Source organism: Pyrus communis, chromosome 3 (genome assembly GCF_963583255.1).
Source record: "Pyrus communis chromosome 3, drPyrComm1.1, whole genome shotgun sequence".
NCBI lineage: Eukaryota > Viridiplantae > Streptophyta > Magnoliopsida > Rosales > Rosaceae > Pyrus > Pyrus communis.
In genome coordinates, this window is record NC_084805.1 from 897,720 (window position 1) to 967,536 (window position 69,817).

The window sequence follows — 69,817 nt, forward strand, 5'->3', positions numbered from 1 at the left end:
TTTTTTTATGATATTAGAGTAGGCTAACAACCACATGTGTTCTATGTCATCTAATTTGTGTTGTTCCTGACTTGAAAATCCATAACATTTAAAAGATGTATGAAAGTAAAAAAGTCTCACCGGTGAAAATAAAAACCTTACAAAAACTCATAAAAAGTAAATATTATTTTCTACATTATTAATTGATTTCACGATGGTACCAACTTTCTTCATCCTCGCCACATAAGTTAAGATGTAAGAAGTCTGAAGGAACTCTAACCGTTGAGAAAAAATAAAAATAAAAGGACAGCCGATGGAACTTGATCTGTTTGTCTTATTAGGATCACTGTTCACATGCACACTTTGGAGTTTGGACAGTGCATGCATGGTCAGGCGCCCATAATGTGGACTCAGTTCTTTATGTACGTACGATATTTATACGTGTTTGAGTTGGAGGGACCTAGATTGTCTGTCATGTTCGTCTCATACCCTTCTTATCATTTTTTATTTTTGTAGTCATAGTTAAATCACGTTAATATTTTATATTTTAATTGTTTTTTATCTTATTATTTTTATAAAAAAAAATCAATATAAAATGTTGACGTGGTTTAACCGTAACCACATAATATAAGAGGATATGTGATGGGAAGGGTAGACAATCCAGGTTTGAGTTGGAGTTCATCTGTGTGAAGGAAATCAACTAATTCACCGGCATTCGGACAGAACGGTCATGTATGAGAATCTCTTCATTTTGTACAGTATTAGCATGATCTCCTCTTTCTTATATACAAGAGCAACTAAAATGACACATGTATATTTTTTTGAGGCATTTTATGTTAATGATATAATGTTACATGGAGAAAAATTTATACATATTGTGAAATTATTGATACAAAATGTCACGACAATTGTACTGTTGGTGTAAAAGTCCTCCTATTTGTATAAAATGAATAATGTAAAATGCATAGCTTGGCCCGATGAGTTTGAGAGGTCTAAGAGATCCATAACTGTGGCTGCGACATATAGGGCACCCGTACACAAGAGTTTGTCTTAATGGAGAGGCTAAGTAATTTTATTTGGTATCCATAGGATTGGGACTTGTAAGATCCCGGCCTCCGCATATTTGACATGAGAAAAGACGCATTAAACCTTTGAACGATAAAGAAATCAGCTAAGTAATATGATTGATTCAATCAGGACTTATCTAATCAGAGTGGCATTGTCATTAAAACATCATTAGCTGGAAATTTAAGCTACTACAAGCACAACACTAGACCAACAAGAATTGGAAAATGGAAGTTTGGTGATGCCATTGCCACGTGGCAATAACGCATTGTAGGAAGCAGACGGGTTCTTAGACATGCCCATCTTGGGCGCCATTAATGGTAACTGACTGCTTTGATTGTTGGTCGGGTTTTGCAAGGCCCGTATCCATTGATTCGTCAGCAGTAGTTGCAGCACCATTGGGCTTCTTGGTGCCACTGCCCTTGCCCTTGTTGTCACGGTAGATGAAGTACAGGATCAGCTGCAGTGCCCCTAGGCCACTCCCAAACCCATTTGGAATCTGCACCACACATCAGATCATTCATAAGACGAAAGGTCTATTGACTCAAAATCTTAGGTTCAACCGGATGAATATCATATTGTATGTCTATATCTCTTTTATCGGGTGATAGATAATGTGAGAAGGGAGATAGTCATAAAGATATGCACGCCTTGTTACACCTAAATTATTCTCGGGTTAACAAGTTTTAGTTTTGAATTTGAATTGAATCACATCTTAATTGTGTTTTAGTCAATTAAGGGGTTAGTGAGAAAAAATACCCAGAAAATTTAAATAGAAAAGTTCATATATATGGTTAAAAGACAAGCATAAATTCAAAGAGGTAGATACTTACAGCAACAAATGGATCATGGCCAAGCAGGCCATAGATAAACCATGAAGTTCCACACAAGAAGGAGAAAAGTGACAAGAAAAATGGCATAAACTCAACACTCTTAGTTCTCACCACTGTGCTCTGCATTACACACAAATTAACACATTGTTAATCCCAAACAATTCCACGTACTTAACTAAACCATGAAAATTGAATGAATGTTATGAGTGATTACAAGTAAACTTACCATAATCGAGAAAGGAGAGCTGTACATGATGATCGAGAAGACGGTAGCAGCGAGGCCACAGAAGAGCTTCCGGGTCTTGTCGTGGAGGGCAAAAAGAGAGACCAATGCCACAGCAGAGAACAGAGCAAGCACAGCAGTGAAGAGACCAAGAATTTTGGCCTTCTCCCTTTTGGGGGCAAAAATGATGAAGACCAACACATATATCAGTTCAATGGCTGCACCAGTCCCATTGATTGTTGACACCAGAATGTTGTTTGCGGACACAAATGGCAGCCCATACCTAACATAATGCAAATCATACATAATACGTTAATTAAATTAATCCAAGTTATTAATTAATTACACATAATTAATTAATTGCACAAACTGTTATGTCACACACAAAACATGGTATAACATGTAATACTCAGACGATAATAGTACAGTTTCCTCCGACCCAAATATCAAGAATCATATATTTTACACACAAATCCAAACCATTTTTCAACCAAAATTGCCAATTTTAGTGATGAAATGCATTGTGAATCTGATTAAGTAAAACAGTAATAGCAGAAACAGAGGTAAAAGTGCTATATAATCCAATTTTTAGTTATAAAAACCATTGCGATTAAGGCAACAAGATATCTAACAGAGACACAGAGAGAGAGACAGAGAGAGAGAGAGCAGTTGAAGGAGTGAGAAGCAAAGCAGCATACCAAGCGGAGAGGAGGCAGTTGAGCATAGTCATCACGTAGGGAATGCCTGAGAACTGCTCTGTGCATTTCTTCCTTATGATCCTCTTAAATGTAATTCTACACATTTTTAAACCAAAATTACTCTGTAAATTTCACAGAAAATTAAAGAAACCCAGTAAAGATTCAACCTTCATTATTATCCGACAGATATACATAAACCCATTTAACAAAATCCAATTTATGACACAAAATACATGATCTTTAGCCACAAAAAGCGAGAGAGAGAGAGAGAGAGAGAGAGAGAGAGAGAGAGAGAGAGAGATTGTTGCTTTTTGAACAATGCAGAATGTACATAGAATCAAAATATCATAACCCATTGAACAAATGAAAATTTAGGCAAAAAGGCATCACCTTTAGAACCCGAATGAAAGAATGTGAGAGAGAGAGAGGGCTTACGTGGGTGCCAAGAAGAGGAAGAGAGCGGTGCCATTTCCTGTAAAAACGAAGAAACAGAGCATTAACAAACGCAAACGCTCAAATCTCAAAGGAAATTGGTAAGAAAGAATTCAATTGAGAAAATAATCCGAAAACCAGAGAGGAAAAATTCAGAAACTCACCCAAGACTCCGAACAAAACCTTGAAAACATGCATTGTTTTTTTATCCATTTCAACTGAATCTTGAAACAAAAGAAAGAAACGTAGAGAACCCAGTTGAGGACAATCCCCAGAGAACCAGAAACTACACTGAAAAGGAAAAAGGGCCACAGAGAGAGAGAGAGAGAGAGAGAGAGAGAGAGAGAGAAAGCGAGGATGATGGAGGAAAGAGCAAGATGTTTCTTCACAAACTGGGAAATGGGGTTTTTGAGAGGAGTGCAAGAAGCGGTTGGGGTTTTAAAGGAAAAATATACAGAAACAGAATAGTAAACGGTAACCTAGTGGTTTCTCTTGCAGTAAAAATGAAGAGATGTATTCTGATTTGGGTATGGAATGTCTGTCTCTACTTATACTGTGCATCAGAAATCTGATAATCTGATATCAGTGCACGTACCAACGGTTAAACGGTGAAAGCTGTAACTTGTGAAAACTGTCCCTCACAATTGATAACCGTACTTTGTAGGGTTTTGCTGCTTCTACACGAAATGATTCGAAATACCAAATATTTTTCTTCTTGAGTAAATTTTCATTTTGCTATGAAATATCGCGGTTTTCAAACTTTTATGCATCGAGTTTTTTTCATCTTAATATCATACTTAAAAGTGAAAAATTGTGAAACACTTTTATACATTTGTTAGTTTTTCATGAGAACCTCTGTTAACTCGACATGTGCTTCTTACAAGAAGCACTTTAAGTGTTTTTGAAACCGAAGATTAATTTCACCAAAAACACTGTCAATCATTTTAAAAACATTTTCAAACGAGCCTTGAATGTTGTGTTGTTTTGATAACTATTTAGTTTTTAATTTTGTGCATTCGAATGAGAATTGAATAAGATTAAATGGAATAGTTTTTTTCTTTTTACAAAACGATAAGATAATTTACATAAAATCATTCGGAGAAGAGATTCAAGTACAAACTTCGAATGCTTGAATAAATATATTTAAATACAAGTCACTTGGTACTTTAATAGTTTTTGGTTTCATCCTTTCTTCCATCTACTTTTCTTATGGTTATATCTCAACAATAAAACTGTCATCAAAGATGGCCTGAATAACTATGTGATATTCATTTGCAAGCTTGTAACAGAATCCTAAAGATATTGATCTTCTTGTAGCTAATTAAAATTAGTGTTCACAACCTCTTTTGTTTTATCGAAATTCTGCCTGCTTATAAACTCAATCTTGATGCTTGATTTTTCTTTTTTCATTCAATTGATTTTTTATACTATGTAGTAAATCAACCAAAAAGTAACTTTTCTTTTATCCTAAGGAACACTAGTTACGATTTAGTGTTATTCTTCTTCACTTATAAGTGACAGGTTTTAGGTTTGATTATCGTCAAAGACAAATTTGAACAACATTAATTGTACTTAATCAACCAAAAAGTAACTTTAATTATATAACAAGTAAATAAATGTCCATTTATACTTAAAAAGACATAATTGTATTGAGATACATAAATTACAAAATAAAATTACTTATAGATTATAAAATATTATAACATATTGAAAACATGGGACCGAACATACAATGAGTGTTCATCAAAATATGTAACAAGTATCTTACAATTTAAGAAAAAATAAAATGCAAAATGCAAATTATCTAATCTATGTCTAAGTAAGATAGAGTCGCGACCTAGGTGGATCTAGGTGGGCTCGGCAGGAGCTTAGGCAGGTTTAGATTGGAGCCTAAGCAGGTCTAGGTAGAGATAGGCAACAGTTATGGCGGGCAGGTAACCGCCGTTATTTACCCATAACTGTTTATATTCATGCCCGGATAACTGTTTACCCGTTGGGTAATTGCCTAAATGATTATACCCATACCCATAACCGCATACCCATTTAACTGTAATCGTTTATCCATTTATCCATTTTTTTAACCTGTTTATCCCTTTTTTTACCCATTTTTCACTCTTCTACATATGAAAATAAGGGTCTTTCCTGCAGAAATTTGATAAGATTAAAAGCACACCAAAAATTTGATAAGATTAAAAGCACACCACAAAGTAGTACACAAATGTCCTATTGATTTTCCTTATTAACACTAAGATTTGTCAATTGTAGCATATGAAAATAAGGGTCTTTCCCGCAAAAGATTGTTTTATCTAACTACTTAAAATGTCACAAAAACTGGGTTGCTGTCCCTACTGATCAGTCACCAAAAAATAATTATTAGACTGACTTACACTTATCTAAAGTCTACGAAATTTTATAGGAAGACACTAGACACATAGAGCTACACTCACACAATTTTTTGGAATTTTTGGAGTTGATTTGATATTTAAATTAAATCGAACAAAAACAGGACAGAGACAGATTTTAAATAATAAAAATAGATTGTAGTTCACAAGTTAAGAAAACGAGTTAGGGGAAGTGTTATCCACCACCAAATAATCATGCAAACATGTTATATTTCATTCAAATTCCTTTTATTTCAGGATGAAGATGCTCAAGTTGGCTCAATGTTAGAACTCAACCTATTACTCTTTCTTATATAGTATGTTAAGAGAATGACGTTTTCAACTTAACTTAGTCCCTAGCATGCAATCTAGAATGACATGTTCATAGATTTAACAAGTAGAAATCATTAAGAACGAAAAGAGTTAGAGTCATCACAAGGCATTGTAAGTACTAGCGTTGCCTTACTTATCCTAGAAATTGATTCACATGTTAATAGCAATTAACAAGTACTATTCTAGAACATATGTAGGTCCTCATTCGACAAGGGCAGACACACACATATTCATAGCATTAGAATCCTAACGATGCTTACTAAGTATGCATCTGTAGAAAACACATAAAGAATTCATCAATGAGACAAGTAGTGAACCAATTTTCATCCATTCATAAAAGTAATTCAACGAAATGTCATAACAAACTTGCAATCATATTCGGGGCTTCAAAACAGCCCATAACTACTAAAAATTTAGTTTCACAATCCTTAAGTTAAAACAAAAGATAAACATGAGTTTGAGAAAATAAAACCGAAAGAAATCGACTGAGGCCTCCTCTTTCCTTCCTTCCCCAACGCTACTTTTAAACCAATTCTTGCTGCATCATTTTCTTCTCCTTAACTCACCCACTAATAGCCATTTAGTGATGACAATAAGTGAGAGGAAAAGGTAAAACAATTGTAACTCCTTGGGTAGCCTTTATGCCAATTACTCCCACTTAATTTTCCATTTTTAATTCCATTTCCTCTGATATTTGAATAGGTGTCAGCAAGTTTGTTATTGACTGCATCAGTTTCGGCTGCTAGATTTATTGGATTTATTGCCTTCAATGCTTTCTTGTTAGTTACAAACTGCTCAGCCTCTTGGAAATCTTTTAGTGTTAAAACAGGCATAACTTCTTCTAGAAAAATGATATTAACAATCCGCAAAATACTCCAGAAAATAGGCATTTGTAGCTTTCCAAGCATATAAGGCTCATTCTCTAATTCATTATGCACTATTCGCAACTTGCTTCCAAAGTCAGCTAATCTGCACAGACAATTTTGACGAATTTGTTACTTAAAATCTCACTTGTGCTATTTTTCTTTTCTTTGCTTGACAAATCCTACAAAACACAAAAACAAAGTAAATAGCTAAAAAATATAAGAAACTAACTAAGAAAAAACAAGTGAATTTGATGTAAAATATATATAAATATGAGCTTATCAGCAAATTTCTTTCAGACGAAACAGTTTTTTCTCGACTCGTGGTTTTCTAAGACAGCTTCACCGACTGACTAATTGGCAACTTCATATACTTTCTGATAAATGATAGTGAGATATGAGCATGATCTCAATTAAGACCTAATCCACAACATACAAAATGCTGTACTAATTAAAAACCAAAGATTAATTGCCTTCTCAACCCTTTTCTCCAATAAGCTAGTAAATGCTAGAGTGTACGTATACTTGTAAGATATGAACATGTCATATACAACCCCATTTTGTCTTCTCCAGTTGCTCAAAGTAGAAATTAGTTTATGTGCAGACGTCTTTGCTTCAAATATAATAGCTGATAAGAACGTTCTCCTCAATAGAAGATATCCAACACGATAAGAAATTAGATTGGAACTAGATACAATACTTTATGTGAACATATGTACTTGATGCAATCAACATCAATCTAACCGTTGAAATGGTCATTGTATTAAGTATATGTAAGTATTGTTCACGTGTTAGACTTGAAAATCTGTCATACGCAAGGGAACATGTTGAGAATGAATCTCATATTCGTGAGAGGAGGTAAAACCCCAACTTTCTTCCATCCATTTGCCCACCAAGGTTTTCTAACTTCTCGCTGCTAAATTACTAAGTTTTTCTTTTTAATTTTATACAACTCTGCCTGTATAAATTAAATTTGAGATGAAGAAGTTGAAAGTGATTTTATACAATTCTGTATAAACTAAATGGGTAAATTACACTTTCATACCTCAGGTTTGGGTCTATTTCAATTCCTTACAATATCTTCAAAACATTTCACTTTCATACCTTAAGTACTATTTTATTTCAAAATAATACCTCTGTTACATTTTCCATCCATTCATCTGTTAAATGATGACGTGGCTGCCACATATATGCCATGTGGCTGCCAAATGTCTGCCACGTGGCAAATAAAAATAATTTTTAATTTTTTTTTAAAAACCTGAATTTTCTCACAAAAAGAAAAAAAAAAGGGGTAAATTACACTTTCATGCCTCAGGTTTGGTGTCTATTTCAATTCCTTACAACATCTTTAAAACATTTCACTTTCATACCTTAAGTACTATTTTATTTCAAAATAATACCTCCGTTACATTTTCCATCCATTGATTTGTTAAATGCTGACGTGGTTGCCACATATATGCCATGTGGCTGCCAAATGTCTTCCACGTGGCAAATAAAAATATGTTTTTAATTTTTTTTAAAAAAAACCTGAATGTTCTCCAAAAAAAAAAAAAAAAAAATATTGAAATAGACCCCATCCCATCTCCCCGCAACCATCCCCCACAAACCCATAACCCTTTCTCCCCACCCACACCCGCCCAGCTCGTCTTCCCCCTTCCTTCTGGCGACCCACCTAAGCTAGAACCTCGACCCTCCTTCCACCCGCACCCCCCACGGCGCGACCCACCTCGATGTCTCCCTCCCCACTACCTCACCCTGCTTCCCCCCTCGCGACCTCACCCTCATTCCCCTTCCCCGCCAAAGACCTTATCCTACTTCCTCCCCGGCGACCTAACTCCCTGTGTTTGACCTCGCCCAGAACCCAGATCCTGACCCGGGCGACCCACCTCGCCCAAAACCCGACCCTCACCCTCCTCTCATCTGCAACACTCACCCTCTTCTCCTTCCCCCATCCGTGCCCTGCTCGTCGTCAAGTTAGTCGGCTTCGACAACGAGGTATGCATATAATTTTGTCCTTCAAATTTTGAATTTTTTTTTGTGCTTGGTTGGTGGTGGTCTGGATGGAGTTAGGTTTGCTAAGGGTGGGTGGGGTTATAGATGAGAGAAGGGAGGGTGGGGGTGAAGAAGAGAAAGGGCTCGAGGAAGGTGAGGGTTTGCTGGGTTTCTTGATGGGAGGGGAGGTGAAGAGAGTGAAGGAGAGGGAGATGGGTTGGGTCGGGGGGGGGGGGGGGAAGGGTTTAAGGATTATGGGTTTGTTTACGGGGGTGAGGGGTTACGAGGAGCTAGGTTTCAGTTTTTTCTTTTTTTTAAGGTTCAGGTGGTTTTTTTTAATTAAAATTTTATTATTTTTGCCACGTGGTGTGCCACGTTAGCACTTAACGAATCAATGGATGGAAAATGTAATGGAGGTATTATTTTGAGATAAAATAGTACTTAAGGTATGAAATTGAAATGTTTTGAAGATGTTGTAAGGAATTGAAATAGACCCCAAACCTGAGGTATGAAAGTGTAATTATCAGAGCCTAACCCTGGTCGTGGTGTGCCGACGAGGACGTCAGGCTCCTAAGGGGGGTGGATTGTGACATCCCACATCGCCCAGGGGAGTGATCCTTAAATGTAAATTCTCATCCCTACCTAGCACGAGGCCTTTTGGGAGCTCACTGGCTTCAGGTTCCGTAGGAACTCCGAAGTTAAGCGAGAAGGAGGCTAGATCAATCCCATGATGAGTGACCCACTGGGAAGTTGCTCGTGAGTTTCCAAAAACAAAACCGTGAGGGAATGGTAAGCCCAAAGCGGACAATATCGTGCTACGGTGGTGGAGCGGGCCCAGGAAGTGTTTCCCCTCGGGCCGGGATGTGACAGTAATTTACCCAAAAAAACATGAAACCTTCTACCCCTCCCCCCCCCCCCCCCCCCCCCCCCGCGACCCACATCCCTATCCCTTATCCAAAACCCAAAAAACATGCAGCAGCAGCAAGAAGAAGAAGAAGAAGAAGAAAGAAAAAACCCCAAATCCAGTTCGTCTCCCCCCCCCCCCCCACAGCGCCGCGCGACCTTCTCCCTTCCCAGCCCCTCCTCGAGTCAGGATCTCGTGATTTTCAGTATGGGTGGGTTTTGAAAATACTTTGAGTTTGAGATGATTTTTGGACTAGTTTTGTGGTAGATCCACGTAATCTTGAGTGGAATTTTTGTGGGTGATGGGGGATTTTTGGGAAGGGTGATGGGGGGGGGGGTGGGAGAAAGGGGTGGCTTGGGTGGGACAAACTGGATTTATTTATTTTTTTTAATTCTTCTTCTTCTTCTTCTTCTTCTTCTTCTTCTTCTTCTTCTTGTAGGTTTTTGGGTTCTGGGTTAGGGTCGCTGGGGGGTGGGGCGGGCGAAGGCATTATTTGCCACGTGGCAGACATTTTGCAGCCACGTGGCATATATGTGGCAGCCACGTCAGCATTTAACAGATCAATGGAGGGAAAATGTAACGAAGGTATTATTTTGAAATAAAATAGTACTTAAGGTATGAAAGTGAAATGTATTAAAGATGTTGTAAGGAATTGAAATAAAGCTCAAACCTAAGGTATGATAGTGTAATTTACCCAAACTAAATTTGAGATGAAGAAGATGAAAGTATTTATGTGGATGCTGAGCTGTACAGGTGTCATTTTGTTATCTAAAGATTGACGCGAGGAAAAAGAATGATATATTTCTCGAACAAAAAGATGAAACTGTTAATTTCCAAAAAGTTCTGATGTTGTTGAAACTTCCGATATTTCCGAATCCAAACAGACTAAAAATTTCGAAATTTTGAATTGGGTAATGTGAAATAAGTGAATGAACTAGCTACAACAATCTTTCTATAATTTTTCGAGATCAAGACAAGCAAGTTACAACTACTGGGAAAGTTGATAATTTCTTTATTTTAACTGCAAGGTCTTTTTGGTAATTTAAATCCTAGTGTTGTGTTTATTAGTAGTTCCCTCCCTATCAAACAGAAGCTGCCGGCAAGAAGTGGGGAGAGTGGGATAGCCAACTCTCCCCGAACAGTTTTCCACATCTCCATTTATTGATTATTTAATGCCACATGATAAAGTGCCCAACTCACACGAAATGAATGATACTTAGGTACTCATAAAGGATAATGTTAGGGATATCAAAATTTTAAACTAATAAATCTGAAAACAAAATAAGATGTCACCAATAAAAAATAAGTACGTTAACCAACACTTAAGTAATAATCCAATCATCAACATCATTTGGTTTACAAAATTGATTTTAGAAATTTGAACTCCCTAACATTATCCAATCACGAAAAGGATAAAATGGTCAATTCACACGTTTCATCCTTCGATTTGGTCAAATGAAAAAGTGAGTATAAAATGTCTATTCTATTGACAGTTCTCCAAGACCTCGACCCTTTTGGATCAAAAGACGGCATTGTATTTCATTAAAGGCCAAAAGGATCGCTAGTACAAGGATTGGAACGCTCATCCTCAAGGAGATCCCAAATAACAACAGGAGGTTCATCGAGCCAAGTACATGTACCCCGTGGAGGGCAAAACGAGCAAGCCCATGAGCTATGTTGCTGGCTTGGCTGCGGATGTGGGTAGCAAAGACTTCAGCGATCGGATGCAGCAACGTTTTATCATCTTCTACAATTGGCCCCCAAGTGAGACAAATCCATAGACGGCTCTTTCAATGCTGAAATGGTTTGAAGCGAACCACTCTCAAAAATAACATTTTAGAAAACCCCATTCAACCGCCAGCTCAAGCCTAGCACGGATAGCCAACGCCACAACATGAGCTAGTGAGAAAACATCTGCAAATATTCTAGACGCTACCACAAGATAGCACCCATCCGAATCCCTGATCACGATCCCAGCAACCCCCCCTCTTGGAATTTTGGGTCCACGCACCATCCACACGTTAGTTTTAAGACTCAAGAAGATGACCCCGACCTAGAAGATGACACCGCGACCATATCGATAGTTCTCCAACTCCTACTATATTTGCTTCCCACAAGGAGAAGAATTATATCAGAAAATTCTCACAAACATTTGTTTTAACACAAACTATACGTACCTACTTTGGGATCTTGAGCAACCGAATGTCGGCGGCCGGATTATTTCACTAGGTGATATTCATTTTTACTTTATCAGAAGAGGGATTTCAAGTTCAAATCTCATAAACTGAATTTTGGTGCATGTCCGTATAGATAGCGTTGCCATCAATCGAAGTTGTAATCTTTGAATTAAAGAACATATAACCTCAACTGAGATACTTTCGTTTTCGGTTGGAAAATCCAATGCAAGTGATGTGATTGTTCAGTTTGGAAATATCATTACCGTAAGGCTACTTTCAATTGGTTTCAGCAGGTGGATATATATGCACATGTATAATTAATTTAAAGATTTGATGGATTCTATTAGCAACCAACATATCAAGTTACTCTCATTCACCCGAAAAAAGACTGTTGAAACTTGATATCAAGTTTACAAAATATATATATCCAAATTCACGAATATTTTTATTTAAAATGTTGGAATTTGAAAACTACCATGCAGAATCACCAAAGGTCAAGATATTCTGCCTATCCTTTGCTACAAATGAACACATACAGTTCAGTGAATAATAAGTTAGGACAAAAATATTGATATAGATGCAACGAATTGTAATGCTATTAAAAGAACAAAAGATGCCCTAGTTATCACGTAGTACCATATATATTTCAGTATTGATGAGAGACTCGGACAAGGTCCAAATCATAGAGTACAATTGAGTCTATGGTATTGAAGATGTTGAAGGCTACATTGCCCTAGAGGGGAAGGACTCTTTGCATCACTGGTTTTTAAGGTGTAGCTCAGTGTATCGTCGACAACCTACCTGCTGCAGGATAGAGGAATGAATGAAACAACCTTCATGGCCAATGCAATCCCATTTTTTTTATTTGTATAAACATCGCGTAGGCAATCAAAGTTATGGACGCAACTAGTCGTCATTAATAAGGTGAATCTTTATCTGATCCTTCATTTGGATATATATAGCTGTTATGGGCGTAGTGCCCTACGAGATAGGTAAATACTGCATGAAAGTTTCAAACATGGTGGGCAAATACATTAACGTTTTTCTTTCTTTCTTTTTCTATTTTTTGGCAAAATTATGTCATATATGTTGAGAATGAGTCTCACATTGATAGGATGAGAGATCTTGCATGGGCTTATAAGAAGTTGAGCTGCTCCCTATATTGCTAATTTTGCCAAAAAATAGAAAAAGAAAGAAAGAAAAACGTTAATGTATTTGACGACCATGTTTGAAACTTTCATGCAGTATTTACCTATCTCGTAGGATGAGGGATTGGCTTAGCTATGGGCTTTTATATATGGTCTTAGGTTACTCCTCATATTATCAACTGGTCTTATGATGGAATTTCAATTTTATCATGGACATAATAACTACAATGGGCAGAGTGACTCTATTTTCAGGATTAATTCTCAAATTCCTCATTGGCAACAAGCCATGTAAGAGGAGTATGATGCTTTGCATTCTCAAGGTACTTGGACCCTTGTTCCCTTACCTCCAGATAAAAATATTGTTGGTTGTAAATGGGTCTATACACTAAAGAGGAATCCTGATGGCTCTCTCTCTAGACATAAAGCTAGGTTAGTTGCACAGAATTTTAGTCAAGAAAAAGGGTTTGATTACGCAGAGACATTCAGTCCCATAGTACGACATACCATTGTTCGAGTTATTTTAGATTTGGCAACTACAAACAAGTGGTCTCTTAGACAACTTGATGTTACGAATGCATTTTTGCATGGAGAATTACATGAAGAGGTATATACGAAGCAACCTCAAATATTTATCAGTTCTCAATGTCCTAATAATGTTTGTAAACTTGTCAAGTCCTTGTATGGTCTTAAACAAGCACCATGGGCTTGGAATGACAAGTTTACAAGGTTATTTGGCTATGCTTGGATTCAAGACTTCTCTTTCAGACTCTAGCTTGTTTGTCAACACAATTCAAATAGAGGTGGTCATTCTTTTACTCTATGTTGATGATATCATCATCACAGGATCTAATACCATCTATGTTCAATATGTAATTGATGATCTTGCTGTTGTGTTTGATCTAAGGACATGGGGCAATTAACTTAGTTCTTAGGTTTACAAATTCATTATAAGCCATCTGGAGGAATTTTTGCAAACCAAGAAAAGTACATCAAAGATGTGATTCATAAGGCAGAGATGGATAATTGTAAGCCTTGTTTTAGAACTTGTGTGCCACATCAATCAATTCTTACTCATGAAGGTGAATTGCTACCTGATCCCACTATATATAGGAGTCTAATTAGAGCTGTGCAACATTTGATCTTTACACAACCTGATATTGTATATGATGTCAATAATGTGTGCCGGTTTATGAGTTCTCCAACTGATATACATTTTCGTTTGGTTAAAAGAATTATTAGGTTTCTTCATGGCATTATGCAATGTGGTTTGGATTTTTCTCCTGGTATTGGGGTAGAAGTTAGAGCCTATAGTGACTCAGACTAGGCAGTTGATGTCAATACCCGAAGATCCGTTACTGGTTATGTGATTTGTCTTGGTGATAATCCTGTTTCTACTGAGGTTGAATACAAAACTTTAGCTAATGCAGCAGTTGATATTTGTTGGATTCGGTTGATATTGAAGGATATAGGTGTGGTTTTACATCAGCCTCCTCTTTTATATTGTGATAATCAGTCTGCTATTGCCTTAAGTCTCAATCCAGTTCAACATTCTAGGATTAAACACTTGAAAACCGACTTTCATTTATTTAGAGAAAGAGTTTAGAGAGGGGATTTTCAAGTCCAGTACATTTTTCACAAAAAAAACCAAGTGGCAGATGTGTTAACTAAAGGATTACATGATCCTGACTTCATCAAACATTGTACCAATCTTAAACTAGGAAGTCCTAGTTATGATTGATGGAAGATATTGGCTATAGATCACATGTACACTTGTGCCATATCATTATGTGCCACGTCATTAGAAGCTTACAAGTTAAGTTAAGCGGTTGTAAACAGAATGTATAAAAAGGGATTTTCCCTCTCTTGTAAAGTACTGTTGCTTTTTCTGAGAAATACAAGTTGTCTTCCTCTCTAAGTTTCTTCTTTCCGATCATCTTCATTTCTTCTTTCTACAATATTGATCTTAGTGTTAATAACGTGGAAATACTGGCATAAGCTAAAACCTAAGCTTTTTTTTCCCTTCACTTTATAAATACTAGCATATGCTACACATTTTGTGTGTATGAACACTTTTTATTTTTGTTTTTAAAATGGGAAGCAAGAGGGAGAAAGAGTGGGAGTGGGAATGAGAGATTTTTGTTTTATTTTATTCGTTTTTTTTTTAATATTAGATATATCTAACAGCACATGTAGGTGAGACTTTAAATAAAAACCAGTAAAGTTTGGATATGTAAAATTACATTATTGCCCATCATTTTTTTGGTATGATATAAGACAATATAGTCACCCTTTTTTAATTGACAAAAAAGATTCTATTATAGGTAGTTCTATACACACACATGGTTATTTGTTTCTTTATATTTCGCCAGGATGAACTCTCGTAAGGGAAGCAAATTCTTCATTTTTGGCTAATTTCACGAATTCACGCAGTATTGAAATTAATTGAATTATTGGATTTGCTTGATAAACAACGTAGTATTATGTACGTAAATTTGTGTTAGAATACGACCTTATGCAAGTTACGTACGTAGTTTATCATCAATCTTCTTCAAGTCAAAACTTGTTTTTCATTGGTCTCTAATAGTTTTATTATGGTGGTCTTTTTTGCACACTCATTTTACTTCTCACATACCATGTTAATTTCTATGATTTGATATTTTTCAATTCATTTTATCCCACGGCTAGAAAATTAAGAAAAGTGTGGAGAAGGTAGAGACAATTTTATTCACGAAATGATACGAAAATAACTAATTTCAAGTCAAGGTTTGTTAAATCACATGTTATTGACTCAATCCGTTAAGCACCCGTTAAACAACAAGTTAATATAAGTCAACATGCGAGTAACCAATTTCAACCTATTTATAAATCACAATTGATTCTTGATAATATTTTTGGATTTTTGGTGTGAGATGAAAACAAAAACATGGATAGGAAAAGATTTATAGGAAGGAAAATAAAAAAGATAATTTTTTTTTTTTTAATTTTACTCCATCAAAAATTTAGGGTTGTTGGATTAAATCATTGTTGGAATCGTACGACTAGAGGCTTGCCACGTGTATTGGACTATTCGCTAGATTTGCAATTGACCATTGTGGCGTGCCCCACACAAGGATACTGGAGGCATTATTCTCTCTCCAGGCACGTGTGGTGCAAGTGCCTCATGCAAAAGAGAGCTACCCTTTATTTTTTTAATAAACAATAGCGTTAGTTGGTTAACTCTTAATTGAAAGGGGACGGAATCAATGGGGATCTGGATCTCACACCATGGTGCAGCAAATGCATAATTACTTTCACTTACTGTGGAAAAACGTCATATGCACTGCCTTACTCCTTAAGCTCCTGCAAGTTTTTTTGTTGTAAGAGGAAAAAATTGATCAAGAATATTAGAAATGCAATTCAGATTGCCTCAAGGATTATGTTTGAGTGAGCAATTTTCAAGTTTCAAGGGATAGAAAACAAATTAGTAAGAACCGGACCACAAATTGTTGACTCACTTCATTTTAATTGCAAGTAGTGATATTTCTTCATTTGTAATTTAGAGGTTTTAAATTCGAATCTCGTAAATGACAAGTATTAAGTTCGAATTTCGTAAATAACGAGTTTGATACCAACTTATTCTTGTTCACTTGTATTTAAATGTTGTAAATATTTTGTTACTAAAAAATGTCCCATTTGACCGGAAGCCAATCTCCCTCCAAATTGCGTATCCCTTGTATTTTTTTCAGCCACTGCATTCTGATTCCAGTGGCAAAGTGGAAACAAAGTTCGAATCACAAACCATGCCACAAATCCCACATGAAAATCCCCACTACCCTCCTCAAAACAACCAAAACCAAATCCCCTCAAATCCAAAGTACCCCAAACAAATCCATGATTTCTGCACAACAAAGCAAAAACCATATCCTACAAATTGGTCTCTTAAATTCTAAGGAATCACCTCTCTCAACTCTCAAGGATCACCCACGGAGGCGCTTCTCGTGTACACCCGAATTCGTCAAGGCCGTGCTTCTCTTCCGTGCATAGATCATGGGAAGGAATTGCACGCCGAGTCTATCAAGTCTGGAATGAATTCTGATGTCTTGGTTGGCACGTCACTGGTTGACATGTATGCGAAATGCGGGCAAGTTTTCAAGTCCTGAGAAGCATTTGAAAAAAAAATGCAAGCTGAAGGCTTTAAGCCAGATGAATTTACTTTTGTCAGCGTTTTATCTGCCTGTGCTCAGTCTGGGCTGTTGGACCTTGGCAAGGATATACATTCAATGTTAGGCCATAGAAGTATAAAGCTTAGTCAGATAGTTCTGAATGCACTTGTAGACATGTAAGCAATATGTGGCGATTTGATGTAAGCAATAGAAGTAAAAAGGTATTCTGCACATTCAACACAATTTGCCAATGTTCGTAACAACGAACTCATCTATGCTGCAGACACCTTCGTTCTTTTCCCTTTGTGTATATTACAAGTGTGAAAATCAAAATGAAGAATTTCATCTGATGCTACCTCATGAGTCGTGTTACAAAAAAAAGATCACTTAGACGACACGAAAGGAGTCGGCTATTTTTTTCAAGTCCTTGTAATGCCTCTTCCACTGAAGACCTACAAAACCCAAAGCAAGTGTACGGTTACTTTGTCTTCAGGTATGGCTACTGAATCATTTATTTTTTCATAAAAAGCAGCACGTCAAAGTGGAACAAGTATCCTTACCACTTCCAGTTACGTTAAACAAGTACAGGCGGTTCCCAGCTGCGGTTGCTGTTATCAGTGCATGAGGTGGCTCCAACTCATACTGGTAATATGTTCTTCCAGAGTCTTGTACGACATTTATGCTCATAACCTTTCCTTCAACATTTTCGCCAATAACTTCCGGTCCAAATGCGTTGATCACTGTCTCTGGACGTCCAATTTTTTCAATTGTGGCATCTCCATCAAGATCTGCGCAACAACCAAAGTTTAGATTTCATGTTTAAGATTGATTCAACTAATAGAACTGCACTTGCATCTAAGTTTTTAGGTCCTGTTGCTGAAAGAAACTGAGAAATGTTGATTGTTTGAAGACTCACTATCTGCAAATCTCAGAACGGGAGCAACAATGACAGAAATGCGTCCCTCCTTGGGGCTACCAAATCTCAAATCGATCTCTGTACCGCCTAGATCCGCTATTGATACTGGAACCTGTTGCATGGAATAGAAGACAAATACGTAAAATTGAGGCAGTTCTCAGACAGAAGGTAAAACACGATTTCTTGGAGGAGAAGATACAAGACAAGAAAACTCAAGCTTGAATCTTTCAGTGTTCTTTAGCAACACAAATATCATGTACAACGTAAGCTCTTGGCTTTAACGGATTGGATTATTACCTCTTCCCAGTCTTGAGGAACTGAAAAGAGATAAGGGATGATAGGGCTCCAACCAACGCCGTGCCCTCCGGACTTCTCATCCGGTCTCCGGTATGTCCTCCAACCTGTCTAAGCATATACTTCACAGTGAATGAGACTGCAGGATTTTGTTGCTAACTTGCTATGAGCAGTGTAAGATGAAGGAAAGGATACCAACCTTGCTCATCCGGTTCGGACAGACCGGGAATCCGGCCGGCCAGAAGACCTTGTTTCACCACTGCCAATCCCTCTCTCGGAAAACCAAACACTTGAGAAGAAAGCAAAGAAACTCCTGCGGACAGCAACACTGATCGTCTCTTCAAAATCCCGGAGAATTTATCAGCTTCTCCCTCAACGAAACCATTTTCTGTTGAACTTGAGGCAGCTTTTGTCCTGCAAGTTCCACGTTCAAATGCAGACTGCACAACCAAACTGTGCGAAAATCTGCAACTGATAAGCAAGGCTGTTGTCATTTCCTCTACCACTTTACTAGCACAAGAAACAAGCGAGAATTTCAGTAAATTTTTCAGCTTGCGACCAGATAAATTTAAGACCAATAGAACCGTGTGGAAGTTGAGGTTCTCGGTGCTTCTGATTTTTTGAGTATTTGTGGTGCACAAATCTTGGATTTTTCCAAAGAATACACGTGGAACTTTATATCATTTGTGATAAATTAATCTTTTTTCTTTTTTTTTTTTTAACGAAGAATAGCATTAATATGTCAAATTGTTAGTTATGAGCAGAGAAAGAGATCGATTAAAATTGAACTGACACTAAAATGCATAGACTGACATGATTGTTTTCCGTAATTGCAGTAAAATTTCATCTGCAATAAATAAAGCCCATTGGCAATTACATTTTTTTTTCATACAAGGAGGGAAATTGAAAAGTATAAACACTTTTAACTATCAATACACAAAATACAACAATAAATTTAGGGATGAAAAAAAATGATATGAATTTTAGAACGACAGAGAAACTATAGAAAGAAGTTGTACAGATGATTCCATGCCATAGTCAAGGCAAAGGCATCGGCGGTCTCCAATCAGAAAATTCTACCAAGTTTCTATTTACAACAGATCCATTGTGCAACCAGAATGTTTCCGTCGACTGGTGAAACAGCCTCACTTTCCTCTGAAGCTCCCAAAGAATCCCATGCATTGCCGAACACGAAGCTGATTCTGAAGCATACGCCCATAAACATCGTACTTGTCTGCCCCGGCTTATCATCCCCTCTATATTTTTATCTGCAGGAGAGGTACAACGAAGAAGCAAAACATTAAAAACAGAAAGAAGAAAGCTTCGATATGCTGAAACAAAACTTAACCCGGTGTAAGATGTGATGGAGTGCTGCATTTGACCTGGTATTGACTCTAGGTACTGCAAAAGCTCGGGACCTATTAAAGTAGATGGCCATTTAATTGATATCTGGGTGTAGTCTACAACATTTTGGAAAGGCAGTTCCACTTGATCTGATAATATCACAGGGACACACTCCTGCAGCAGCAAGAAAAGCATTAAATCTATGACCAAAAGACTTATATGTAAAAAGCAGAGTGAGAGAGAGATAAGAGGGAGAGACCACAAAAAAAGCCTCGTAAAATCGAAGAGTCCATGATGACTCCCCGCGTGGGGCAAGACAGAACTTGGCGTTGCGGAGGTGTTCAAAGTAATCTATCCTTCCCAATTTTTCAGGGCCACTGAACTTCAACTCCGGACATTCCAACTGTTTATAATATCAACAAGCATATTTGAATATCTCTCCTTAATAACAGAGTAAAAGCTAAAGTACTAATTTACCAATTAAAGATAATGATGTCCAATGGTACAAATCAGGCATTTGAATCCAAAAAACAAACACAAATTCCACCAAACCAAACAAAACAAATGCCTAAACTAAAGGAGAAGGTCTAGGTCTTTAATATAGCGAAAGTCTAGCGAATCAATTACAGCTCAAAGCCAACGTCCAAAGTCAAATGTTCAGTTCAAAGATTAAGTTCCAAGGGCTTGCAGACCTGAAGGTTGGTGAAACATGAAGTTGGTACCTTTTTTGTGCCTTCACAATTTCTTCAATCCACATAAAAATATTTCAAAGATTATACACAAGCTATTTGTATTTAGTGTTTGCAAGTTCCAACTAGTTATGTGCTTATCAAGTAAATGCACCAAATGTGCTTTCATTTGCTTAGTTCCACAAACTTTATAAGTGGATAACCATTTAACAGAATCAACAAATATCTGGAGGGTAAGTAGAATCCTACAAATATTTAAACTTCATATTTGAAATGAACACCGCATCAAAGCTGGAAGAACATCACATGCATAAAATTCCACAATTCATGTCATACAAGGAAATACACCTTATCTGGAAATTTCTTTGAAAGCTCTATCAACTTAAGACGGCCAGCCTTTCCTTGTGCACGGCCTAAATAGTTTGCTAGATACTTCCGCTTTGATATAGGCAAAGGGTGGACCAAGGTGGGCCCATTTGTAGTCATACCGTCCTCAACATTTCCGGGAATTATGATATCTTTCCACGTATTAAAGGCACTTGTATCTTTCTTATCAGTCCGATCACCCTGCACTAACATATATATTAACCATCTTTAATGCAATGAAACAAATTACAACTAGCATAGCAATGCCATTACCAAACTGCTTGAAATGTGGAAACAACAGACACCAAAGAAACTTGTACATCTTATATATGCAACATGTTACATGTATGATCTATATATGAAAAACAAAGAAAAGAGTGACAGTGAGACAAGTTGAATTTTATTTTCTTAACGATAACTTATTTCAGGCGGAATCTTCTAATATACGTCAAATAGTGGATATGTAATACTACCGTATATTAAAGCCCTCTCAACATATTCTAAGTTAAACAGTTCAACCATGCCCTCCCTTTCTCTGGACTTTCATTGGGAATAGCAACATAGCTTGTGACATTCCAAACACATCTAGCACTAAATTTAATTTTGTTTTGTGCAATGGAACCATTTATTCAAACAAGGTAATGTTTAATATCAAATAGTGATAATACAAAAAGGCACGAGGTTTGACAATCAAGGGTTGATAACACCACAACTGTGCCTCTGACATGTACAGATTCCTAATGTGGAAATTGATAACATCACCACCGTGTTTGAGGTTAACTTGATTGATACAAAATAGTTATGTCCTTAATGATAATTTTAGCTAATCAGTAGCACTGCAAAATTTGCAGAATACCTTAAGCATAAAATATAAGTTGGAATACGGAAATACCTCAGGGGTTAGAATAATGGAACGATTTATAAATGTTGCCCAAGATCTAAATAAGTGAGCTCCAGCACCACTGCAGTTGAGAAAGCAAGAAAGTGAGCATCATTGACAGAACAACTTGAAAAAGTTTGATATATTATTTTCAGAAGAACATAAGTAGTAACTTTTGACAAGTCCATCGCATTGTTATGATAAACTTTAAACAATTTTCTCAAAATTAAATATAGGGAAATATAATAAACTTATCACATTTTCCATGGAATCTTCATGCAATTGAAAGTCCGAAATCTTCTTTTCCATAAAAATGACAACAAAAATATAATGTTTAAGATCTGATTTCTTCCTTCTATCATAAAAGGATCTGCAGGATTTAAGCGTTTTACATCCCAAATCACACAAATAGGGCAATACCAGAAACACTCAGTTAATTCATTTTACTGACTGAGCTAAAGACTCATATTAGTTGTTTCTTTTTAGCCTTCTTCCAACATTTGTGCTCAATATTATGTCCCAAATATTGCTCTGATACATATACACAACAAAAAACAACTACCTGTCTAGTTATGCTCATCCCCCAAATAAAAGATTTAACGCCGGCACAAGTTATGATTTCAGGCCAAAACCAAAACGAAAAATCATTAATGACAATTAGGAAACAAGTTCTATACCTTGGAAATACAAATATGTGGTCACGGCCACCAGATCGCCTGAAATATGGCATTTGACTTAAGACCTGCAAGGAAAATTTTGACGGAATGAGCATCACATAACAAGATTTAAGCTTTAGCAAAGATACAAGAAACGCCTAGGCTTAAAGTTGTCGAAGGAAACGAAAAAGAATTTACCTTCACATATGTCTGGTTAATCTCCTTATCATTAAGACCCCCCATCATCCGAACGCATTTAGTATATGTAGGCACAAAAAAAAGGTCTGCTTCATCTTTCTTCCTTGTCCGGAATCTCGAATTTAGCAGTAGCCTGTGTATTTTAACCTACATTTCATAACTAACCACATTCAAGGCCACATTTCTGATCACATACTTGCAATAAGAATTTCAAAAAGTTTCCTTTTTTCATCAATTAGCAAGTTTTTCAGTGACAAAACACAAAATCCGTGACCAATAATTCCACAGAAATTAAGTTCTCTTAGAAATTTAAGTTCATTAAACGACTAAAAAATTGAAGAAATTTAAATTTCAACCAAAGCAAAAAACAGTGGGAAAAAATGGAAATTACTTGAGTGCCCCACTGGCCTTTCAAGCAAGCCTTGGGGTCGATGACACCATCGCGGCCGCGCATCAATGCCTTGAGGCCGTCGATCTCGCGGTCATCGTAGACGTAGATCTTGAGGTCGAGTTGGGGGCCGTACCCTCGTTGGGGCCACAAGAGATCTCGGCCGCCGGGGACTTGGACGGAGCTCCGTGAATTGGGGAGGAGATCTACGGCGGGGAAGTGAGAGGCGCAGGGGCGGAAGGAGCGGTTTAAGAGACTGGTGAAGAAGAAGGTGGCGGCGACCAAGAGGAGGGCTCCGATCTGGTGCGTGCGGGTGCAGAGAGGCTGCTGGTGGTGCTGCGCGCTGAATGGTCGGGCTTTGTTGTTTACGCTTCCCATTTTCGGAGTGGGGAAACGATTATCATCAGTGTTGGTCCTGCTGGATGGAAGTGGGGTTCTTCTGCTCATGGGGAAGAAGGGAACGAGTTGAACTCTTCTGTCACAGTTTTATCTGTCCCTCCCTGTCCCTGTCCTATTGGGCTGACACCTGTACACATTTTACAAAACCGCTTAACCCCGCGAAAAAACTTGCATAAGACGTCAGCTGCTGTTAAGCATAAAGACGCATCACCTTCAATTCAACGATATTGTTATGCTTGTTAATCGCAATTCAAGTTCAACTTTGATAACGCCTCGCCAAATTTTAAATTGTATGGATGAAAAATGTATCAAATAATCAATTTTGGAATGCGATCAATAAGATGCCATTTTTTATCTCATACTTCTGCATTGTAATTATAAGACAAATTCAAGTATAAGCTGACAACGTTTTTCTTTTCACGAATGTCATTTTATTAAGGGACCGTTTGGATTATCACTTCCATAGCACCAGTTCAGAAACCAGCAGGAAACCCACCTTTTTCTTGAATCACTCACTGCCACAATCTCCCGAGTGCCTTCATTTTCCCTCAAATTCTTCATGCGTTGAACTATAAACTGGCAAATAGCTTCAGAAGGAAAAGGCTTAGGACATGGCCCTTGTTTCGTAGGGCTTTACTGATTTGAACAGGAACTTCAAAGTGATTGTCAGTCACAATAATGAACCACATTAGGTAGTAGCTGCTTAGACAGAAATGCTTCGGATTAGTAGGATTAACTAATAACTAGCACAGAAAGCTCAATGCAAGAAAAAGCTGAAGTGGGACTGTGGCAATAAGTTGCATATCAAGGATAACTACTATCTTGACCAATCACACTGAAATAAATAGAAAATAAAAAAGACAGCCCTCAAGTCCTAGTAATCAGCTGCTCTCCAAGACGCTGTTGCCTATAAACATTGGTCGAGTTTTGAGTAGCATTATATGGTATGGTCGAGGTCATAAATCAACGAATTCTATGACGCTGCAGTCCTGCAAGGGACGTGCTATTTATTGAACACAGACGACATAAACTAACTAAGAAAAAGATGATTTAAACTGCATATTCAGAACGTTTAGAAACTCGACAGTACTCAAGAACTTTCGGTTTAAAGTCAAATAACATATCTCAAAACCAATGTGGTGCCTTCGGTTTAAAATGTCACTTCTCTACAACTCATTTCCTGATGGACCTTCAGTTTAACTAGAGGAAAGTTCAGGTGTAATTGACAAATCTGACCTAGTAATGTGGAACACTTTCTTTTAAGCATTCTCGACCATTGATTCGCTAGCACATGATCAATCTAATTGTATGCCTAAAAACAAATTTTTTCATTGATATTTTCCATTGCCTTCATATATATAGTTCTTGTATCTTCCCGTCTCTCTCCCATCTACTATTTACATCGGTCATGCATTACCTTTAGGACTATAGCAGGTGTCATGGACGATAATGGCCTTTTTCCTGGCCTGATAAAATTGGTTGGTGCTGGTGGTTGTCTTGTAGAATCATTTCTAGGTATAGAGAAATCCATTTCATTGTTTAAGAGTATTCCAGTACTTGACGACAGTACATGTGCACCGAAGTATCCATTCACGGTACTAGTCATGGAGATGGCATTTTCCTGAGGATCTATGACAGACAAATGACTAGTGTCGTGATCATCGATCTGACTCCACCTAGTGTCTCAGCAGATACAGGCTTCCTCAGCTTAGCTCTATAATTTTACAAATCCTTCATTGTTAGTATTCCTCCAAGCTTCTGAATACCACCAACCACTCTCAGTCTAATCGATCAATTATACAAGGCTATGGGACCAAAATTTGAAATTTGACCGAGTGTCTCTGCCAGTTTCATGTTACGGCATGTCTCACCTGTTTTCAAAAGAGTCCCATTTAATGTAAATATATGACGAAGTCCCTCGTCTGCAAAGGTTCCTGATTTCGTCTTAACCATTTGCATGTGGAGGTATGGTGAAATCATGAATCCTAAACGAGCAGACGAGCAGCAGGTTTTACAAGTCTCTCCCACGGAACCCTTCCATCCACGTTTAATGTAAAATACAAACCTCAGAAGCAAGCAGGGGGCAGTTTCTCTTATATCAAAGGCTTGTGCTTCACCGCTGGCTAGCATTACAAGCATGAAAGCTCCGCTCCAAGCCCACTTGATGCTGGCACAACCTCCAAGCACAGAGCAGCAACTACTGATGCATCAACGGCGTTGCCACCTTCATGAAGAACATCCATCCCAATTCTAGTACATTGGCGATCAACAGTGGCGAGGTGCACTGAAATGACCCTCTCGCCTACTTTTGGTGAAACCGCTCGTAGCATCAAAGCTTGAGAGGAACACAAGTACAATGGTAAGCAACAACAACGGCATCAGATCTGCAAGTAAAGAATCAACAAGAGAAACATAATCCGATCAACAACTTTTGAGTCTCAAGTCTCAACCAAATGAAAATAAATTGGCAACAGGAGCAACATAAACACATTGTCGTGAATTCATGGTAATTAAAGATTCACTTCTCACATTTGACTCCTATTAGGGTAAGGCTTTGATTGTTACTCAAGCTATGATCAATTTATATATCATAGAAAGTTTGGTATTTTTTTTGGCGGTGCTATTCACGCATTTTTTTTTACCTTTTGCACGTCCCTTCCTAATTTTCAACCGTTGGATCGAATGAATTGAAAAAAATCAAATAATAGAAATGAAGAGAGATGCGTGGAAGATAAAAAGGGTATGTGGCCACGTTATCCTTTACCAGAGTTTTCCCAATGTAGTTTGTACACAAATGAAATAGTTAAATGATGAAATGGAAAACACATGTACTAGCTTGGCTGGCTTTGATGCTTGGCTTTGATGCTTTCTCTTCTTGTATTTTTTTTATAGAAAAATGTTAGCAACCTTTGCACTAAATTTTATATTTGGACCTTTTCACCTTTTTAAATGATACGCGTAATTTTTTACATAAAAAGGACCTTTAATGCTTTTCAAATTATATTTTCTATTTTTCATCATTAATTTCTAGTAAAAAACTTTTAGTGGAATAAAATGACACGTGTCATTAGAAAATATAAAAAGTTAGTACAAAAATTGCTAACACTCTTTTTATACGCTCTTCCTATGTTTAGGCCATAACCATTGCTAAGTTAGCAACCGTTCTTATTCTCACAATGCTTATCATGTATACAGTATGTGTAGTCGTTAGATTTCGTACGTAGACTAACATGTCATGATACCACGAACAAAATTGTAGTTCCACGCTAAAATCAATTGCCATAACTTTATGAGCAAATACAAAATGCTCAAAAACGTAACAAATAAATGCTTCTGACTAGTGAGTGGGCGTAATTCAATCCATAAGCAATTAAGCATCCATTTATCGTAGGACCAAGGACCCGGGATTGATGTCAGTGTATAATCATTGCAGAAGAGGAACACTTATCTCTTGTTCTCCCCATTAATTGGAGGCTACTGCTCTCTCTGCCAAGCCGATGAACCTGATATGAATATGCACACCGAAAACAAGGTGCTCTTAAAAAATTATGTATAATTTTGGATAGATCCGTCAATCAGTATAAATTGGATTGGAATCAGTGTGAATCAAATCGTATGATTTTAATAATAAATTTAAACGAAATCGTATCGAACTAAACCGTTGATATTTTTCGATTCCAATTTAAAAGTAAAACCAGGCTAAACTGAATTGTGCCCACTCCTGATCGTAAGAGAAGAAAACAAATGATGCAATAATTCATCAATCAACACCCAAATGTCCACGTTTGAATGAAACAAATCATGGAAACATATTTTAAATTACAAAAACTACCTACATGACATTTTTCTTTGATATATTTGATGAAATGTTGAAAATATGTGGAATAGGATGGTTTCTTGGTTGAATTTGGATTTAGTTTTGAGTACTAATGGAAGGGAAAGTCAAACAAATTGAAAAATTTGAAGCAGATACTTACAGATACTATGGTTAGAAGATATAATTATGAAACAGAAGTTCATGACAAAATAAGTACGAAAATATCTAATAAGACTTAGAAAAAAAACTTTAAAGAAAATATATAAAATACTTTAAGCTAATAAAAAATTTAACGCAAAACTGTGCGCAATGACGTTTTATGATCCATACCACCCACCTCCCATAATAAGATTGGTTTTGTCGTTGGCGGTGTTGTAAAATTAATTCGAAGCAAATTAGCCAATGTTCATGTAATTAGTTTACTATTTGATTTTGGATGTGGTTTTGGATTTAATGAATTTGATATGGAAGGGATGGTAATATAAACACATTTCTGGTATTCGCGCGATTGGCAACGCCACTCTCTCCTACCAAAACCCTAGACCCCCAAATTTGATCCGAATCCATCACAGCCATGGCTCGTCACAGAGACGAATATGACGACGAGATGGAGGAAGAGGAAGAATACGACCCGGACCAAGCTATAGACGAGGACGACGAGGAGGAAGAGGAGGAACGAGGAGGAGGAGGACGGCGGCCCAGTCAGAAGCGGAGGAGATCGGATTTCATAGACGATGTAGCAGAGGAGGACGATGACGAGGAGGAAGAGGAGTACGATGAGGATGACGAGGCTTATGGTGGTGGTGGTGGTGGTGGTGCGAGTCGTAAGAGGAAGAACAAGAGGCCCTCTGGGTCGCAGTTTCTCGACATTGAGGCCGAGGTCGATACCGACGAAGAAGAAGAAGACGAGGAGGGGGATGATGGTACGCTCTACTGTTCCTTTTTCTACTCTTGTTTTGTTTAGTTATTAACCTTTTTGTTGGTATTTTACAGAAATTTTGTTGCTTTTTTTTTTGAGATTTAGGGTTATGAATTTGGACTGGGTTGGAATTTAGGTTATAAGCTATTTTGGCATTAATGAATGTTATAGAAATTTTAGTCGACAAATGCTGGTAATGAATTGTAAGTGATTCGGGAACGGTAGTGTATTAGTGTTGTGGGAATCCTTTGATTATGGTTGTACTTAGGTTCTTACAAGTTTCAGACTGATCAATGTCTTCTTTTTGTTCTCTTGTAAGTTTGAACTACGGTTGTTCCATACGAAAGTGAATTTTGGTGTTAATCACGTCTATTGATAGATTTGTTTTACCGGGATTTGTTTTCATTCATAGTTCTAGTTTCTTCTTTTTCTTTTGGGTAAGCTTTAAATGTTATATGGGTGTATTTGAAGTCTTTGGGCCTTATAAATAATCATCTGATTTTCCTTGTTCGTCGGATATCCAAGTAAAGGTGCAAAATGGTATCATTATGAGGAGAAATGAGTTTAGTACTATTCATGCCTCCTTTGCTGGAGTTATTTTTCGTGGTCCCTGTAATTGCGGACTTATATCCACTGAATAATCTTTGCGAGTTTTTATGAGTTATGTCTTGTAATATGGTTCTTTTTATAATTAATTGCCATATCGTTTGGGATGCTAAGAAATTTGACCCTCTAGAAGACTGGCTTGTAATGTCACTATCAAAATTATGAAAGATTAGGAATTATGATAAAAGAGGTCTACGAGAAGGACTATGGGAAGAACTCAATTCGTAGGAGGCATGTGAATTCGTCCAATTTCCCTTCCTCTACACCGGGAGCTGAAGTATACACCAGTGGCCCTTAATCTGTTTAGAAACTCGTGTTCTCGATAGAATTAGGTTATAGGCCTTCATTTCAAAAATGTCTAGAGATTAAGTATGGCTAAAGGTCAACTTTGGCCGTTTCTTTATTTTTTTGTTTTGGTGGGTTTGTTAACTTGGCAAGAAACCATGAGAAAACAAGCTTGTCCTTTTGCTAGGAAGTTCTTAAATAAGCTGTGTGGGGTGGTGACTTTCACTTGAGTAATGGAGGGACAAGTGTCTCATCACAATGAATAATGCTATGTATGTTCCTGTTAGAATCAGAGATAAAATAAGAAAGTGCTGTTGAATTCAACCATTTTTTCTTGTTTTTTTCTTTCAGTTTTAAGTAATTTTCCATGGAATTCTTGTCTTCCGAACAGTTTATGTAGATATCTGTTCAAATTTAAATAATTAAATTATTTTATTAAATTGATTTCAATTGATTCTGTGTATGTTTTTTTTCCCCTTCTAAGTAAGGTTTATAGAACGGCTGTAATTATCTCTTCATGCGTGTGTGCATGATGATTAATTTCCACCTGAGTTTGATGGGGATGTGGAGTAAATAAGAAATCATGGTGATTTTCTTTCCATTCCCATGTAGTGGTGATGATTGTTAAATTGTCTTTGTGCAGACTTTATTGCTGATAATGCACCTGATCTACCTGAAGAAGAGGATGGTAGAAGGATGCGTCATCGGCCGTTGATGCAAGAAGATGAGCAAGAAGATCTTGAAGAGATTGAGAGAAATCTTCAAGAGCGGTATGGGAAGTCAAGTCATAGGGAGTATGATGAAGACACCACAGATGTGGATCAGCAAGCTCTTTTACCTTCTGTTAGGGACCCAAAGTTGTGGATGGTGAAATGTGCGGTATGATTATTTCTCTTGCATCATAAGGTCATAGTTCCAATTTTTGAGGGAACGCTAATGATTTATTTGCTAATGCTTACCAGATCGGTCGTGAGCGGGAGGTAGCTGTTTGCTTAATGCAAAAGTATATCGATAAACCTGAACTGCAGATCAGATCTGTTATTGCTCTTGACCACCTTAAAAACTATGTATACGTTGAAGCGGACAAAGAAGCCCATGTGAGGGAGGTATGCTTTTGTTGGCATATGCATAAATTTGTGATGGTTTATGTATCCACATAAGGCTAAATTTGACATTTGCACCATATGGAAATTCTTATGTCTTTGATTATTGTATTTGTTTTGGTTTCAGGCTTGCAAAGGTCTGCGCAATATATTTGGCCAGAAAATAATGCTTGTTCCAATTAGAGAAATGACTGATGTTCTTTCGGTTGAAAGCAAGGCTGTTGATCTTTCTAGGGATACGTGGGTCAGAATGAAGAGTGGGACATATAAAGGAGACCTTGCCCAGGTAGGGATGGTATTTTTCTTACAGTGTCCTGTGATACTTTGTCTAACTGCTACACTTATTTTCTATAGGTTGCGGATGTGGACAATGTGCGGCAGAGAGTTACAGTTAAATTAATTCCAAGGATTGATTTACAAGCTCTTGCAAATAAAATGGTAAAGTTCGTCTTATATTTTTTGTTGTGTCTGTCCAAGTCTTCTCTGTGTGCATGTGTAATCTTTTTATTTTCATTCCTATTTTATCCATTTATTGAAGTATGCTTTCATCAAATTGATTCTTGGAATTATCATTTTTTGTAATATTTCCGCCTCCCCATAAGCATGTATTATCCAATCACATTGATCAGGGTAATTTGAGATGACTTGTTTATGACACAGGATGGCAGAGAAGTTGTGAGAACAAAAGCATTTGTTCCTCCTCCACGTTTATTAAATATTGAGGAAGCAAGGTAATACTGTAAAACTTTCTTACAATGGTGCCTCCAGTCAATGTATTGTTAGATTAACTTCTTACACTGCCCCTTGTAAACTTTTTTCAGGGAACTGCATATTCTTGGAGATCGTAAACAAGATCGGATGACTGGTGATTATTATCAGACGATTAATGGCATGATGTTTAAAGATGGTTTCCTGTATAAAGCAGTATCAATCAAATCAATTAGTACTCAGAACATACATCCCACGTTTGACGAACTTGAAAAATTTCGGAAGCCCAGCGAGAATGGTGATGGAGATGTTGCAAGTCTGTCAACTTTATTTTCAAACAGAAAGAAGGGACACTTTCTGAAGGGCGATGCAGTTATTGTTGTCAAGGGAGATCTAAAAAATTTGAAAGGATGGGTTGAGAAAGTTGAGGAGGAGACTGTTCATATCAGACCCGAAATGAAAGAACTCCCAGTAAGAAGTACTTATTGTGGTGTTTTTTGATGTGATATCTGAATTAATTTTCAATATTCCTATTGATCTATTGATTTAGTGGTGTGGCTACTTGTTCTTACTGGGATTTGATTTTCCAGAAAACACTTGCCATCAATGAAAAAGAGCTTTGCAAATACTTCGAACCTGGGAATCATGTGAAAGTTGTATCTGGCACTCAGGAAGGTGCAACTGGTATGGTTGTTAAGGTTGAGCAGCATGTTCTCATCATCTTGTCTGATGTAACGAAAGAACATGTGAGTATTGTTTTCCTCTGTCCTTTTAGGAGCAAAGTCATGGACTTCAGGAATAGTTTTCTTGTAAAATAGTAATGTGGAATTTAAATGATGTTTTTCTTCTTTGAAGATCCGTGTGTTTGCTGATGATGTTGTGGAGAGCTCTGAGGTGACATCTGGTATTACCAGAATTGGGGCATATGAGCTTCATGATCTCGTGCTACTGGAGTGAGTTGCTATTCCATGGTGACCAGTCATCTGTATCATGCTTAATTATTTAACTTTAATTTGTCTTTGATGTGATGCAGTAATAATAGCTTCGGTGTAATCATACGCGTAGAAAGTGAAGCATTCCAGGTATGCACTCAGTTTATTTTTTATTTTTGACAAACATTTCAGGTATTTAATCTCAATATACAGTCTATCTCGTGCTCTTTTGTGCGTTTCATTATTATTACCTGTTTCCAGGTTCTTAAGGGAGTTCCTGATAGACCTGAGGTTGCCCTTGTCAAGTTAAGAGAGGTCAAATGCAAGATTGAGAAGAGTTTTCCTGTGGAAGTTAAGTATAAACACAAGGTATCTGTGAAGGATGTTGTGAGGGTCATTGATGGCCCTTGTGAGGTGAGATGAGATCTATATTGCTTGTTTGGTTTACCTCATTTTTATATTTTGTTCATCTCAGGCTATATATAACCACCACTTTTGGCATGATAGGGGAAACAGGGTCCTGTGCAACACATATACAGAGGAGTCTTGTTCATCTTTGATCGCCATCACCTGGAGCATGCAGGCTTTATCTGTGTTAAGTCTCATAATTGTGCTCTTGTGGGAGGTTCACGTGCTAATGGCGATAGAAATGTAAACCCTGTGTGCTCTTTTTCTGTAGATGTGAACTCTGTATTCTTTTTAGTTAGTTTTGATTCTTGATACTTTTATCCCACTCCTATGATCTACAGGGTAACTCCAATTCACGATATGACCACCTCAGAACTCCTCCTCGTATTCCTCAGTCCCCGAATAGGTTTTCTAGAGGAGGACCTCCATCTAACTGTATGTTCCAGATGTTCAATGCTCATTGCTCTCTAATTTTTTTCATATTATGCTTAAACTTTCCTTGTCCTTCTAACGACATTTTCTATATATATTGGGCTATATTTTATTGAAAAAAGTTATTACTTCTATGGTCCAGATGGAGGAAGGAATAGAGGTGGACGAGGGCATGATGGCTTGGTTGGGACTACAGTAAAGATTCGCCAGGGTGCCTATAAGGGTTATCGTGGACGTGTTGTTGAGGTTAAGGGACCAAATGTACGGGTTGAGTTGGAGTCCCAAATGAAGGTTGTTACAGGCAAGTCTAGGATTTCTTGTCTCCTTGGTTATTTGTGTATCTTTCTGGGCCATAACACTTCTGTTATGCTTGCAGTTGATCGTAATTGTATTTCTGATAATGTGGCTGTTACCACACCTTATCGGTAATTATACATTTCACTTTAGTTCTTTTTTCCCGGTATTTAGCATGCTTTTTGTCAACTCTAATATAGCTGTTTTCCAGTGATACATCTCGCTACGGTATGGGAAGTGAGACTCCCATGCATCCTTCTCGAACTCCTCTCCATCCATATATGACTCCTATGAGGGATGCTGCAGGTTTGTTATTTAATTGCTGTGTTTGACATTTTTTTTTATAATTAAAATGTAATCTCTGGTTTGAGTTCTGGTATTTACTTCATTATTTGGACCATATCTTATTTGGCAGTGACATTATTGGACTGATATACTTATTCATCTTATGTACTCCTTGCAGCAACACCTATACATGATGGCATGAGGACTCCTATGCGTGACCGAGCATGGAATCCATATGCACCTATGAGTCCAGCTAGGTTTGCGCCTGAATAACTATTTTTCTTTATTTATTTTGAAATTTAGTTGAAGTAATAAGCTCTGCCAAATGTAGTTCATAAGGTTGGGGTAGCATGTAGACAAGACTAGTAAGGAGGAAAACAGAGGAGAATAAAGAAACGGCATGCACTCAATTTCTTTAACCCTCAAAGGCGAAACAGAGAAACTTTATTCATGTTGATTATACACCACTTTATTTCATTAATTAAACTCTATTATCTAGTGCTCATAAGAATCTGATTTGGATTAGGACTCTAAAATGGATAAGTATGTTTCCAACCAACCACTTTTCATTGCATAATCATTATATCTTCAACAACTCAAGTTTTATTTTTTTTATTTTTTTATTTATTTAGTCAACAAGTGCCTTGTGGCCAAGTCTTTGGTTGCCACTGATGTTTCTTTGATATTTGATGGTGAGTAAATCAGGGATAACTGGGAGGAAGGAAACCCTGCTTCTTGGGGTGCTAGCCCACAGTATCAGGTCAGTATGAATGCATGTGTTCTCATTTTGGGTAGGGATGTCTGTATCCTTTTTTCTGCTTAAGTAGCTGTAATTTGTTGGATTTCAGCCAGGAAGTCCTCCTTCGCGGGCGTATGAAGCACCAACTCCTGGTTCAGGTTGGGCAAACACTCCTGGTGGAAATTATAGTGAAGCTGGTACACCGAGGGACAGTAGTTCCGCTTATGGTACGTTTAGTTTTTGTTTCTTTGAAACAAATTTTGTTAAGACATGTTTTTCATTGCATAGATCCCTTTACTTTCTCTTATATTTATTCTAAGTGGTTTATTTTATATCCCTCTTGCAGCAAATGCTCCGAGCCCTTACTTGCCATCAACTCCAGGTGGCCAGCCTATGACACCAAATTCGGCATCCTACCTTCCTGGAACCCCTGGAGGGCAGCCAATGACACCAGGCACTGGTGGTCTGGATATGTTGTCTCCTGTTATAGGTTTGAAGCTCAGTTCTTCTATTTTAATTATATTGTAGTGCTGAATTAAACTGTTATTTCCCCTGTTGTGTACTGGTTGCTAAGGTGTAAGCCTAGGTGGTAATGGTATCCCTACAACAATAACGACATCAGAAACTGTCGTTATCTATTTATGGGTACAATCACATGGGGGTTCTGGAGTATTTGGCATCCTAGAGCTCTTTAGGAGGCTGTTGTAGGAGTTGTAACTGTTCATTGGATAATCTGTCGGAAGATTTTATTTAAACTAATAACAAATTGCTTGGCCCTCATTTGTTTGCTCAAGTTACTCTTTGATCAACTGTCCTTTTTGTCTTAAATCAATCAAAATAATAGATGATAACATGTCACCAGGGATAAATGACTGGGCTTGGCCATTCAGCCATGGTGCTGTGAAAGTGTTTGTTACAGAGGCTATGCCTAGCAATTGCCTAGTTGGACAAGATTGTTAGTGACTAGGGTGAGGATGACAGGAGAGGGCTGGACAAGTTTGTCGAACTTAGTGCTTAATCGAAACCACATAAATCTGTAGTAAGGAATAGTATTATCATGGTATGTATTACAGTGCAGGAGCTAAAGTAAAAAAGAAATAAAATCTTTAGAGAGAAACTAAAAACAAAATGTTATCGAACTTGCCCTAAATTTTGATTGCCTGAGAAATTTTAATGCCTAAAACTGTCAATCAGAATGAGGAAGTGGCCTATTTATCGAGCTTGTACAAACGTTGAAAAAAAAATTCCTATGTCCTTACATGGTTTGTGAAATGGGTTGTTTGGGAATGTAATTTGCTGATCAATCTTGGGGGACGGGAATGTTTGGGAATATATTTATCACACGTGTATATGTATGTTCTTGGCTTTGCTAGAGTTCTATACTCCACATTTGAGTTCTAATCTTACATCTTCTAGCAGGTGGGGACAGTGAAGGACCGTGGTTCCTCCCAGACATATTGGTCAGTGTACACAGTTCTGGAGAGGAAACTACTGGTGCTGTGAGAGAAGTGCTTCCGGTATGTCATTAAACTATGTTCCGAATTTTTGAAATTTTGAAATTTTTGTGATATTTACCAAGTAAAATGATATTTTGACCCGCAAAGGAATGGACATAATGGATTTGGTGAGTTTTACAAATTATAATCTACAAGTGATTGTGCATTCACTTACGACTAGTTGAGATATGAACTAGGTAGGACAAGAGATAAAGAGTAGGCTATGAAACTGTTTTGGATTTTGGTTTCGGATGCCCTTCGTATGTTATCTATTAACTGCCTGAGTTTTGTCGGAGAATGATCTTGTTCGATGTTTATCATTGAAATAGATACTAAAAGAAATACTGTTTAAGTACCTATGTAATTATTGGAGATACTGAGTACGATGTTTCGTGGTACAGGATGGCTCCTGTAGGGTAGCTATTGGGTCGGGTGGCAACGGGGAAACTATAATAGCACTTCCAAATGAAATGGAGGCGGTGGTACCGAAGAAAAGTGATAAGATAAAGATCATGGGCGGGTCACTACGAGGTGCGACCGGTAAGCTGATTGGTGTTGATGGCACAGACGGAATTGTGAAGGTAGATGACACTCTTGATGTTAAGATTTTGGACTTGGCTATTTTGTCAAAACTAGCCCAATCGTAATTCCGTGGGATCGAATAAAATTTCAATATGTAAATCATCATTGATTTTTTGTAGTATTTTTCTTTTTGGGAAGCAAAAGGCCTTGATTGTTCTCTGTGTGTGTGTGTGTGTGTGTTAGGTTTGGTTTCTGGTGGTTGATTCTATTTGTGGTGGGTTTAGATAGTAAACCTCTCAGATAAGAGTATGGATTTAAATAGAAAAAATTATTCAAATTAAGGAAAGATGGAGGTCAAATTAAGGGATGGAAATACTGCATGTAGACGGAGACTAAAATTACTATTTTCATCCAGGAAAATTGATACCTGTTTCTCGGAGTCCAAAATGTTTTAGCCTCACTGTGGTTTATTCCCAAACCTAAACTCACTTCTCAATTCAATTGTCTAATTTGTCTTTTCCTATTCATGTACTCATTTTTACTGCTTCTCTTTTCAATCTTTAACCGTCGGATCCAATGAATTCAATAATAAAAAATTTACAATGATTTGTGGGAGCTAAAATTACGTGTTACTAAATCGTGTATGTAGTGTTCAAATAGAAAAATATTGCAAAATATTTCTTTGGTAGGTTAAACCTCATCCCATTCTGTCATGTCTACGTACCAATAGCTCCCTAAGACCATCTTCATTTCTTGAGTTAAAACCTAAATTTTAGAAACAGCTTTTCTGCTTCAACTTTTTGAGTTAAATTTTTAGTCCGAGATTATTAAATAATGAATTTAAAATAATTTTTTTCCTTAAAAGTAACTTAAATTTTTTTTTTTTTTTATGAACCTTTTAACCTAAAAATATTTAGATTTTGATAAATATTGAAAATTACTAAATAAACACTATGAAACTCGTGGAACACTATCCAAAAATATGAAACACATGAATTTTTTTTTTAATAATTATTTTCGCCATTAGATTTAAATTTAGATTATTAGATTTTTTTTTTTTACCGTTGTATTTAATCATATTTGATCTTAACCGTTGGGTTTAATGAATTTATAAATATAGAACTAAAAAAATACACATATATGATGGGCCATCTCACTAACCTAAGGAGAATTCTAGCCTAAATTTGCTCTAGAAAACTCATATTGGCCCCAAGAGTTGAAACAAGTTGGGATGAGTTTAAAACCTAAAGTTTTGAGTTTTACTGCAAGGGTTGGAATAGATCTAAGCCTTGCGTTTTGTTGACTGGCGGTCCCTCCGAACCCACCTGACTCTGAGTTGCAAAACTCAACTCTCTAAATTTTTTGGATTTTGAATGATTTTCAATTGTTGGCATATGCTTCCTTGTAGACGCGCGGGTGTGTGTGTGTGTCGAGTACAACCTACATTTGCAGGTACTGAAACAAATCATAGAAACGATAATTCAAAGTACAACTTGTTCAAGCTAATTCAGACAATTACATAGTAAGCAACTCAAACATTTTAAAAAGAAAAGCACATCTCAAAACTGTGTACATAGAAAGGATGGAGACCTGTCCTGGCCTGCGCTGCCATCGAAATCAATAAGACGATCTTCCATCACCTTCGGTGATCACATCTTTGAAGGCACCGCCGCTGGGGATCATAGGCAACACATGCTCTTGATGGGGTACTATTACATCCAACAAGTACGGACCAGGAGTGTCCAGCATTTTCTGAATTGCCTCCTTTAGATGTTCCTTCCTCGTCACCCGGGCAGCTGGTATCCCGCAAGCCTCTGCAAACTTCAGCATATTAGGGAATATCTCCGATTCATTTGACGGGTTCCCTAAGTAAGTGTGAGCCCGGTTTGCCTTATAGAACCGATCCTCCCACTGAACCACCATTCCCAAATGCTGATTATTCAACAGCATTATCTTCACTGGCAGATTCTCCACTCTTATGGTTGCCAATTCCTGGACATTCATCATGAAACTTCCATCACCATCAATGTCAACAACAATTTCATCTGGATTTGCAACCGCAGCCCCAATAGCAGCAGGCAATCCAAAACCCATGGCACCTAATCCCGCGGATGTCAACCACTGGCGAGGCCTCTTGTATTTGTAAAACTGAGCCGCCCACATTTGATGCTGCCCAACACCGGTGCTTATAATTGCATTCCCCTCAGTTAATTCGTCGAGAACCTGAATTGCATACTGTGGAGGAATGGCTTCCCCAAAAGTCTTAAAACTCAACGGATACTTCACTTTCTGCTCATTCAGCTCCTCCCTCCAAGCCGAGAAATCAAGTTTAAGCTTGCTTCCTTTGTTTTCCAATGTCCGGTTCATCCCTGCCAGTGCCAATTTCACATCCGCACAAACCGAGACATGAGGCTGCTTGTTCTTTCCAATCTCTGCAGAGTCAATGTCAATGTGGACAATCTTTGCTCGGCTAGCAAAAGCTTCGAGCTTGCCCGTGACACGATCATCGAACCTCACCCCAAAGGCAAGCAACAAGTCAGACTTATCCACAGAATAATTAGCGCACACAGTGCCGTGCATTCCAAGCATTTGGAGGGACAGTTCGTTGGAGCTCGGAAAGGCACCGAGACCCATCAAAGTACTGGCAACCGGGATCCCGGTAAGCTCCACAAAGCGCCTCAGCTCCTCGCTAGAGTTCAAACAGCCGCCGCCAACATACAAAACGGGCCTCTTGGACTCAGAGACCAACCTAACAATCTGGTCCAGGTGGGAGTTGGAGGGGGACTTGGGCAACCTAGACATGTAGCCAGGCAAACTCATGGGTTGGTTCCAATTGGGAACCACAAGCTGTTGCTGTATATCTTTCGGGATGTCTATCAAAACCGGCCCGGGCCGACCCGAGCTGGCCAAGAAAAATGCCTCGCTGACAATCCTTGGGATATCTTCTACATCAAGAACAAGATAATTGTGCTTGGTGATGGATCTCGTTACCTCTACAATCGGGGTCTCTTGAAATGCGTCGGTGCCGATCATGCGGCGGGGGACCTGTCCCGTGATTGCCACCAACGGCACGCTGTCGAGGAGCGCGTCGGCGAGGCCACTGACCAAGTTGGTGGCGCCGGGGCCGGAGGTGGCGATGCAGACGCCGGGGAGGCCGGAGGCGCGCGCATATCCCTCGGCAGCAAAGATGCCGCCTTGCTCGTGGCGGGGGAGGACGTTGCGGATGACGGAGGAGCGGGTGAGGGCCTGGTGGATCTCCATGGAAGCTCCTCCAGGATAGGCGAATACATCGGTGACGCCTTGGCGTTCGAGGGCCTCCACGAGGACATCAGCGCCTTTTCTGGGCTCGTCAGGGGCATATCGGGAAGTGAAAGTTTGGGGGTCGGAGGAGGTAGTGGCGGTAGCGGCGGCGGCAGCGGTCGGCTTGGGTGTGGGTTTAGGTTTGAGGGAATTGGAGATGCGGAGAGGGCGGAAGGGAGTGGATCTGTGAGGAATGGAGGAAAAGGGTAGGGTAAATCCGGAAATGGTATTTTGGGAAGAAGGCAAAGGAGGAGGAGAGGGTCTGGAGAAGGAGGAGGAAGGGGATGGAGAGATGGCCGCCATTTTTGACATGGTGAGGGAGATTGAATTGAGTTGAATAAAAAAGGTTGTCTTCCTTTCTTCCTTTATTGCAAGCCGCCCCGTTAGTGACTTATTCAAAGATTGGGTTTGTGCCTGTTTGATGGGCTTACAGGCCCATTCGTTGAGCTAGTTTTCCACTTGGTTATTTCTGTTGTTTCCTTGAGGCACTGAGAACCACAAATCGGAGGTAAAATGTCTGTTTTGTGTGGCCTCAAGTTCCTTCAAACTGTCTGCCAGATTTGCAGATTTGTTTGGGGTTAGGGATGGTAAATTCGATCCATAATAATTAACGAAGGAAAGTTATTAACACTTTAAAAATTTTATTCTATATTTTTTTAAAATGTATTTTTTTCTTTCTAATTATAAAATGTTTGAAGTGCTAAATTAGATTTTTATAGTGCCAATAATAATTCTCTTACTAAACCTCAAAATTAACTGAAACACTGTTCATAAGCACATTATGCTTCATGCTATGCCCTTGCTTAATTTGTGTTATTATAAATCAACCATGTCTTTTCGGTTTAGTGTTTGCTACTTTAGATCAACTCCAATTCTTGTACTCTCAAAATCTCAATTGAATGCACTCTCCTAAATTCCATCAAAATTTATATATTTATAAATTCATTACAATCCCTCAAAATTTTAATTGAATACTCCTCTCAGTCTTCCCTATGCGTATCCAATTCTCGCAAACGAACCTTTCTTTCTGATTTGTTGTGTTAATTGCTCATATGCTGTGACGCAATTCTCTGTTAAGCAAATAGAACCCATATAATATAAAGCTGCAAGTTTATTATTTTTTTTTCCAGTAATATAATTGTTTTCTTTTCAATCTGGTAGCTTGGTGAAGTGGGTAGTTCCTATTCTCCTAAAATATACTGTAATATTTAAAATTTTAGTTGTTAGGATTCTGGATGAGTTTTGGTGGGTTGTGATTTATTTGAATCAATTAGATGGCTTTTTGAGCAATGATGGATTAAATTGGTTTTTTCTGGTTTTTGTGTTTAGTGTATCTTTCCTGAGTTTGAAGTTGTATTCTTTCTCAGCAAGGACGGAGCTAGCATAGGCCTAGGGGGCGGATTGCTCCACCTAGTGTAGCGGTCCTCTGCAAAATATTTGTATAGTTTTGCATTCCAACTAACCCTAACTAAACTATAATTAAAAAAAATAGGTAGACAACTAAAATAAGTCTAGCTTTTTGCATCCCCAATGTCCCCCACGTGATGTGACGTAGAACGTTTAGCGGAGGAATTTGAAGCACAACTTGATAGGGGCAAGGTGAAGATGAATAGGCCATGATTTAAATGGCATTCAATATGCATAATTAATCATGCAAATTACAAGTAGAATAAATAGGCAATGTAAGCGTTGCCTTAAGGATCAACTTTTGTATTCCTGAGTAATCAATATAGTCTTTTGAGAATTCTCTCACTTTGCTGGTGGACTCCAATTGAATCATTAAGGGTGAAGGTGAGGATCCCTCTGTATATCTTCTTGCTGCATCATGATGACAATTAAACAAACAATTAATTTTAATTAAAGGGGTTATGCATTTTGGGCAAGACAGAGGGAAGGAGTGGCGGGTTTTTGGAGAGGGTGAAGTTAACGAAGTGAAAATCTTGGAGGGGGTTAAAAAAAAGGACTGATGAACTAGCTGTCCGTGACTATCTAGCCTTCAACGTTCAATGTAAAAGCTCCGTTTTCAACATAGATCAGCGTCTGCTTGTCCGAACTTGCGCGGTGGAGTCACTGACAGAGGAAATAAGAGGACTCAAACAGGAAATAAGGAGTTGCATAGACTTGTGGCAAGTTACTCAACATCCATGAGAAGGAAGCTTGACCAATTGCAGGGATTCGAAAGTCGGATTCAGAATGATCACCAAAGGTTTGTGGCAATATTCCGAAGGCAACTGGTACCTACCTCTTCTGGAGCCACGAATGGAGCTGGTGGTGAGGCATAACCGCCGCAGTTTGTTGTTTGATGATGCCATCATTCATTCAAACCTCTGGCTCTGTCCCTATTTCTCGGCCATCAATCCCAGCACAGCAGATAACATCATAGCACCCCGTTATCCTATTTGGCAGTTAGATTGGTTGGATGATGCTCTCAGAGGACAAATTGTCAACTAGATGGGCAAGTATCCTTGCCTACCTCTTTTGCAATGTCTTCTTTGTGGTGTGTTTCTGATCTTGTTCCTTAATTCATCCTTCCCTCATGGTTATATGTATTTGTTGTTGGTTGGTTTTAGTAGTTGCTATCCTTATTTCCTAAGTAATTCATGGTTGAGTATTCAAGTACTCACGTTATCTTGCTTATCTTACACAGTTTAGTTGCGTTTGAAATTGAAGTGAATTTAGTTGATATTTATGTTCATAGTTCTTCTTTAAAATAAATGTTTTGGAGAATAGATGTGTGTCGCAATTAGAACTATAAGAGTGGTGTGTTTCTGAAGTTTTACCACATTATATATATATGTATATGTATATGTATATGTGTATAATATTATATATCACCAATATTGAGAGGGATTCCTCATTTGATTATATATCACGAAAGACATCTGCTGATACAAGTAGGCTTTTTGTAAAGCATGTGTAGTTGTTAGTTTTCTTTTAATGGTTCTAATACAAACAGAGTTCCAACTACTTTTTTGTAAAGCATTTGTACTGGTTATTTTTGTAAAGCAATCGTACATTGTTTTAACAGACATTGCGACTTGGCATTCATGTCGTGTTTCCTGTGTTCGTGTCGTTTTCGTGTTATACCCGATATCTTAACGGATCGTGTCGTGTAACATCCGTTAAAATAAACTGGTAAAATGACCCGACCCGTTACTTGTTAAGGAAAATACATTTTAAACCAATAAATAATCAAATGAAAAACATAATACTAAATAAGTATATACATACTATATTATCACATTCAAAACATAAAAACGCATTTGTCTTTCAAGTATTACATATTTACATACCAAAATAAGAGCATAATAAATAAATAAATAAAACATTAGAATATTACAAAATATCAAATGTTCAAAAGATTTGCAAAATTAAGAGAGTTATGTTTCAAGGTTTGGAACCTTGCACGTTTTCTTACAATCAAACTCTTCAATTTTCATCAATCACCTTGGGAAATGGTATTGGAATTTTGGCTTGATATATTATCTTCAAGAGTTATTTTGATGATATTTTCAGTGAGGCTTTCTACATTAGCACTCTCTTCTCATTTATCCTATGGCTATTATTTATGTAAAGTCTTTAATAGTTTTTTTAATTAATGTAGAAGTGTGAAAAATATAGAAAAAATATATAAACGCTCGTAATGACAAGCTTTACAACCTTCGTGAAGGGCTTAACTTTGAAATGTGCCACTATAATTGTATAAACCATAGATCAAAATTTAACCATCAATTGTTGTTTATATTTATACTTCATTTTTCTCACAATTTTTTTTTTTTTCTTCAGATTTTGTTTTTTGAAAACATGATCTATTAGAGGATATAGGAAGATGAATGGTTCGGATCGTTGATATTATGTTCAGAGTTTTACCATTAGTGAAAATATTGCTTGGTGTTTATAAAGTCTCTACAAACTATATAACATCGATTCATATTTCAATTAACCGTAAATATCGGGACGTGATATCAAAGATCCGAACCATTCATCTTCCTACATCCCCCAGAAGATCATGTTTTCAAAAAAGAAAATTTTAAAAAGGAAATACAATATAAAGAATAAAGCCTAAACGACAATCGACGGTTAAATACAAATTTAAGGTTTATGGATTATAGTGTCGGATTTCGAAGTTGATCCCTTCATGAAAGTTGTAAAGCTTGTCACTACGAGTGATTGTATATATATATATATATATATATATATATATTTTTTTTTTTTTTTTACATTTCTTACACTTCTACAATAATTATTATTAATTTTATTACTTTTACACTCAAATAAAAAAATTATTCATGACAATTTGGAGGGTTTTAAAAATCTAAACGATAATGTAAGTGTAACCATCGTCTACTCGTGGAGGAATGATGAATCACAAGTGTTAATATATTCTTTCACATTTTTCATACTTGTAGGGATGTCTTATTGCCTATACTAATACTATACTAGTTGATTTTAATTTTGGACAACAACATGTTAAGTAAAATTTATCCTATTAATGATAATAAGAAACTCTCATAATAAAAATAAATAAATGAATAAAACTTAATTTTTTTAACTTATATAGAATAATAATACAAAAAAATATATTTAATATAAAATATACCAATATATACAATATAGCTATTGTATTTTATAATAAATTTTTTAGTAATTAAACTTTAAAATTAAAATTTATTTTTTTTAACGGGTCAAAACGGGTTACTCATGTGTTACCCGTGTGTATACCCGTTAAGAGCCCATTATTAACGGGTTCTTAACGGGTCACCCGATAATGATCCGAATAACTATCGTGTTGACATGAAACCCGTTATTTTCGTGTCGTTTTCTTGTCATGTCATCGTATCGTGTAAGAAACTGCCGGGTCTAGACATTGGGCCATGCTTGTCCAGTACACGTTTGATGTTGAAAATTAGTCTACCTTTCTGGCTGGAGGGTTCTGCAAAAGCAGTAAAGGTGCTATTTCTTCGTGTATATATCTAATTAACATTGGTATATGTGATACTCTTATGTTTGATCTTGCTATGTATTTCGACTTACTTTACTAGTTTTGACATTGTTGGTTCCTTAAGGATTATTGGTATAATTTGAGTCTGTGGTCCGTAATTATATCTTAAGCATTATTTTATGCCGAGTATAATTGGATGTATATCTGTACTTCTTTCATTTAGTTTTGAAATGCAGCCATCTATTATTCAGTTACTTAGAAACTTAGATTGCCGTCTAGGTGATATGCAGACCTTTCCTTCCTCATTAGGTGGGGAATACGCAGACTTGTGGAGTTTATCCAATGTATGTAAACTTGTGTGAGTTTTGTTGGAGGGTAAAGGAACTATCAGGATCATGAATGTTGGTGTTGGGCCAATGTGCTGCTATATCTATTGTATTCTAGTTGATGTTTTAGATTCTCAAATGCCTTTGCACTAACCCATGATTTCGAATAAACCTTTATTCTCCGAGCTTCCAGAATTCCCAGATTTTCCAGAACTCCCTTGCCTTCGTAGTTCTACCTTGCACTTCACCCTCGACTTTCTCTCAATCCCTACCTAGAAATCAAACTATGGCCCCCAAAACTCGTCCTGCATGTGAGTCTGGTAAGGGCATCTTCATTATGCGCCATCGTCTCAACGACCTTCATCGCCTTTGGGCAGGCCTAAATTCCTCACTTTTCTTCGAGGAAGGAGGTGTCCATTCTTTGGGACAGGCCTGGACTGCCCAAGTCCCAATTGTTGTGGAGAACAACATGCCATTTGCTGCCTGGTTCACCCTAAATCCTGACTCAGCCGAGGCTGGCATCTAGGCCTCCAAGTGGTCCACTCATCTAAGGGGATTTCCATTGATGAAAGATGAAGCTTGGTCACAGTGGGTGGACGAGCTTAAGCCCATTTGGAAGCATGGCCAATGGGATCTACGAGCTTATTATGCTTTCTAAGGTCATTGTCATTGCCAAGCCCAAGCTTCTAACCACAACTTTTATTTTTTGGAACAATGTGACCAATACATTTGATTCCCATGTCCCCTACTATCCTGGATATGGCCCAAGTCTTTGGGCTCAGGCTCTCGGGCTGGTGAGTGGATATCACCCACGACTGGTCTTCTCCTTCTTGTTTAACTACTGAAGGCTCAGGCACTTCGGACTCCATCATTCGACTGGAGTATACTCCCTCGACCTTCAAGAGTTATGAGAAGTCCTTCACGAGTTTTATCTCCTTTGTAAAAAGTACCTTTAACCTGCCTTCTGCCATTGCAAATAGGGACCACGAGCATATGTATTTCCTTCTGTATTGGCTTAACAAGCACGTTTTCCCCAAAAAATCCAAAGGAGTGAAGTTGGAGTGGATCCCGCTGGTAGAGGCCCTTCATTCTTTTGACAATGTGGCCATGAGGCATTTTCTCTTTGCACACCTCTTTCATCTTCTGTATGAGATGATATGAGGTGAACTCTTCGAGAGTAACCTCAATGGGCCAACTTGGATGGTTCAGTTGTGGCTCCAATGGTACTTCCCCGAGTTTCAGGCACCTAACTTGGAGTTCCCCGAAGAAGTAGATCCAACATGCATTTTGGCCGATGCATCTCCTACCAACCACTCAACATTTGCTTGCCTGTATTTCTTCAGAGTTTGTCTAACTCGGGCAGACTTGGAGTGAAATGCCTTTTGCTGAAAAAGTATCCTTGGTTTTCAAACCAGATCTTCCAAGACGCATTTGGGGATGATGCCAGTCCACTATGTAAGGAGAAGTTCGTGAGCTATATCCAGTAACGAGACTTGGCATGAGGAGTGCGGAATGATCGCTCGGGCTACGAGCACGGGCTGAAGTCTACTACCTTAATTTCTGTGGTAGGCAGCTAGGCTTCAGGCAAGCCATACCAGTGTCATTCTTTGATTCGATGCACTGCGGAACCTCTTATCGCCTCCACTCCCTCGCTGACGTGTCTAAACATGAAATTACCAATTTGTCCTCAATGTTTCGTAAAATTTTAACTGTAGCTTCGATCTTGTGCCTACATGTTTGTATAATCAAGTACTTTGAGAATACGGTAAAATAAAAGCTCGTACACTTCATCATTCTAAAATTTATAAAATCGAAAAATTAGGGACGGGTTGTCACATTCAGTACAAACACAGAGCTTGCATTGAGTACAAGTGTACAAAAATGTGCAAAGATGTGGCACAAGAGATTTGATCACTTAAACTTCAGGAGTCTCAAGCTATTACACAGGGAATGGTATTAGGGCTACCTGAAATCCAAGATAGTGATGATGTGTGCTAATGGTGTGTATTTGGGAAGCATCACAAGGAGTCATTTCCTAAGGAAACTACTTGGAGAGCACAAGAACCACTAGAGTTGGTGCATTCTGATGTTTGTGGACCTATACAGGTTCCAACCATAAGGGGAAACATATATTTCCTCACATTCATTGATGATTATTCAAGAATGTGTTGGATCTACTTTATGAGGAATAAAGCTGAGGTGTTTGGGATATTCAAGAAGTTTAGAGCTATGCTTGAACTGCAATGTGGTTATTCACTAAAGAAACAGAGATCTGATAGGGGTGGAGAATTCACTTCCACTGAGTTTAATGCATTTTGTGAATCACATGGCATGGAAAGACAACTCACTATGTCCTATACTCCACAGCAAAATAGAGTGGCAGAAAGGAAGAATAAGACAACAGTGGAGATGGCTAAAAGTATGCTGCATGAGAAGGGGCTACCCTACAAGTTATGGGGAGAGGTAGTCAACATTGCAGTTTACCTATTAAGTAGATGCCCTACAAGTGCATTAGGCAATGTTACACCATTTGAAGCCTATAATGGAAGAAAACCTGAGATTGAACATCTCAAGGTATTTGGTGTTGTGTGCTATTCACTAATACCTAGAAATTTGAGACACAAGTTGGAAGCATCAAGTGCAAAAGGAATCTTTATTGGATATGGATCTTGTGAGAAGGGATACATAATTCACAATCCAACCACAATGAAGGTGACTGTGTCCAGAGATGTGGTATTTGATGAGAATGAGAAGTGGAACTAGGTAGAAAACAAAGTGAAAGAAATATGTGTTTCTCTAATCTCACCCGAGTATAAAAAGACAGATGAAGATGAAGATGAAGCTAAAAGCTCTATCAGGTCAACATCTTCCATTTCTTGTGAAAGATTAAGTGCTAAGAGTGCAGGTGTGCAAATGCATTCTATGGGTACACAAGCTTTCGATTTAACTCCCTTGAAATGGAGAAATGTGAATGAAGTGTATGAACACTACAATCTGTGCATTGTTAAACCTGAGTGTTTTGATGATGCGGCACAAGATGAAGCTTGAAAAGTTGCAATGCAAGAAGAGATCAACATGATTGAAAAGAATAAGACCTAGAATTTGGTGAATATACCACTTGATAAGCCAATAATTAGGGTGAAGTGGGTATACAAGACTAAGATGAACCTAGATGGATCTGTGCAGAAAAACAAAGCAAGATTAGTGGCAAAAAGGTATGCACAAAAACCTGGTGTGGATTACAATGAGACATTTGCACCTATTGCAAGGCTAGATACCATAAGAACACTGATTGCTCTTGCTGCAAAGAATAATTGGAAATTGTTTCAATTAGATGTTAAGTTTGCATTCTTGAATGGAGTACTTCAAGAAGAGGTGTATGCGGATCAGCCAAAGGGTTTTATTGTCAAATGAGAAGAAGACAAGGTGTACAAGTTACACAAAGCACTCTATAGGCTGAAACAAGCACCAAGGGCTTGGTATGGGGAAACTGATTCCTACTTTGAAGAATGTGGATTCAAGAAGAGTGACAGTAAAGCAACCTTGTACACAAAAGGGAAAGAGGGTGCATGAATACTCATTGTGGATACAAATTTCTTCCTCCTTATTCTTGGACAAAATTGCACCTACAAAACACATGATTTCTTCTTCCAAAAGCCTCATGCGCCCACAATGATTTTTTTTTGGGGGGGGGGGGGGGGCAGCTTTGGCCGAAGAACCTCCAATGCCAAAGTTAGAATTTTGAGGGAAAAGTGTTTGAAGAATCTTTTGAGTGTTTAGCAAGAGTGAAAACTTAGCTCTTTAAAGAAAATGAGGTAGAATATATTAGGCATGGCTGGTTCCCTTGGGAGAGAAGGTAACGGGCCTCTTGTGTGTTTTTTGGGTGTAATTGGTAGTTTAATTGGTCATTAATAGATTAATTAGGTAATAAATCCATTAATTAGCCAATTAACATAATTTAAAAAGGAATGTTTTGGGGGTTACCTTGTGGAGAAGATGGATGAAATAGGTTTTGAATAAATACCTATTTTGGGCACTTTTGACTTGGTTGAGGGATGCTTGCCTACTGCTCGTGCGTAGGAATCCCGGTATGCCTTGAGGGTAATTTTGTCTTTTTCACCCAAAAATTCATGTGTCACCTCTTGATTATTTTTGGCTCCACACTCATTGTCTCAATTTATGTGGATGATATAATCTACACTGGAAGTAATGTTGAGTTGATGGAGTAATTCAAAGCTGACATGATGAATAAGTATGAGATGACAAATTTGGGCTTGTTGCATCACTTTCTGGGAATGAGAGTTATGCAAACTGAAACTAGCATCTTCATTCATCAGAAGTATGCTACCTCTCTACTCAAAAAGTTTAGGTTGCAGGATTGTAAACCTGTTAGTATTCCACTTGTTATAAGTGACAAGTTAAGGAAAGATGATGATAGCGGAGCTGCAGATAAAGCACAGTTCAGAAAAGTAGTTGGGAGTTTGTTCTATCTTACTACAACTAGGCCAGACATTATGTATGCTTCTTGTTTACTAGCAAGATTCATGCAGTGTCCAAGTAATAAGCATTATGGAACTGCTAAGAGGGTGCTGAGGTACATACAAGGTACCTTGGATTATGGCTTGGAGTACAAGGAAGGTCAAGAAGCAATGATGTTTGGATTATGTGACAATGATTGGAGTGGATCTGAAAATGATATAAGGAGCACTTTAGGGTATGCATTCACCTTTGGAAGTGGAGTATTCTCTTGGTCCTCAGTAAAGCAACATTGTGATTCATTATCCACAGCTGAGGCAAAGTACATTAGTGCAGCAGAAGCCACTACACAAGCAACCTGGTTAAGATTTGTGTTGGAGGATTTTGGTGAAACACAAACCATTGCAACCCCACTAAACTGTGATAACACTTCTACTATTGCAATCACCAAGAATCCTATCTTTCACTAGAAGACTAAACACATCAACATGAGATATCATTTTATCAAGGAGGCTTTGCAGAATGAGATCATTGACTTGGTGTATTGCCTAACCAAAGAACAAATAGCAGATATATTCACAAAGGCTCTTGCCAAAGATCAATTCTGTTATCTCAGATATCTGAGAGTGATATTAGTTCACAATTTAGGGGGAGTGTTAATGAGTAAATTAGTGAACTGATATGAAGAAGGTTGCAAGCTTTGATTGGTGCAATGCTTCAGCTCATAGGCTGAGCTTATGTGTTTAAAATTTAATGTGTTAGTCAAGTCTCATAGGACTTGATATGTGACAAGTGTTCTAATCTCAATGTAGGATAGAATGAATGGCTGAGATTGAATTTTGAGTTGTATCTCTCTCTCTCCTCTCCCAACGGTTATATTAGTTGTTTTGTATGAGCTCATATGCTCAGAGTGTGCCCCAAAATATATGGAAGAATTTGCAGAGGTATATTCTCTGTGATTTTTTTATCGGAATTTGCTTCTTCTTCTTTCTCAAGAAGCCTGAGTGTTCTTCCCTAATCACCATCAACATTGTGTTTAATCTAATTCACTAACATGCATTCCCCAATGAATACCGGCAGGACATGATCGCCGGCTTTTAGATCTGTCACCCCTTCACCAACACTCTCCACAATCCTAAAAGTATTAACCAGCAATCCACATAAATTTTAATTCACGATCAATGATTCAGTTGCATATCATTTGCCTATATGTTCTATTAATTCAGTAACAAGATGATAGAAATGTACATACCCTCCAGCCTCATGACCATAAATTCTAGGAAATAAAGGGTTTTATCCCTGCAATATTGAAAATCCATTTTAGATTAGGTGTTGTAAATATGTGAATCTTGAATCAATAAAATGAAATATAATTAAGAGTTAGAAGAAAAAAAAAAGAGCTATCGACCATTTTTCAAATCCAAATTACTGAAATGATCAGTTTTTGTTATATTGTCGATATTTGATTTTGATCAGATCAATAATTGAAATTCAGAAGCAATTATTCTGACAAATTTCTCAAAACAATGTCATACCTTGGCTTCCCAGAAGTAGACATCAGTGTGGCACAAAGAGGTAAAAAGGATCTTCAAGCGAACTTCATTTGTTTGTGGTGGTGCCACCTCAACTTCTTCAACCCCCAGTGGCTTCCCTGCTTCCCAAGCTACTGCAGCCACAGAAACCAGAAATAATAATAGAATTAATAAACCAAAAATTAATTAAGAAATTTACTTAATAAACAATATCAGAAACAAAAAGGAAATTTACCTCTGCAGCGTATGACCTGACCTGACCAGCAGTATCATACATTCTTGCTTTGAATCCAATAAAAAACTTGATGAAACTGAAACTCTTAAAGCTCTTTGTAACAACGGTTTGAAGTGTTTTATTTTTTTTGTGTGGTCAGAAATAAAGTCAACTTGTGTGGATATTTTCGTATGGATAAGTGCAAGTGGAGACCGAGGCAAAACCCAAACCATTCTTTGATTTCAATTGATAGGAGTTTTAGTCCCTGGTTCTACATGCTGCAGCTTGCTACTAGGTACTGTTGGCCTCCAATTAATTCATTTTTTTTCTGGCCTTTTTTTGAGAATTTGTGGGTTTTGTTTGTGCGAAATTTATAAACGGCCCTTCTATAAGATGGTTTTTTTTTTTTTTTAAATAAAAAAAAAGTAGGACAATTTATTAATATTTAAAAACAATAACTTAAGTTAAAACACACTTTAGGATTGATTGGTTGTAATTCAGTTTAGGTTTTTTAGCTAAAATGGTTATGAGATTTGTATAACTTCTCACTTTGGTCTTTGAGATTTGAGATAAATATAAGTGGTTCCTAAATTTGTCCACTATCAATCATTTTGGTCATTCCGTGAAAAATTATGTTAAATAAAAACCAAAATGATAAAAATACCCTCACTTTAATAAACAATGATCCAAAATGATTTGACAAAAATTTAAGGGTATTTTTGTTCTTTCCATGAAGCACAGACAGTTGGAGGGAAATGAGAACCACAAATTGGAGGTAAAATGCCTGTTTTGTGTGGCCCCAAGTTCCTTCATACTGTCTGCCAGATTTGCACATTTGCTTACGGTTAGGGATGGTAATGGTATAGCCTCCGTAGCCTCCGTCAAAACTGTAGGGATTCAGAAGAGGGATGCATATTGAATCTATACTAAAACCCAAAACCAACTGAAACATTGTTTATAAGCACAGTGTGCTTCATGCTTTGCCCTTTGCTTAATTTGTGTTATTACAGGTCAACTATGTCTTTTTGGTTTAGTATGCGTGTTGCTGCTTTAGACCAACTTCAATCTTTGGACCCAACCCAAATACTTAGGTCCACTGAAAGACAGAATTTAACTTAGTAGATGTCACCCAACCATCCAGACCTAAGTTGCATGAACTAAAATGTATTAATTGTTGTGGAGTGGTTTTAACTTAATTATTTCTTTGGTAAGGATTGTTATTATAACTTTAAGTTATGTTATCTTGGTTTAATTTTACGAATGTTTTAACCAACCAAACTTCAATACACACACCAACCAAACTTTAAAACACATTCTAACCAAACTTCAATATCTACCGGTCGAAACTACCTAACAATCACCAAACAACAATAAAATTTCATTCCTCCCTTTCCCTATATAAGGAAAATTTAAACACAAATCACAAAACATATTATCTTTCATATCTATTCAGAGTGATACGTTTTCTCATTTCAACGGCTTCAAGACGTAGTTTGGTGATAAAACTGTTGCAACAACCTCAATGTTGGCTGATCAAGCTAACAGACCGATATATCAGGGTTCGGACATTGGTCATAATCTACAAACTGAAGTTACAATTTTATATTCACTTATATTCTTTATTTATTGATATGTATGTTCATAGAAACTGTCCAACAGAAGCAAACAGATTCATATTGATTACATGCACATCAAACTTAGAGAAAACAAAGAAAACCGAAAGACGAAAACGAAAATTTAGGATTTAAGAACACAGAACATCAAAAGATGAAGCTTTTTCAGTTTTCATTCCTCCATGTGTATTAGGCAACGAAGACCTTCCCCTTTAAGCATGTACTCAAAAGCCTTGTTGATTTCTGAGAAGGGGACTTCGTGGGTGATGAATTTTTCTAGCTCCAGTTCCTGCAACATTAATTTAATTATTGAGTGTTCACTTAAAACATTAATTTAATTATCAAGTGTTCACTTAAAATTTGGGAAAAAGTTGGAAACAAAGCATGAATCGAAATTAGCCTTTTACCTTGTTCATGTACTTCTCCACAACAGAGGGAATGTCCGTTCGAGGCTTGTAGTTTCCGTAGAATGTACCCTTGAGAGTCCTCTCGGTCAGAAAGTTAACTGGATGTGTCTTGAAGACGGCTTCTTTGTGTGGTACTCCCACAAGAACAGCAACACCCCAACCCTAAAATTAATAGCAGTTTAATTATGTGTTTACTTGTTAATAATAAGATCACGCTGAAATTTGAAAAAGAGAATTTAGAAAATGGAGGCAGAGAAGAAGCTATAGCATTACATCATGGACACATTCAAATGCAGATATCATGGCTTCGACACTTCCTGTACATTCAATGCTTCTGTCCACTCCTCCATTTGTCAGCTCAGCAATCACCTCTTGAACTGGTTTTTTGTGCTCTTTTGGGTTCACGAATTCTGTCACACCAAACTTTTTTGCTGCAAACAACCAAGTTCAAACGAGAGAGGTCTTGAGAATATTTGTCAATGCAAAAAAATGATAAATGAGACATTATAGAATTGTGTATTTTACCTTCTTCAAATTTGCTCGAATTCAAATCAACACCGATAATTCTTGAAGCACCAGACAACCTGGCTCCTTCGGCAGCCTAAAAACAGAAGGATCGACTTAGACAAGCATGTTTCATCATACATATACAAGTGAGCAAGCAAGTGAAAGTGATTAGGAGACTTACTGCAAGGCCTACAGCTCCCAATCCGAAAACAGCCACGGTTGATCCCCTTTTCGGTTTTGCAACATTTAGAGTAGCTCCGAGACCTAAACAACACACATTCAAAAAATAGATAAGAAAATGATGTCAGTTACACAACTTGTATCTGTTTGAACAATTTGGCTCTATGCTAATAAACAATTTACCTGTGGAGATTCCACAACTGAGGAGACAGACTTTGTCTAGAGGCGCCGAGGGATTGATCTTGGCAACGCAGCCAACATGAACAACAGTGTACTCACTGAAGGTGGATGTCCCAACAAAGTGGTAGATAGGCTTGCCTTTGATTGAAAATCTTGATTTTCCATCACCGAGCATCACTCCCCTGTCAGTGTTTATCCTGAGGAGGTCACACATGTTGCTCTCTTCTGATTTGCAGTGAGCGCAGTCCTTGCATTCCCCCATGAATACCGGCAGGACATGGTCGCCGGCTTTCAGATCCGTCACGCCCTCACCAACACTCTCCACAATCCTAGGAGTATTAACCAGCAATCCGCATAAATTTTAATTCACGATCAATGATTCAGTTGCACATCATTTACCTATATGTTCTATTAATTTAGTAACAAGATGATAGAAATGTACATACCCTCCTGCCTCATGACCATAAATTCTAGGAAATAAAGGGTTTTGTCCCTGCAATATAGAAAATCCATTTTAGATTAGGTGTTGTAAATATGTGAATCTTGAATCAATAAAATGAAATATGCTTAAGAGTTAGGGAAAAAAAAAGAGCAATGGACCATTTTTCAAATCCAATTTATTGAAATGATCAGTTTTTGTCATATTGCCGATATTTGATTTTGATTAGTTCAATAACTGAAATTCAGAAAGAATTATTCTGACAAATTTCTCAAGACAATATCATACCTTGGCTTCCCAGAAGTAGACATCAGTGTGGCACAAAGACGTAAAAAGGATCTTCAAGCGAACTTCATTTGCTTGTGGTGGTGCCACCTCAACTTCTTCAACCACCAGTGGCTTCCCTGCTTCCCAAGCTACAGCAGCTACAGAAACCAGATAATAATAGAATTAAGGATAAATTAGAATTAGATATCTTATTTTAGATTTTTCTAAATTAAACATCTGTTACTTTTCAACTTTTAATTAAAGTGCTTTTACTTTTAATTAAACTTTATATTTCAGGTATATTTTTAATTTAAGTATTTTTTAAATTCTTTTAAATCCATTTCTATGTAAAAAAAAATGCACTCAATAATATTCATTAATTTATTGCTATTTTTATGGAATCTCATCCCTTCCTCAATTTAAGGATTCAATAATATCTACTGGGTTCAAGATTAATTCGATGAAATATAGTTTTTCTAATTTCCAACTCAACATTTTATATAGATTATAAAAAAACAAGAGTCGTTTATAATTAAAATTGAGATGTAGTTTTTTGGGTTACACAACTTACACATAAAGTACCATAAGTTTTGTGCGTACCAAAATAAGGATAATACAACGTACTAATAACTTGGTACGTACTAAATAAAGAATTGCATACGTACCAAAAACAATATTTTATAACGTACCAAAATACTAATATGTACCCAGATTAAATTTATATAACGTACCAATAACGCACCAAATGATTGGTACGTTATATTTAATATATCTGTTTGGTACGTTATATTTAATATATATGCATGTTATATTTCATAATTGTATGTTAATAGGATGTTTATGTGTTTTTAGAATTTAAAACAACAAATTATTTGAATAAGAAAAATTCATTTTGAACGAATTATGATAAGATAAGATAAGATAGGATATTTGTTGTGATTTTAGAATATTTGTGATATTATTTTATGAACTAGTTGGTTAATTAAATACAATAAAATCATAATTTTTAATTAAAAATTAGTAAAAAAATGTTTGATCAAAAGTTTAAAAGTTATAGATGTTTGATTAAAAAAATTCAAATTTGAGGCATCTATATCAAAATGCCCCTAGAATTAATAAACCAAAAATTAATGAAGGAATTTACTTAATAAACAATCTCAGAAACAAAAAGGAAATTTACCTCTGCAGCGTATGACCTGACCAGCAGTATCACACATTCTTCCTTTGAATCCAATAAAAACTTGATGAAACTGAAACTCTTCAAGCTCTTTATAACAACAGTTTGAAGTGTTTAATTTTTTTGGGTGGTGAGAAATAAAAGTCAACTTGTACGGATATTTCCATATGGATAAGTGCAAGTGGGGAGCGGGAGAAACCAAAACCATTCCTTGATTTCAATTGATAGGAGTTTAGTCCCTGGTTCTACATGCTGCAGCTTGCTACTAGGTACTGTTGGCCAATATTTGGTATAAGACTATACTCTCCAATAAATTCATTTTCTTTTCTGGCCCTTTTTTGAGAATTTGTGGGTTTTTGCGCAAAATTTATAAACGGCCCTTCCATAAGAGGGTTAAAAAAAAAAAAATGTAGGAAAATTTGTTAATGGTTAAAAACAACTTAAGTCAAAATACACTTTAGGACTCACTGGTTGTAATTCAATTTAGGCTTTTTAGCCAAAATGATTATGAGATTTGTATAACTCCTCATTTTGGTTCTTGAGATTTGAAACCAATATAAGTGGTTCCTGAGTTTGTCCACCATCAATCATTTTGGGCATTCCATGAAAAATTCTATTAAATCAAGACCAAAATGATAAAAATATCCTCACTTTAATAAACAATGGTCCAAAATGATTTGACAAAAATTTGAGGGTATTTTTGTCATTATCCTTATTTAATGGAGATTTTTCATAGAATGACCAAAATAATTGATGGTGGACAAACTCAATGACCACTTCTATCGATTTCAAATCTCAAGGACCAAAAAGTGAGGAGTTATGTCAATTTCAGAGACCATTTTGGCTAAAAACTCTTAATTTTACAAATGTTATTAAATATTAATCATAAAGAGCTACAAACATAACATTCACTATATAATCAAAAGCAATTCAATCTTAAACAACCAAACAAGTAAAAAAAAAAAGGCACAAAAACTCTAAATTTAAAATATCACTTGAATATATAGCATTATTATGTAAATAAATTGAAAAAAAATTATTTTTTAGGATGTTGTTATTGACACTTCAAAATCTTATTATGCACTCCAAATTTTTATATTTACATTGAAAATTATTACACTTATAAGGAATGCACAATGAGATTTTATAGTGCTAATAAAAGCAATTTTTTTAGGGAATTCTTTTGAAATGTTATAAGAACTTCCACACATTTTTCAATTTGTTATATGAACTAACATTTTCAGCGATTTGTCATTCCAACTTTCCGAAGTTATTAATTTGCCTAATCATAACTTCGTTAAGTTTTCCGTCCAAAATAAATCATTTGCTTTGCAATGACTTGTGTTTGGGTTATTTTAGACATTTCAACATAATAAAAATATCATCCTAACTTTATCCTAGATTGGAGGGTTCCCAATGACTCTATATTTTTTAGTCATCTTCACTTCGAACACAGAGAAGCGAGTGCATGTCGTTCTCCTTTTCCGAACAGCAAATCCTCAGATCCTCATATATCAAATCAACCTTTTTTTTTGCATTTTTTGAGAAATCCTAGAATTATTTTTGTCGAGTGCAACTTATTAGAATGGGTGAGATGTTGAAATATTTGAAATAATCCTAGACATAAGTTATATGCCTTGCACATGATTATGATTCTATTATAGGTTCATAAAATATTAATATTAACATGCATTCAGTTATAATACGTGAATTAGTAACATCGCAATTTGCAGTGCCAAATATAACCGTGGCTCAAATTGTTTTCGCTTTTTACTTGCACATGGAAGTACCTTTCTTGATTTTAATTGGTGTTAGAGAATTACCTATTAGTCGACCATATGGCTGTTCTAATTAATTTTTCAAAACACTACAAATTAAACAGACAGTTTATGAAATACAAGGCCAAAGAGGTTTAAAACTGCATATATTTTGCAGAAACAGAAACAGATTGAATTGTGTTCTTTATTTATTGATATAAATGTCCATAGAAACTGTCCAACAGAAGCAAACAGATTCTCATATGCATTATAAGTAGATCAAACTTGGACGAAATCGAAAACAGAACATCAAAGATGAAGCCTTTTCAGTTCTCAATCCTCCATGTGGATTATGCAACGAAGACCTTCCCCTTTAAGCATGTACTCAAATGCCTTGTTGATTTCCGAGAATGGGACTTTGTGGGTGATGAATTTTTCTAGCTGCAGTTCCTGCAACATTAATTTAATTATTCAGTGATCACTTAATTAACTAAAAAATTAAAATTTGGGAAAACATGGAAACAAAACATGAATCAAAGTTAGCCTTCTACCTTGTTCATGTACTTCTCCACGACAGAGGGAATGTCCGTTCGAGGCTTGTAGTTTCCGAAGAATGTACCCTTGAGAGTCCTCTCGTTCAGAAAGTTAAGCGGATGCGTCTTGAAGACGGCTTCTTTGTGTGGTACTCCCACAAGAACAGCAACACCCCAACCCTGAAATAGCAGTTTAATTATGTGTTTACTTGTTAATAAATAAGATCCCGTTGAAATTTGAAAGAGAGATTTTTTAGAAAATGGAGGCAGAGAAGAAGCTATAGCAGTTTAATTATGTGTTTACATCATGGACACATTCAAATGCAGATATCATGAATTCAACGCTTCCTGTACATTCAATGCTTCTGTCCACTCCTCCATTCGTCAACTCAGCAATCACCTCTTGAACTGGTTTTTTGTGCTCTTTTGGGTTCACGAATTCTGTCACGCCAAACTTTTTTGCTGCAAACAACCAAGTTAAAATTAAGAGAAGTCTCGAGAATATTTGTCAACTCAAAAAAATGATTAATGAACTGAAGAAAAACATATTCCTCGCCATTGTTCTATTTTTGAGAGATTATAGGAATTGTGTATGTTACCTTCTTCAAATCTGCCCGAATGCAAATCAACACCGATAATTCTTGAAGCACCAGAGAACCTGGCTCCTTCAGCAGCCTAAAAGCAGAAGGATCGACTTAGACACGCATTTTTCATCATACATGTACAAGTGAGCAAGCAAGTGAAAGTGACTAAAAGACTCACTGCAAGGCCTACAGCTCCCAATCCGAAAACAGCCACAGTTGATCCCTTTTTCGGTTTTGCAACATTTAGAGTAGCTCCGAGACCTAAACAACACACATTCAAAAAAATAAATAAGAAAATGATATCAATTACACAACTTGTATCCTTGAACAATTTGGCTCTATAGTAATAAACAATTTACCTGTGGAGATTCCACAACTGAGGAGGCAGACTTTGTCTAGAGGCGCCAAGGGATTGATCTTAGCAAGGCAGCCAACGTGAACAACAGTGTACTCGCTGAAGGTGGAAGTCCCAACAAAATGGTAGATAGGCTTGTCTTTGATTGAAAATCTTGATTTTCCATCACTGAGCATCACTCCCCTGTCAGTGTTTATCCTGAGGAGGTCACACATGTTGCTCTCTTCTGATTTGCAGTGAGCGCAGTCCTTGCATTCCCCTGTGAACACCGGCAGGACATGATCGCCGGCCTTCAGATCCGTCACGCCCTCACCAATACTCTCCACAATCCTAAAAGTATTCACCAGCAATCCACATAAGTTATAATTCATGATCAATGATTCAATTGTACATAGTCTGCCAATGTGTTTTATTAATTTGGTAACAAGATTATAGAAATGTACATACCCTCCTGCCTCATGACCATAAATTCTAGGAAACAAAGGGTTTTGTCCCTGCAATATAGAAAACCCATTTTAGAGTTGGTGTTGTAAATATGTGAATCTTGAATCAATAAAATGAAATATGCTTGGGAGTAAAATGAAAAGCAATGATCATTTTTCAAATCCAAATTATTACTTAAATCATCGGTTATGTCATCGATATTCGACCGTACTATATCATTAATATTTGATTTTGATTAGTTCTTAATCGAAATTAAAAAAATGTTCATTCCCATGAATTTCTCAAAACAATGTCATACCTTGGCTTCCCAGAAGTAGACATCAGTGTGGCACAAAGAGGTAAAAAGGATCTTTATGCGAACTTCATTTGCCTGTGGTGGTGCCACCTCAACTTCTTCAATCACCAGTGGCTTCCCTGCTTCCCAAGCTACAGCAGCTACACAAACCGGAAATAATAATAGAATTAAAGTGCTTTTATTTTAGTCCTTTAATGTGTACTTAATTCAAATTCATATTATATTTTTCTTTTAATTTTAATAGATATCTTATTTAATGTCATTACATTAAATTTTAAATTTATTATTATACACATTTTAATTCATTAATTTTATTTAACTTCTTCTAATTAGTGTACCTAAACATCCATATCTTAATATATTTTATTAAATTAGTGTATACATTGTTGTGAATTAGTGGCACATAAGAAAATATGCAAAAACATAAGTATACCAAAAATTCCGTACCTAAATATATGATACTAAACTAGTGTATTGAAATGTCCGTACCTAAATATATTATATTAAACTAGTGTACCAAAATGTCTGTACCTAAATATATTATACTAAACTAGTGTACTGAAATGTACCTAAATATATTATACTAAACTAGTGTACCGAAATGTCCGTAACTAAATATATTATACTAAACTAGTGTACCAAAATGTTCGTACCTAAACATATTATCTAAACTAGTGTACCAAAATGTTCGTACCTAAATATATTACAATGAATTAGTACAACATAAGACAATATGCAAAAATATAAATGTACCGAAAAATCTCTATGAAAATATTTTCTTATATAAGATATTTACTATAGTGAGAATTAAAATTTATAATATAATCTTAAAATTTTATTTATGAACACCATAAAATTATAAATAAATAAAAAAGACATTACATACATATCCTGACATTAAATAGAGTTTAGGGACTAAAATCAATTTTTAATCTTGTATAAGACATTTTTCTAAACTTCATCTTATTTAAGGATTAAAATCCAGTTTTTTATAGAATAATTAATAACCAAAAATTAAATAAGAAACCCTTCAATTAATAAATAATCTCAGAAACAAAAAGGAAATTTACCTCTGCAGCGTATGACCTGACCAGCAGTATTAGACATTCTTGCTTTGAATCCAATAAAAACTTGATGAAATTGAAATCTTAAAGGCTTTTTGTAAGAACAGTTTGAATTGTTTAATTTTTTGTGGTGAGAAATAAAGGCACCTTGTGTGGGTATTTATATATGCATAAAGGCAAGTGGAGGCCGAATTACTTTATTAAATAACTGTTGATTGTCCCAGATTACACTTTTTAATTTGCAACTACATTATATGATATACCAGACGCAAAACCAAAACCATTCCCTGGTTTTACGTGCTGCAGCTTGATACCAGGTACTGTTGGCCAATACTTGGTACAGGACTATACTTCCCTGGCCAGTACTTGGTATAAGACTATACTCCCCAATTAATTCATTTTCTTTAATTCTTTGGTTAAATATATACTATAGCTTCATGATAACTGCTAATGTTAAGAAGAAACACTTTAAAATCGAATTACAAAAACAATAAAAGAAAAGCTAGTGTACTAGCAATGTTAATAATAATTTGATCAATGAGTTTTTTTTCTCCTCAAAACGGTCCTTTAAATGTATTCGACAAAAAAAAAAAAAAAAAAAAAAAAAAAAAAAGAGTTTTGAGGAACATTCCTTGAATAAATCTTGTATGTGTTTTGCTTTGAAGCTCAAATTAATTTATAAAATATTATTATTTTCTTTCCACATAAATGTTTCAATATTCTAAACACTCATGTTTCTTCTTTTGGTTCTCTCGTAATCTTTCTTAATCAAAAGAGAAGATATAAAGATAAAATTACCATTAATACAAGAGGAGGACTGGTGGCATTTGTCATCATTCTTTATTAATAATAAAATAACTCTGAAACATAGTTATCAACCAAAAATTAGAAGAAATTTTTTATTGTGACGGGAACACAAGTAGTACACTACGTGTTTTAATAGAAGTGATGAGAAATTTAATTTTTTAAGTTATTAACTTTTTTAACACATATATCCCACCATTTGTATAATGAAAAGTGATGTAACATTCTGTATATCGATCACACTAAAAAATCTCTCAAAAACCAGAAGGATTAGTGGTATTGGACCACAATCCCGGGTTTGGCAGGAAATATCAAAAGAAATTGAACAATCAATAAAAAGGGAGATTATACTCCAATGCTCGTAGCGTGATCTGGATTCACAAAACTCCAAGACAAAAATAATCCAACTAAATTAGGTGAGTCGTATCATGGAAGAATTTTCCCGAAAAATGCTTAATTATTATGCTAGCTAGCTCCAACTTGGCTTCACTTGTATGTGTTTCTCTCCTGAGCATGGCCCCATGCGCATGGTTTTTTCAAATGAATATCTGCCTTTCAGTGTTTTTTTTTTTTTTTTTTTTAATATAAATTAAAACGAGTGGTTATGATGAATTTTCAGAAAAATAGCTGCAGCAAAGAATGAAGCAACCAAAAGGAAATGAAAAAAAGATGTATGATTTGAGGATTTTGCTACAAGGTCTGCTTGCGTTCTTCATGGCCAGGTGTCAATAACAGGCACAAGAGAATAAAGCTATTGGATTATCTGCTATCTGGGAGCACAGAAAGAAGGAAGAAGAAGAAGAATGGAACAATCACACGCAGAGAACGTAACTCTGCTAGATTCTCAGATCCCGGTGAGAAATCGATGGGATTTTTATGCATCTCATCTTGTGGCGAAGCCAGAAATTGTTGAGAGAAGGGATGAAATATAAAAAGGGTAAAAAAATTTAGAATAATGTTAATGACCATATTTTTTAATAGTAGACAGTATTAATGTCGTTCGTAGTTTATTAATACAAACAAGTTATGATTGTTGTCATCAATATTTCATCACTTTTATGTTATGAAAACGTAACGTACAATTCTCATTGCTAATAAAAATTTAAAACATCTCTCCCAATATAAATAATCATGCTATCATTCAATTATTAATTCTCATTTCGATACTATAGTGGTGTTTGACAATTCATAACGAAAAACACAAAAAATAACTTAGTCAAACATCACTATTTGTGATACAAATCCAAAGAAAAAAAAAAAGAAATTTGATGGGTGTGAGTGCTAGATGAAGACACCTAGTGGCTAATTTATTTGATGTACTACATGGTAGTCAAGTGTCAAACGTGCAATCTCTCTTTACTTGTTTTTTAATGAGTTAATGCAAAACGCTCAATGTATTAATTGGTACATTCACTCCCTCTTGTTTCACACATCTTCATAATATGTCCATCTTTTCTAATGGGTAATGACTTCCATCACCTTTGAATTCACCTTTAAAAACCAACCTTTCCTCAAAATCCATGGTGATGACACAATTAAACGGCGAGCCATGGAATTAGAGTCATATGTGCCCCCATTTCCTAATCAAGATCCGTAAAACTGGTGTCTCCTCTAAAGACATCACCATCTCAGACTCCCCCAAATCTCGGCTCGCCTTTACCTCCCATACATCCATCAAAACAAAGCCTAAAAGCTCCCCATCTTGGTTTACTTTCATGGTGGAGTGTTCTATGTGTTGTCTGCCTTTGGACTCTTCACCCATCGCTGTCTCAATCTTAGGTCTGCCTTTGAAAAGAAACTAACCGTTTCATTTAATTTTATTTCCGAAGCCCAAAACAGTGTCGTTTTCAGCTTGGGTATATACATAAAAAAATCAAACCCTGCGCGCAAGGGAGCTGTGCAGCAGAATAGAGAACGAAAAGAGACACCGTCTTTTCCAGTTTCCGGCCGAAGCAAAGGGGCTTAAGACTTGTTCCTGGGCTTGTTTTCTGGCGAGCGGAGGGGTGATCGCCTCCCTTGCGTTAGTATCTTGTGAAGTTCGAGGAGACTGTGATTGACGGCCGTGTTAGTGTCGTGTCACTTCTACTCGAAGGCTAAAAAGAGATCGAGTAGCAAAGGCACGGAGACAAAACTGCCTTCTAGTTGAGTGTCTAGCAAGATAAGTTTTGTAAGTCCTTTTTGTATTCATTTCTCTTAATGTTTGTCCTGGTTTGGGAGTTCGAAGATTTTCCTAATGGTGGGTTTTGCCTCGTTAAATCCTACATCTTGTGTGCGCATTTTATTTATTGTTTTAACTGTATATGTGTAGGATAATTTGATGTGTTGTGAATATGGAAATTAAATTAAATTTGAATTGGATTTTTTTTTAAGTTGGAACCTGCTCACCCCTCTCTAGGTTAAATTAGTACCCCATCCTAGAACTTTTACCCCTCTCTATCCCACACGCATTGGATGATTACTTTCTCTTTGAAAATGACTTGTTTTTATCCTTTTAGATTCCACCATCTGGTCCTTTGGCACTTCAAGGTCTTGTTTTTTTCTTCTTCTATCTTTTGATATGTACATCCATCAAGTGATGTTGATTAGCCAAGCTCTCCCGGTATAATTTTGCAATGCTTACAAGTTAAGAACACAGAACATCTAAAGATGAAGCTTTTACAGTTTTCATTCCTCCATGTAGATTAGGCAACGAAGACCTTCCTCTTTAAGCATGTACTCAAAAGCCTTGTTGATTTCTGAGAACGGGACTTCGTGGGTGAAGAATTTCTCTAGCTCCAGTTCCTGCAACATTATTTAATTATTGAGTGTTCACTTAAAATTTGGGAAAACATGAATCGAAATCAGCCTTTTACCTTGTTCATGTACATCTCCACAACAGAGGGAATGTCCGTTCGAGGCTTGTAGTTTCCGTAGAATGTACCCTTGAGAGTCCCCTCAGTCAGAAAGTTAACCGGAGGCGTCTTGAAGACGGCTTCTTTGTGTGGGACTCCCACAAGAACAGCAACACCCCAACCCTGAAATTAATAGCAGTTTAATTATGTGATTACTTGTTAATAATAAGAGTTAATCTCAATTTACTGAAGTTTTATGGTTTTCAAGAACCATAACCCTCGCCCGCATCAAAGCCCTCCTGTTATTCCTCTCCGTTTTCCTCAACCTCTACTTCCTCTTCCCCCACGCGCCGCTAGCCCTTCTCTCCCGCTACACTTCATCCCCACTAAGAGCCGCCACCTCGTCTTCGCCATCGCCTCCTCCTCCAGCTCCTGGTCCCGCCGCGAGCCCTACCTCCGCCTCTAGTGCTCCCCCGCCTCCACCAGCGCCTTCGCGTTTCTTGATCGCGCACCAATCGAGTCCTCCGGCGAGAAGTCCGTCGCTCCGGTCGTCGTCTCCGGTGATACCTCCCGCTTTCCGTACACTTTCAAGGGAGGCCTCCGTTCAACGATCCGCGTGGCGCGCATGGTCAAGGAGATCGTCGATCGCGGCGAGCCGGATGTGAGGTGGTTCGTGTTCGGCGACGACGACACAGTGTTCTTCGTGGAGAATCTGGTGAGGACCCTATCAAAGTACGATCACGATCGGTGGTTTTACGTCGGGAGCAATTCAGTTGCAGTCGCGGTCGCCGAGAGAGTGACGATGATTGAAGAAGAAGGCGATGGGGTTGGATTGGAGGGTGGCGGGCGATGAGGGTTGATTGCAGGCAGTGTGGCTGGGGATTGAAATGGTGGGATTGGATTGGAGGGTATCTTATAGGGTTTTTTTTTTTTTTTTTATTAATTTATTTATTTATATATATATTTTTTAATTATTATTATTATTTTAATTATTTTATTAATTTTAATTTTTTTAATATTTACGTGGAGTTCAGTCATTATCTACATAGAAGCCACGTCATAAATTAACAGGTGATTTAACAGTAAACTTAACGAATGTATGAAAATGTCCCAAGATTATAACTTTAGGTAACCATAAAACTTCAGGTAATAAACTGAGATTAACCCTAATAATAAGATAACGTTCAAATTTGAAAGAGAGAATTTAGAAAATGGAGGCAGTGAAGAAGCTATAGTATTACATCATGGACGCATTCAAATGCAGATATCATGGCTTCAACACTTCCTGTACATTCAATGCTTCTGTCCACTCCTCCATTCGTCAGCTAAGCAATCACCTCTTGAACTGGTTTTTTGTGCTCTTTTGGGTTCACGAATTCCGTCACACCAAACTTTTTCGCTGCAAACAACCAAGTTCAAATTGAGAGAGGTCTCGAGAATATTGGTCAACGCAAAACAATGATAAATGAGAGATCATAGAATTGTGTATTTTACCTTCTTCAAATTTGCTCGAATTCAAATCAACACCGGTAATTCTTGAAGCACCAGACAACCTGGATCCTTTGGCAGCCTAAAAACAGAAGGATCGACTTAGACAAGCATGTTTCATCATACTTATACACGTGAGCAAGCAAGTGAAAGTGACCAACAGACTCACTGCAAGGCCTACAGCTCCCAATCCAAAAACAGCCACGGTTGATCCCCTTTTCGGTTTTGCAACATTTAGGGTAGCTCCCAGACCTAAACAAAACACATTCAAAAAATAGATAAGAAAATGATGTCAGTTACACAACTTGTATCTGTTTGAACAATTTGGCTCTATGCTAATAAACAATTTACCTGTGGAGATTCCACAACTGAGGAGACAGACTTTGTCTAGAGGCGCCGAGGGATTGATCTTGGCAACGCAGCCAACATAACAACAGTGTACTCACTACTCACTGAAGGTGGATGTCCCAACAAAGTGGTAGATAGGGTTGCCTTTGATTGAAAATCTTGATTTGCCATCACCGAGCATCACTCCCCTGTCAGTGTTTATCCTGAGGAGGTCACACATGTTGCTCTCTTCTGATTTGCAGTGAGCTCAGTCCTTGCATTCCCCCATGAATACAACTTCGGGTTAGTGGATGCCCATGTGATGATTTAAAGATATGACACATCACTATTCGTCCAGAGTGTCCCAAACGATCATGCCAAAGTCTAATTTTGTGCGCGCACTACAAGAAAACATGGCTAAGGTGGCGACAGACATTCATCACATAAACATGAAAATTCGTGACATTTGATCATATGTGACGAAATTCCAGCGTCACTGCTTGCGTCATTTATAGTATAGTGACGAATTCTACATTCGCTACATATTTTTAGTATCAGTGACGCCGCATTCGTCACTTAATAACTTTACATGTGACAAAATAGGCGTCATAAAAAACAAAATTCAATGACCTATAAGTTCGTCACATATCAAATGGATAAATGAGGAATTTATCATCACCCAATCTGATCCTAGAATGTTATGGTTGAGCATAAATGAGAATGAAAGCGTCACATATTCTTTTGATATGTGGCGCAACTTGCGTCATATGTAAAAATCATATAACCATGAGGAACAATGTGTGACAAACCAATTACCACATATTCCCTGTTTCGCATCTAAAATTAGAATTCATAACAAATAGGGGGAATGCTTTGGCCAAACACATTTTCATTAATCAATGATTTAGGTAACATCCAGTAAATATACCAAGTGTACATCCCAAAAGCTAACATAACCATCCTTACACCTCTAGACATACTGAGATGCTAACTAGAGTTTAAGACATTGTGTTGGTAACAAAACGGGTATACCATGTGCATGTTTGAAACCAACGACATATGTCGTCATCCATATCATGGTCTTCCAGTTTAGCACAAGTATTGTGGTCATCTGAAAGATCACCATCACTACCTCAAGTGCTTCTTGAATACTTCTCCTTTAACTTCATCCTTCTTTTTCTTCATTACTTTGTGAGCCTTCCTAGCATGAATGGTTGCCCCTCCCTTGTGGTGATGCTTTTGTTTCTTATGATTATATGAATTTTGTTGAAAGTATCCTGCATTAACATAAGCTACTTATTCATTGTAATTTTAAAGCATTCAACTTTTATAAAGATCGAATTGATGTCACCACTAAGGAAGGCCAAATTGATATCACTACCTCTAGAGAAGCTAAGTTGATTGGGTACCTTACTAAGCCTTAAAACCTCGAAATCACGTCAGGATTGTGACAGAGAAAACTTCACCTCGCCGGAGGTTATGGTTTCTCGAGTTCCCGTGATCTGTTCTTCAAACTAAGGGTACGGTTAGGTTCCTAAGCTTGCAAGGAACACGAATGTGGTCTTCAAAAGCTCAATCCATGCGAGTTGATGATGGTTGGGTGTATGTGTGCTACGGTGAATGGACGAGGAAAGGTCGAGAAAGTGAGGGAGAGAAGAAGGATGTGTACATGTGTGGGTGTATGTGTGTGTGTGCACACGGGATTGGTCAGAAGAAAATGATCACAAGACCTGATTAGGCTGTTGTGAGGAAGAGAGAGAAAGAGAGTTAGGTTTTAGTTGGCCCAAGGAAAACAAAACAATCCAAATCTGATTGGCTCAAGAATATAGGGACTAAAATGATTGGTGAATAAGTGATAGGCAACCCAAAATTATATTTCTACCCAATCTCGATCTTTAATCGCCGTAACATTTTCGTTAAAAATCCAATTCGACCCTAACTCGCGTCGACGCGCTCATGAAGTCAAGTACGATTTAATTACGATGGTAGAAATAATAATTTAAAACTACATATTCACATCCACGTCCCTAAGCCAAAGAGGGCATATTCGACACTCGGGAAGAAAAATATATAATAATTTGGGACGGGGTCGTCACAATTTATCTTTTTATTTTATTTTAATGTATTGATTACATCTAAATTTAATTTTTATTTCATTCATCATAATATATTTTAATGTCTACATTTAGGCAACTAATTTTTTATAATATATATTCCGATAACAATTTTGTATGTTCTTCATTTAGGTACATTAATACATTTGAATATTTCGGTATATCCATCAATACAAACATATAGGTACATTAATTCAATACAATGCATTTCGGTGCGTATATTTTGGTACACACATTTGAGTATTGACTTTTAGGTACATTAATTCAATATACTATATTTCGGTACATACATTTCGGTACGTACATTTTGGTACATACATTTTGGTATTGACATTTAGGTAAATTAATTCAATATAATACATTTTGGTACATATATTAAGGTTCATTATAATATATTTTGGTACAATCATGTAGGTAAAAAATATTTCGGTACAAAAAAGTCAATTTTATATATTTGACACAATCATTTCTTTACACTTATGTATTTATATATTTTTGTATCACAAATTTCTTTTAATATTTTCTCATTTATGTTCATTTATAATTAAATAACTAAATATGTGCGTATTAATAAAATTAAAATTTAATGTGTAGATATTAAATAAAAATACACATTATGACACACCCCGACCGAGATCGGAGCGTGCTGGCCGTCACACAAAGGTAACGTAGCCATGTGCACGTGCGGAAGCTAATAAAGTAGTAAAATAAAGGTACGAATAATTAAAAACTAGCATACAAGTACTAGAATAAGTGCTAGTTAGTGCGATACAAATTCAGAGCAGGTCTATAGCAGTCCAAATAAAACGACAACAGTAGTACGCCCGAAGGCGACCCTACAATGTGGAGTGTCTGTCAGAACGCCGAAAAGCTCACAAGGGAAACCTCCGCAACGGCTAAGCAACTATAACCTGGAGGGGCGCAAAACAAAAGCGTGAGTGGGCAAAAACAAATCTTTCTAAAACCATTTGTAAAATACTTTCTAACCCCTCGCCGTAAAACCTGTATACTTCCCAGAAAATAAACATATATACGTATGTGTAAACATGCAAAACATGCTCAAGGGTATACCAATCATGCTCAAGATATGCCATGCCAAAATCTCAAAGTGATATGCAAGTGCCCAGGTATAATCATAATCAATATCATGTAATCAGGCAGCCGGAGTCACCTACGTGACCTGTACGGCTACATCTAGAGCTCAAATCTCACTCTCGATATCTAAACCTGCCCACGAGTCAGAACCACCTAAAGTGGTCTGTACGACAAGCCTGGGTGTAACATATATATACGCTCTAGTGCTACGATCACGTGAAGGCTGTGCGAATAATCGCGGGTCACCTACGAGTCGGAACCACCTATTGTGGTCTGTACGACAGGCCTATGCACCTAGCTTGGATCCAAGCTGAGCGTCTGGTGCGGGAGGTGAACAACACGTGAAGGACTGTGCCCTACTCTGGGCGGGAGCACTAACACCGGGGGTGCAGGTTATGAGCTCTCTAAGCATCTCTAACCACTAATTAATGCAATCGTTAATTAACGCTTACCTGGCACTTACCTATGCCTCCACAGCACCCACATATAAATATGTATATGCATGCCACTACTAATGGATGTGATGATGCATAAACGTTAATAATAACATGCATGGCATAAGGCAAATAACCCTTTTAAATCAATTTCTGGGAATATAAATGTATATAGGTATATACGGAAAACAAAAGCCCACTCACTGGTATGTAGAAGGGTCGTAGCCCCCCTGTCTCGCGTGTGCACGCTCGTCCTCTGGGTACGTGTCACCTAAATGCGAAACAA

General features: G+C 37.0%; 7 protein-coding genes, 1 long non-coding RNA gene and 2 pseudogenes across 9 annotated transcripts; 1 reads left to right on the forward strand and 9 right to left on the reverse strand.

Moving 5' to 3' along the window:
- Positions 1 to 1,204: 1,204 nt before the first annotated feature.
- On the reverse strand, positions 1,205 to 3,428 carry LOC137727533 (bidirectional sugar transporter SWEET1-like). The gene is made up of 6 exons (XM_068466384.1): positions 3,395 to 3,428; positions 3,234 to 3,270; positions 2,799 to 2,894; positions 2,104 to 2,383; positions 1,878 to 1,997; positions 1,205 to 1,543 (listed from the first exon to the last, which is right to left on the reverse strand). Exons 1-6 carry the CDS (start codon positions 3,426 to 3,428, stop codon positions 1,334 to 1,336), a joined length of 777 nt encoding a protein of 258 aa, XP_068322485.1. The 3' UTR covers positions 1,205 to 1,333.
- Positions 3,429 to 16,721: 13,293 nt separating this feature from the next.
- LOC137730229 (psbP domain-containing protein 4, chloroplastic) lies at positions 16,722 to 18,990 on the reverse strand. Of its 2 annotated transcripts, XM_068469297.1 has the most exons (6): positions 18,580 to 18,990; positions 18,384 to 18,487; positions 18,087 to 18,198; positions 17,731 to 17,958; positions 17,527 to 17,622; positions 16,722 to 17,266 (listed from the first exon to the last, which is right to left on the reverse strand). In XM_068469297.1, the coding sequence occupies exons 1-5, from the start codon at positions 18,872 to 18,874 to the stop codon at positions 17,558 to 17,560; spliced, it is 804 nt and encodes a 267-aa protein (XP_068325398.1). In that variant the 5' UTR covers positions 18,875 to 18,990; the 3' UTR covers positions 16,722 to 17,266; positions 17,527 to 17,557. The 2 variants fall into 2 exon arrangements, with proteins under 2 accessions (XP_068325398.1, XP_068325397.1); XM_068469296.1 differs by lacking the exon at positions 16,722 to 17,266 and having other exon boundaries at positions 17,355 to 17,622; positions 18,580 to 18,989.
- Positions 18,991 to 19,322: 332 nt separating this feature from the next.
- Positions 19,323 to 23,336, reverse strand: LOC137729331 (probable beta-1,4-xylosyltransferase IRX10). Its single transcript, XM_068468251.1, has 8 exons — positions 22,905 to 23,336; positions 22,514 to 22,660; positions 22,337 to 22,401; positions 21,672 to 21,741; positions 20,762 to 20,980; positions 19,984 to 20,127; positions 19,763 to 19,898; positions 19,323 to 19,648 (listed from the first exon to the last, which is right to left on the reverse strand). The coding sequence occupies exons 1-8, from the start codon at positions 23,277 to 23,279 to the stop codon at positions 19,419 to 19,421; spliced, it is 1,386 nt and encodes a 461-aa protein (XP_068324352.1). The 5' UTR covers positions 23,280 to 23,336; the 3' UTR covers positions 19,323 to 19,418.
- Positions 23,337 to 25,022: 1,686 nt separating this feature from the next.
- Positions 25,023 to 25,679, reverse strand: LOC137727534 (glutathione hydrolase 2-like; annotated as a pseudogene).
- A 1,857-nt stretch (positions 25,680 to 27,536) lies between these two features.
- On the forward strand, positions 27,537 to 36,069 carry LOC137729250 (putative transcription elongation factor SPT5 homolog 1). Its single transcript, XM_068468122.1, has 22 exons — positions 27,537 to 28,040; positions 29,571 to 29,806; positions 29,890 to 30,033; positions 30,158 to 30,316; positions 30,385 to 30,468; positions 30,691 to 30,761; positions 30,852 to 31,209; positions 31,329 to 31,484; positions 31,594 to 31,691; positions 31,772 to 31,820; positions 31,932 to 32,084; positions 32,178 to 32,321; positions 32,420 to 32,513; positions 32,653 to 32,811; positions 32,887 to 32,935; positions 33,016 to 33,110; positions 33,268 to 33,346; positions 33,795 to 33,849; positions 33,938 to 34,055; positions 34,175 to 34,318; positions 35,248 to 35,345; positions 35,726 to 36,069. Exons 1-22 carry the CDS (start codon positions 27,692 to 27,694, stop codon positions 35,969 to 35,971), a joined length of 3,138 nt encoding a protein of 1,045 aa, XP_068324223.1. The 5' UTR covers positions 27,537 to 27,691; the 3' UTR covers positions 35,972 to 36,069.
- Positions 36,070 to 37,291: 1,222 nt separating this feature from the next.
- Positions 37,292 to 39,496, reverse strand: LOC137728839 (acetolactate synthase 1, chloroplastic-like). Its single transcript, XM_068467617.1, has one exon. The coding sequence runs from the start codon at positions 39,456 to 39,458 to the stop codon at positions 37,464 to 37,466; it is 1,995 nt and encodes a 664-aa protein (XP_068323718.1). The 5' UTR covers positions 39,459 to 39,496; the 3' UTR covers positions 37,292 to 37,463.
- An 8,720-nt stretch (positions 39,497 to 48,216) lies between these two features.
- LOC137728840 (uncharacterized) lies at positions 48,217 to 50,827 on the reverse strand. The gene is made up of 3 exons (XR_011067945.1): positions 50,658 to 50,827; positions 50,426 to 50,556; positions 48,217 to 50,189 (listed from the first exon to the last, which is right to left on the reverse strand). It is a non-coding gene; the product is annotated as an uncharacterized lncRNA (long non-coding RNA).
- Positions 50,828 to 52,239: 1,412 nt separating this feature from the next.
- On the reverse strand, positions 52,240 to 55,530 carry LOC137729167 (alcohol dehydrogenase-like). Its single transcript, XM_068468015.1, has 9 exons — positions 55,410 to 55,530; positions 54,251 to 54,387; positions 53,970 to 54,016; positions 53,527 to 53,852; positions 53,345 to 53,427; positions 53,182 to 53,257; positions 52,930 to 53,087; positions 52,657 to 52,818; positions 52,240 to 52,538 (listed from the first exon to the last, which is right to left on the reverse strand). Exons 1-9 carry the CDS (start codon positions 55,444 to 55,446, stop codon positions 52,422 to 52,424), a joined length of 1,143 nt encoding a protein of 380 aa, XP_068324116.1. The 5' UTR covers positions 55,447 to 55,530; the 3' UTR covers positions 52,240 to 52,421.
- Positions 55,531 to 57,352: 1,822 nt separating this feature from the next.
- On the reverse strand, positions 57,353 to 60,605 carry LOC137727942 (alcohol dehydrogenase-like). The gene is made up of 9 exons (XM_068466807.1): positions 60,445 to 60,605; positions 59,378 to 59,514; positions 59,083 to 59,129; positions 58,640 to 58,965; positions 58,459 to 58,541; positions 58,296 to 58,371; positions 58,001 to 58,158; positions 57,715 to 57,876; positions 57,353 to 57,613 (listed from the first exon to the last, which is right to left on the reverse strand). The coding sequence occupies exons 1-9, from the start codon at positions 60,479 to 60,481 to the stop codon at positions 57,497 to 57,499; spliced, it is 1,143 nt and encodes a 380-aa protein (XP_068322908.1). The 5' UTR covers positions 60,482 to 60,605; the 3' UTR covers positions 57,353 to 57,496.
- Positions 60,606 to 63,535: 2,930 nt separating this feature from the next.
- On the reverse strand, positions 63,536 to 66,725 carry LOC137727541 (alcohol dehydrogenase-like; annotated as a pseudogene).
- Positions 66,726 to 69,817: the final 3,092 nt, after the last annotated feature.

Bases quoted from the DNA above. Each gene is read 5' to 3' on its own strand.
- LOC137727533 (XM_068466384.1), bottom strand. From the start codon at position 3,428: ATGCATGTTTTCAAGGTTTTGTTCGGAGTCTTGG. The intron at 3,271-3,394 runs GTGAGTTTCTGA...TCGTTTTTACAG, and splicing joins GGTTTTGTTCGGAGTCTTGG to GAAATGGCACCGCTCTCTTC. The intron at 2,384-2,798 runs GTATGCTGCTTT...GCATTATGTTAG, and splicing joins AACTGCCTCCTCTCCGCTTG to GTATGGGCTGCCATTTGTGT.
- LOC137730229 (XM_068469297.1), bottom strand. From the start codon at position 18,874: ATGACAACAGCCTTGCTTATCAGTTGCAGATTTTCGCACAGTTTGGTT. The intron at 18,488-18,579 runs GTTGGTATCCTT...ATGCTTAGACAG, and splicing joins GTCCGAACCGGATGAGCAAG to GTTGGAGGACATACCGGAGA. The intron at 17,959-18,086 runs GTGAGTCTTCAA...GTTGTTGCGCAG, and splicing joins CGTTCTGAGATTTGCAGATA to ATCTTGATGGAGATGCCACA.
- LOC137729331 (XM_068468251.1), bottom strand. From the start codon at position 23,279: ATGGGAAGCGTAAACAACAAAGCCCGACCATTCAGCGCGCAGCACCAC. The intron at 19,899-19,983 runs GTCTCTCCCTCT...TTGCTGCTGCAG, and splicing joins TTTACGAGGCTTTTTTTGTG to GAGTGTGTCCCTGTGATATT. The intron at 19,649-19,762 runs GTCAAATGCAGC...CCTCTCCTGCAG, and splicing joins GTACCTAGAGTCAATACCAG to ATAAAAATATAGAGGGGATG.
- LOC137729250 (XM_068468122.1), top strand. From the start codon at position 27,692: ATGGCTCGTCACAGAGACGAATATGACGACGAGATGGAGGAAGAGGAA. The intron at 30,034-30,157 runs GTATGCTTTTGT...TTTTGGTTTCAG, and splicing joins AAGAAGCCCATGTGAGGGAG to GCTTGCAAAGGTCTGCGCAA. The intron at 33,347-33,794 runs GTTTGCGCCTGA...TGAGTAAATCAG, and splicing joins GCACCTATGAGTCCAGCTAG to GGATAACTGGGAGGAAGGAA.
- LOC137728839 (XM_068467617.1), bottom strand. From the start codon at position 39,458: ATGTCAAAAATGGCGGCCATCTCTCCATCCCCTTCCTCCTCCTTCTCC.
- LOC137729167 (XM_068468015.1), bottom strand. From the start codon at position 55,446: ATGTGTGATACTGCTGGTCAGGTCATACGCTGCAGAG. The intron at 53,853-53,969 runs GTATGTACATTT...TAATACTCCTAG, and splicing joins TATGGTCATGAGGCAGGAGG to GATTGTGGAGAGTGTTGGTG. The intron at 52,539-52,656 runs GTAAAAGGCTAA...TTAATGTTGCAG, and splicing joins TGGAGAAGTACATGAACAAG to GAACTGGAGCTAGAAAAATT.
- LOC137727942 (XM_068466807.1), bottom strand. From the start codon at position 60,481: ATGTCTAATACTGCTGGTCAGGTCATACGCTGCAGAG. The intron at 59,130-59,377 runs GTATGACATTGT...TCTATATTGCAG, and splicing joins TCTACTTCTGGGAAGCCAAG to GGACAAAACCCTTTGTTTCC. The intron at 58,542-58,639 runs GTAAATTGTTTA...TGTGTTGTTTAG, and splicing joins CAGTTGTGGAATCTCCACAG to GTCTCGGAGCTACTCTAAAT.